Raw genomic sequence first — 72,089 nt, 5'->3', positions numbered from 1 at the left:
TGTGAAGCAGATGCTCTGGTCTGCTGTTGTAGCTTGGCGATTAACTCTGCTTGTTGAGCCATGACCTCAGCCTGTTGTTTGGCAAATTCTGCTTGACGAACAGCGTCCTGCTGCATAGTTTTCATACTTTCTTGGAGTTGACGCATCATTTCCTCCATTCCTACTATATTGCCCTAATCTAACTGAACTGCCGATATATCTGTCTCTACAGTAGACTCGAAAATCTCAACCTGACTGCTCAAGGACCACTGATCTGGGAACCACAGTACCGATACACTGTGCCTCACCGACCTCCGTCTAGCAACCGGGGGTAAAGAGTAGAACACTGGTTGTCCGTCTATCAGATCCTCAGATCGATGGAGTTTGCAACCACTAGTCCAGAGTGTTTGGGGAATATCTGCTTGGTCAGAAGCAATTGTGCTAAACTACCTAGCAAAAAGATAAATAAAGCATAATAAGGAAATAAACAACCAGAAAAACGGACAGCATAACGGCTTAAATAAACACAATACACAGTTGGTCATTGACAACACACAATTGGCATTTGTAAGCTGAATATACTGTTCTCAAACACTGATCGTTGTTTCCAAATCACTGCCCCAAATCTGAATCTGATACCCACAAGTAAAACTGATTCCCAAATACTGATACTGATGCCCGCAGGCCTGATACCTAGACTTGCAAACTGATACATGCATTCCTGTAGAGACACACTCTAAAAGTACATAGCAAGCAAGTGAGAGCCAAAACACCCCTATGTTGGGGTAGGGTTTCCCAGTCCTAGTTTCGTCAAGAACTAGGGTTTCACTATGCACATAGCGGTTTCAAACAACCTGCAATCGGGTAAGCAACCTGTCCTAGTTTGGAATGGTCACTATGGATTCCGAATATACACTAGGTTGAATGGTCAAAAAGGGTGCCCCGGTAAAAACCGGGGCTTGTGTTCCCATCGTGGCAGAGCCCGTAACCGGTCAGCATTATGGCACGCTTCTCAAAGCAAGCCTCTGACAAACTGTTCAAGAATAGCAGATGGCAAACACAGTGTCCTAAGCGTACCAATGCAAATGCAATGCAAAGAAACACATAAGTGTAATCAAAACAAGATATCATGAGTTCGAGTCAAGTTCTCTAACTCCCCAGCAGAGTCGCCAGAAACTGTAGACGTCCCCGAACATCCTGAGAAAAATCCCATTTTGTTCATTTGGGCTTACTACAGTTCGGACTCAATATCACGGTTCTTAATCTGATTTCGCAAAGTGCAATACGAGATAGATAAATCACCAAAGAGTCCAAATATGACAAATCGTTTTGAAGAACTGATTTTTAGAAAGAAGTGCCAACATGGACTGCTTTGCCAGATACAGAGTCGCCACCTAAATATTTTATGTTGGGGGAATTTAGGAAACCCTGACTCGTACCTAAGGCCATGTGTCTGTCATCACCAAAGTTGTCTCGGCTCAGAAACTTGGGTACGAGAGGGGAAGGTCATGCAATGAGCAACCCCGCTTGCTCGATCAAAGATCGGCCTTTACTAACATGATATCTTATTTTTGAAAACACATATGCTCTTATTCCGATTATTAACCTAGAATTACTATGTGATGCGCATAGCATACAAGTATAGACTGGATCACCTAAGTTGGAACAAAACATCTCATGTTTGTTTTTGAAAGCGGTTTGCTACTCGCAAGGAGGCTAAAATGCAGATTTTGCCACCCTCAAGTGGGCTTAGAAAACATGGTGATTTGCTACTCTCAAGTGGATTTAAAACTCGCAATCGATGAATTGTTCCAATTTAAATAATCCAGCCTTCACCCACAAGCATTCAAGCAGGTATATCACATAAGCAGTTAGCCTCATGGCAAGCATGCTATCATGGCAGTCACTCATACACATGCAAGGATGCTAAAGCATAAATACTCACCGAGTACTCCAAACCAAAACAGAAACTAGTTAGTAATCAATGCATGATCCTAGTTCATGTTAAGATGGCTAATGTAACACATGCGAAATGCAACTAAGATAGGCTCGGCTATTCTAAGATGGCATATGAGATGCTACAGATAACATGTATTCAACTCTGGATTGAAATACAATGCAGTTAGTATGATGCGTCGAGCCCGGTGCATGCAAGACAGATGAATGAATGCAAACATGCGAAGCATAAGGATGCTAATTGAAACATGCCCTAAAACTAACCATCGTAAGTTGGTAAATAAAAAGGAGAAAGACGTGGGGTTGGAAGACATGCATCACATACACACACACTTATTACAAAATTCGCCCTCTCGACGGAGGGTCCAAATAAATAATATAAAACCAACTAGCTAACCTAAGCCAATCTAATTAAACTAGTTATTACACACGAAATGAATAACAAGCTACAGCTAATTATTACACAACTCTAATTAATCAACCAATTAACTAAGTAAGCAATTTAAATAAGCATGTAAACCAAATGAAATAGGCTGCCTCAGCTCTGCTTTGGATGACAAAGGATGCATGCATGCTCGAGTTGCCTCGTTTGGAAATCCTTCGCGACGCCCCAACTCGCCTTTGTTTGCAATTGATCTCAGAAACTTGCACAAAGCTTTAGAGAGATGAAACTCCACCCTGGGAATATGTGGGAAGGCTGCCGACCAGCTTATGGGCATGGAAGACCACTTGCCGACCACCTTTTGTGGTGCAAACCAAAAAAAGTGGTCGGCCTGCCAGTAAATCTGGTCAGCCGACCAGTTGCCTCTCCTGGTTTCTGGTTTTCTGTAACAAAGGGAAAGAGAGATGCACGACAAAGTATTTGCAACACATGTGTGCACGACCACTCTCCTCATCATTGCATAAGCTCAAGGGAGTGTAGTCTTCAACCCTCGGGCCACCAATCACGCATTTTGATGCATGATGGCTAATGAGCCGAATTGCACGACTCAATGTGAAATGAATGCACATATTAACACTAGCCAACAACTCCATCATGGGTAGTCAAGAATGTCGGCGACCGGGAATCGAGGCACGTTTCGTAACTTTGAGTACGAGACGTCCCTCGTTTCCCGTGTTTGGGCTAACTCCTATCCCAAACACAATGCAACAAAACATGGCATGCACAAATGCAACTCTAGCGTGCAATCCTAATGCAATGCAACTAAGTGATGCAAATATGCAAGGGATAACATGCAAACATGCAACTGGCATACACAATGCTATACGCTACGTGGCATGCACAATACTCATAACACTAGCATACACAATGCACATGGAACTAATATACACAATGAGATGAACAAGGCATGCACAATGCAATGATCGATCATGCGACAACGTGGCATGCTCAATGCTATGAACTACAATGGCATACTCGATGCAAAATGGACTTAAACCAAAATGGATGGGCCTCAGCCACACCCAAATCAGTGGCCAAACACGATGAAAACAAGACTTCAAAACTCATGCTAGCATACACAATGCAAGGACCTAAGCCCGTGGCACAAAAACACAACTTTGCACATGCATTGAAAGGACTAAGCATGGAGTACAATGGCGTATATTCCAGCTCTGAAATGGCATATAACATGACTCCAAAATGACTCCGAATCATGCAAACAACTCACACAACGCATGTTGAATAGCTCAAGCATTGAAACTAGTGAAGTGCATTACACTATAGGCATGCAAAGCGATGCTCAAATGATGAAACCAGCCCCAAATAGACCCTATGCAGGCCCAAAACAGTAGCAAAATGGGTTGGGATGATGGCTTGAAAGGCACAAAAGTGAAGCTCATGCAATGGCTCGCAAATAGGGCATAAATGCACAACTCTAAAGAGCACTTAAAGCATGGAAAATATGGAAGTGTAGCACCCCTATAAGCTCTAAAATATCATGCCCAATGATGCCAAAACATGTAAATAGCTCAAGTTAAGCATGCAAGGGACCTCCAAACTCAAAGCTAGTCAATGCTATTACACAACAAGTATGCATGGCTAGCATTTTTCGACCAAGAGGCCTCAAGAAAGAGCTATGGGAGCCCAAAATATGAACAAAATCAGTTTGAAGTGTGGCCAAAATATGCTAGAATAGAGGGCCAAAACAACATGCATTGTGAGCTAGTGAACATGAGTTACACTACAAGCATATGAAGCATGTGAAGACTACCAAACCAAGCAAAAATAGAGTCATGGCATGCCGGATGATGGCCAAAAACCCACTAAAACAAGACCAATACATGCAAGAATGACATGCTCCTTTGATAAGCGATGAAGGGATTACTCTACACATGCAAGAAGCAAGCAAAAGGGGACCAAACCAACCATGGTTAGAGCCTAGGAAGGTCCTAGAAGTCACCAAAAAGTGCCTGAACTAGGCCTTCAAATGGTATAAACATATGCTCCTTTGATAGGCCAAAAATGCTAGTAAACAAGACAACAAGAGAGAGGGTCACCCCTCTCTGATCTAGGCCCTCAAAGCCACATTCTCACCACTGAAAATCCACTGGATTTCAGTGGTAGGAAGGTCAAGCAAAGACTAGCTCGAATGCCTTATGGCATGGCACAAAACAAGGCTAAATAGAGCATGCAAGAGGGTAGATAACCCTCAACACCAAAAGAGCCTTAAACAAACATGAAAAACACTTAAATATGAAGCTTTTTTCAGTTGAAAACAAAGCTCAAATAAGCATGCAAATGAGGCTAAGAGAAGGATCCAAACAATGCTTAAAAAAAGGAAAAAGGAGTTACCCTTGAAGCTCAACAAAACCAGCAACTTTTCTGAACCAAAACCCAACTTTTGAGACCTCTCAAAACCCTCTAGCAACTCAATAACAATGGTGAAGGTGTGTGATTATGAGGTGGTGTGCAATAGGCCAAGAACAAGGCACTTTCTAAGCCTAAAATATAGAGACAGAGAGAGATATAAGCTTTGCCGTAGAGCATTTTCCACCCTGGTATAAGGAGAGGGCGGGCCTCTCTTATAGAGTTTCAAAGCCAAAGCTTCTCCAAGAAGCTAAAAACTTGGTTGCAAATCCTCTATACACGTGTATGGAGGATCCAATCTGTGCCTTCCAGCTGGCACAGCTGGCATGCATTCAGATAGATAATACAGGAGGAAGCTGGCCGACCAAAAGAGATGGTCGACCGACCACTTTCCCTGGTCGACCGACCAGGGCAAGTGGTCTCCCAGGTAGAAACTGATCGGCCAAGGGTATAGTTGGTCTCCATATTGAAAGCAAGCTAGTGGTGTGGTGGGAGACCAGCAAATATGGCCCAAAGACCAAGAAAACCAGTTTCCTGAAAAGAAAATCGGCTGGCGGGGAGAAAGTGGTCCCCAAGGAGAAAAGGTGGCCTCCCACCCTTGTACCACCTCCCAAACAAGGAAAACAAGGTTCATGCCAAAAATGAACCAACACGGATGCAAAACGAGAGTTCGGGGGGGCAAAGCGCGCGGCCGGGTGCCCCGAAAATTGACTGTTGAGCACCAAAAGTGGCGTACGGCCATAAAAGTGGTCTCCCGGACCACAGTGTCCCCCTAGATTGAGGAAACAAGGTGTGTTCTAAAAATCGTGCCAAACGGAGAATGTTAAGCGGTCCCAAACCGAGGCGCACGACCGACGGCTCCAAAAACTAAAAACTAGTCTTCAAACGGGAACAGTGGCCTACGACCATGAAAAGTAGTGTACGACCACCGAAAGATGGCCTACAAGACCTCTTCCTTCCTCCGGGAAGAGAAAACAAAACTTGGTCCGCGGACCGTGTCAAAGCACAAAAATTTCCGAGGCTCGGAGGCAAGGCTCTCAGCTGAAACTTCGAAACCTCGAAATGAGCACAACATATGCGATCACCGAGCGCTCAATCGATGACGTCTGAGTCTTAAGGTCGGTCAAAAATGGGGTGTCTACAACTGCCACGTTTGGGTCGCGAACTATTGAATCCTCTTCAATCATCGGTTTATTCCCCACAAACACCGCAAAACTCAACGGGCGCGGTGTCTCACCGGATTCACCTTTCGATCGTGGTCGAGGGGAGTTGCCCCGTTGTTGTTTTTCCCTTCAGGGAGACCTACTGCAACGATGTGGGGACTCACATTTTTCCCATTGCTTCGAGGTCCTACTTCCCGTGCGCATGGGCTCGCCACTTCGATTCATCTCAGTATCCAGCTCAGCCAATGTCCTCCCTTCTCCTCTACTGTTGAAGAATAGTCTACTTGACATTTGCACTTGTCTAACCTTTCTTAACAAACTGGTCTGAGTTACTGAGTTTAAGCACACTAATGGAACCTAAGCGCACGAGACACTCACCCCATTTATTCCTTACGGGCGCAGCACCCCCGAGGCAACCTCATTACTGCTAGACTTCAAAAGCCTCAGGAATCCAATCGGCCCCATATCTAAGCCCAGTGCCGATCTACTTATGTGCCATAGCCACTCCATGAGCTAATTGTATTCGATCTCCCAGTTCAAGCATTTCCTGGGGCAAGGGCAGATTCGCTAATCTAATCGGCCCAATATCTAAGCCTGGTGCCAATCTACTTATGTGCTACATCCACTCCATGAACTAATTGTATTCGGCCTCCCAGTTCAAGCATTGGCTGGGACAAGGGCAGATTCGCTAATCTAATCAGCCCAATATCTAAGTCCAGAGTTGATCTACTTATGTGCCATAGCCACTCCATGAACTAATTGTATTCAGCCTCCCAGTTCAAGCATTGGCTAGGACAAGGGCAGATTCGCTAATCTAATCGGCCCAATATCTAAGCCTAGTGCCGATCTACTTATGTGCCACAGCCACTCCATGAACAAATTGTATTCAGCCTCCCAGTTCAAGCATTGGCTGGGTCAAGGGTAGATTAATTAGCCTAGTCTACCAGGCGACAAGGCCCTGAGCCGATTTACTTGTTCGGCTAAGTTACTAAATTACCAAGTTGCACTGCTATTTATTCGGCAGATATTCTTTGGGATGTTTAAGTTATTCATCTTATGTTCCTACATCCTATCGGATCGATGGTTAGCATGCACAACAGACAGTAACCATTTTATCTAAAGTAGTGAAAAGCAAAACTCTTCATTAACAACAATTGAGTACAGGCAATAACGCAAAGCAAGGGAAATTTTCATTCATAAAGTGAATACAGATAGTCATCATTTTATACATGAAGATTACAGATTACCCTAAGTGAATAGAAGTCTACTAAAAAACAAAACATGTTTGCAAGAACATACATTCAAAATTCCTAACAAAACTAAAGTATCGCCCAAATCAATCTTTGGGGTCAGACTCAAGCGGCTCAATGTCCACTTGCTCGTATGTAATCGGCATGGCCAATGTCACATCAGCGGCAACAAGGGCTTTGAGCCAGCCATGTTTGAATTCCCGATTCTCAAATTTGGGGACTTCTTCTACATAATTTTCAAGGGCGGTGCCCTTTCCAGCCTCGAACGCTTTCGAAGCCTCGGAGTTGGCTACTTCCTTCGCCTTCTTAAACTCTTCCAATTTGGCCTCCAGCCTGGCAATCACCTCCTTGGCTAACTTGAGAGAATTTTCGCTCGCGTTTGCTCTCTCCTCGGCGGCCAATCTGAGTTGGTCAGCACTCCGCGCCCTTTCTACCTCGGCTTCGGCCCTTGCGCTTTCTATTGTCGCTTTCGCCGCCTCAAACTCTGCCTTGCTCTTCTCACCCTCGACTTCCGATTTCAAATGGCCAATTCTTTCAATTGCATCATGCTGGCGGCGGCCTATTTCGGCTATCCTTCCGACCGTCTATAAAACAGGGAGTTAAAACCAAAACAATATACGCAGAAAATGGAAGTTAGAATCAAGTCACCTACCAGAAAGGCCGACTGAGCGGCTAAAGCTATTGCCACCAAGTCCGGCTCTGCCTGAAAGGTTCCCTTGTCAACCGGCAATGAGATTGAGGAAGCCAAGCTCAATGCCACAGCTGGATCTTTCAAGGCCGACGCTTCAAAGGAGATCGGCGTGTTTTTTTATCTTTGGTTGAACAACAAAAGGAGCAACCACATCCGACTCCTCTAAGCGCGGCCGTTTATCAATAAAGTTTTCCTCAGAGCCGGCCTCGCTCTCGGCGGGACGTTTCTCCTTCCGTTCTGGGATCAGCCGTTCGACTACTAGTTCAGTGTTGACCGTCTTAACCTATGCCATTTCTTCTATGACAATGGGCTCGGAGGATTGAGCCGTGGCAGGTTCGGAACGGATGGTCTCGACTCTGCGTCGGGCAGCCATGCGTTTGGCATTTTTCCTTCGAGCCAATTGCGTCAGCGATTCCCCTGCCATGTTCTCAGGATAGGAGTCAGGGAGATCTCCTAAATCAGTAAAGATATCTTCGAAGGGGATTTCCCCTTGACTTGAAGTGGAGGGAGGATCGGATTGATTCAAGCCAGTTGCTTCAAACACCGAGTGAAGAGCCTCGTTGACTTCGGCTTCCAAATCAGATTGGCTCGGTTGTTCGGCGATATCCTTGACTACTAGCTCTGCGGCCTGCTCCGAATCGGATGTTTCGAAACCGATTTGCCTAAGGCTTTTGAAACGGGGGAAGATGAGAGCCGTAAGATGTTGTTCGCCGCGTGGAATTGGAATGTTTTCTGCGGCCGAAAATGTTGTGTAAGTCGGCTCGTACCTCAGAAGTATATGGGTGGCTCTTCCTTGTTTCTGGATATTTGGACGGCCAAAAAACTAGAGTGCGGTTTTGATGTCCGTAAGAACTGCGTCGTCGGCCGAAACCAGAACTTTTTTCAGATTATTGCGTGCACGAATATAAAATTGTTAGTACTTCGAGATAAGGTCGAGTAAATATAAAGTAGATAAGCGTAAGGAGCTACAAAGCAACTTGGCTCGCCTTTCCGTCTAGGTATAGGGTCTAGGTGATCCTCGCTTTCGCCGAATTCCCAGTTACCTCAGACAAAGACCATGACATCGTCGACTCGCTTGCCAGAGCTGGCAAGCATAGTTACCACCTGATGGTCAATGTCCTTGGCCCTGAGAAAATAGCGCCCTAACCGGCCAGATGATTTGGCCAAAACATAACAATGCCGAATGGCAGGTATGCCAAGGTTGATCCTAAGATGCCAGTTCTACTCTATAATCCCCATTACGATGCAGAAAAAGTTTACGTTGGGTTGCGAAGGAATCAAACCCCAATGGTGAAAGACGGCCCTAAGAAATGGGTGAAAGGGAAAACGGACTCCGCCCTCAGCAATAGATAGGAGAGGAAAAATGATTGTACTTTCATCATCCCTCTCCATATCAAGAGTGCTGTCTGTCATGAGTGACAGATGGACATTGTCGGGGATGGAAAAATGGCGTTGGAACCTAGAAATACGGTCCGCAGAAAGTAGGTCTTTCAAATGTTTGGCCATACTAGCAAGTCTAAGGAGAGTGCTAAAATAAAAATAAACAAGGAAATGGGATTCGAAAAGAAGGGGAAGAGAACTTAAAAGGAGCAAAGGAGACAACGATAGATCGAAATAAGTTGCAGAGGATGCGAAATGGAGGATGTATATCGACTGGCGGTCCAGGAGCTTCGAGTACTCAAAAAACATGCATTCGAAGAGACAATGAAGTTTTAAATCGCAATATATGAGGGAAATGTACAAAGGAGCAGGAAGTTGTAATGATGATCGAAAGGCATGTGAACTCTGACATCCGCGTTGGAATGAGGTTAGTTGCCGAATTTCGTCTTTGACTTTTTGAGTTCGAAACCAAACACACCAGCTAACTGTTATTAGTGGAGTGTTTGGGGGGCAATTGTGGGAGCCGAGTATTCACGATTGCAGAGGGGGGGCCGAATATATACTTGGAAGCTTATTATACGAACATCTTATTTGGCCCCATCTTGCCTCATCCGGAAGCCGATTATACCAACCGGCCATAGAACTAGTTAAGCAAGAAGCCGAATAAACATCCACAAGGTGGATTTCTGAGTGTGCCAGACCCTGAGGCCCAGGGAGCAAGTATAAATAAAGAAACAACAGCCAAAGAAGAGGTAGGTGAGAACTAGTACGTTTAACTTAAGATACAAGCAATCAAGAGAGTATATACTGACTTATCCGTCGGAGTGCTAATTCCGGCACCCCCGACCGGAGTGTTCATTCTTTTTCAGGTTACTAGCTGAGGATCTCGAGTGCTCCATTGGATCAGAAGAGTATTTCTAGAACCACTCCCCCACAAGAACAAAATTCAAAATTTAAGGTCAAATATATCACAATTAAAAAGTCAACAAATCAAAGTGATACAAGTTCTAAATTATAGGGACTGTACGGGAGCCAAATGTCCGACGTTACCCGTACTCCTTGTGTCCAAGCTGCGCTATACTCTGATTTACCTGAGAACACAATGAAGGTGAGCTCCTCAGTGGTGTGCTGCCAGAAAACCCCTCCGACGATCAAGTTAGCACACTCAGAGAGAGAGAAAAAGAGGGAGAAAGGGAAATAAGGAGACAAAGTGGTAGGTGAGTTCCTATCAGAGGATGATCCATACTTGACTTTGGGGGCGTAGCTCTGTTTATATAACCTCTGCACGTGCTTTTGTGTTCACTCACCTTTGGATGCGTGGACTTGCTCTCCTCTCCTATTTTCCCATGTGTCAGCGTAAATGTAACTAAACACCACCTAACAAAACCGTCATACGGCTTCAACATGCATGGATAGTGCAATCCCCTTCCTTCAGTTTCATGGCGCCTCATAGCACTCTTGACCGGGTACGCTTAATACGGAGCCACGCTATCACTCAACAACCAGGCTACTTGTCCAATTTCTTTAACAACTCCATGTCATGGCTCAACCGAGCTCCTTGGCTACAACTGACTACAACTGAGCAGAAGCTCGGTTCACCATGTCGGAAAGACTAATCCAGCCCAACTCTGAATAGTGCATAACTTCCCAGACCAATCACCCACCATTATTCTCGCTTAACCAGAATAAGACATCGGTTTAATACGCCCTTAAGACAGGCCGAGCAAAAACTCCTAATTCTGGTCAAACTAACTCGGCCCAACATTTCGGTCACAAACCTTCCTCTCAATTGCCCCTTAATTCCGTCTGTGCTAGCGTGACCAGAATTACATTCTCTGGCCGGGATCACTCATCTGCTCAGTCTTTCTTCCCAAGTCATTTACCATGCTAAATTTCATGCTAAGTCCCATGACTTGCTCGCCTGGCGCTTTGATTTTTCAACTTGTCCTTTTGAGACTGACACCGGTCTTGTTATAGACACATGTCCTCCACTCACTGGCTTCGTACAACCAACCCGACCGTCTTATGACGTCTCTTCAATTTCAAATTTGGCGCCTCTTCTTCCTTTACATATACATCACATGGCCCTTCACATCTCCTTCTCTTACTGGTCATCTTCTTTTTAGACATCTTTCCAGAGCATACCCAGCCTCTGATTTTCGTCTGTTTTACTGGAAGCACAGCTGTCTCTCGAGGGAATTCGACCTTATCGCCGTCACTGAAGCTTCATCTCACCGTTTGGAGCTTCAATCCGTGCCCTAACCTATAAGTTTTTAACTCCTCCTTAGTTCTTCGTTAGTTCTTCGTGCTCCTTTCTTCTCTTTATTTTTTACGCTCTTAAACCCTAACTCCCATAGATGAGTCTTAGGATAGGATAACGATAGCAACACCACGTTGAAAATGGGGTTAGACTAGGGTTTTCGTCCTATTTAGAGGACATAAAACGTCCTTGCCCCTCATCATCGACACTGTTCACCGTCGTCTGCGATGAAGGTGTGAGGATCTGGGATTGACTAGGCTACAAACCTTTGTTTGATCTTAAATCATGCCTTAACTGAGCAAGTCTCTTGTTTGTAGAAACTAAGGGCAAAATTGAGATATTAAACGCGTTGAGCCGCTCAACCGGGCTAATATCTAGTCCGCTCAAGCGACCGGGTTGTCGTGTTTAAAATTGGGACTGAGGTGCCATTCTCCCAAAGTGATCGAGCTAAAATCGAGCTCGTTTGCGCGCCCGCGCTATCACTTACACTTGATTTTTCATTGCAGAGTCCTAGGGGACCAGACACCTACACAAGGGGCTCTCAAAGACCGAGCAGCCACCATGCAAAACTTTGCAAACTTAACGTTGCCATGCTAAACAAGCCGGCCTTCCAATGGGGCGCTACTGCTTCCTTGTTAATACTCCGAGCGCAATGGCCGCATTCCGAGAAGAGTATGGCATTCCGGTTGATGTACATCTAGAGCTCAGTGAAGAGAGGATAAACCCATGGGATAGGCTGGAGTCCTGCCCCTTTACCTTGCCATGCATAGTCGGAGGGGGGTTGCATTTCCCTGTGCAACCCTTGATTTGCAAGTTCCTAAGACGCACCAGGCTCGCTCCAACACAAGTGTCCACCAACACATTCAGAATCATAAACGGCGTGGCTGAGCTGAACCATTGGCTTGGTTTAAACTTGGGCCTGGCCGAGATCTTGAGCCAATACACACTTGGTCGAACTAAGGATGGTTTCAACTATTATTTAAAAATAAGACTAGGCAGAGAACAATTAGTGATCGGCACGTTGGACAAAGATATGCATGATGATGATTTCTTCGAGGTGTCCGGTAATTATGAAACAACTGATGTGCTCGGTTGGTACATCAGCAAGAACTTCGGTTCTTCATGTAAGCCCATCTTTCCAACTAATCTATTTTGTCAATGTTGTTTGTGTCGAGCTAATTACTTTCTTTTTGCAGCCATCGAAGAATTGCATGTCAACTACCAGTATCCCAACAAAGAGGCAATCAAGGCTGCGCTAAAATACTAGCACTGAGATTGCCACGATCTCCTCGATTACGTCCCCACCTATCGTTACTCGGTTCCCCGCAAGAGCAAGGTGACAGACTTTCTCCAGACTCCTTCCCCTCCACCCGACCCAACTCTGCCAGACGTCCCCCTAATACGATTGACCGAGGAAGAAAAGATGGAAAAGAGAAGCCGAATCAAGGACCTAATCACCGTTGCCTCAACCGAGCTACCGAGCGTTCCTCCAGCCCCATCCATCAGTCAGAGTTAGGGGACCGTGATTACCTTTGCCTCCACGGTTGTCCCATCTGCTGAGTCTCGCTGTGCCGGCAAGCGCGCCCGGTCTGCCGACCCCTCGGCTGAGTGTGTGACCGAGCTAAGCACTGAGCAGACAGTGTAGGAAGTTAAGCCCACTCCACCGTGGAAGCCGGAGTTCAAACATCGGGGCAAAGAGATCCCGGCCACCACGTCCGTCAAGGGGGACAAGGAGCACCTCTTAGCCTTCGACTTATCGAAGGCATTGCTGCTGCCGAGCGATGTGACCGAGAGTGATCATGTTCCTGACACCCAGCTCGTGAAAACAGCAGTCAAGTCCACGACTAGGGTACGATTCAAAATTTCATCAAGTCCTTGCTCGGTTAATCTTTTTGTTTGGGCTAACCTCCTTCCTACTTGTTGCAGGCCATCCAAAAATAACATCTGGTCATGGACCGTATTATCAATCTACGCCACAAAGTCACCGAACTAAACAACGCTGGTAAAAATATCTCGGCTGAGCTTGGCTGAGCTAAGTCCTCTCTCAAGATCGCCAATGCTGACAATGCAAGACTTCTTAGCCAGCTCGGTAGGACCGAGCAAGAGAGGAACGCACTGAAGGCCGAGCTAGAAGCTGAAAAGCAAGCGAGGCAGAACGCCATGGATGAGGCCAACATCCTAGGTTTCAAGGAGCCCGAACACAACTATATCAAACAAGTTGAAGCTAACAAGAACATCTATTTCAAGTCCAGTTATAAGGCTGCTTGTGAAAAACTTGGCCAAGGATCTGAGACCGAGGTGTTCACCTCTCCTCCTCCCGCCTTCCTGCCGGTCTATTTGATACCTTATGCCAATGACGTCTTCAACTCTTTGCAAGAGGAGGCCGAGAAAGAGGCTGAGGATGAGGTCGGCTAGAAGGAGCCCCGCGACAAAGAAAAAGCTACTGTGGTCGACCTAGAAGCCGCGACGGTAGGGGCTGGAGGTGAGTTTGCTGACCTCTCCCCCCTAGCGTAGCCTTTAATGCTCTATCTTTTTTTGCTTTGAATTTTTGTAACCGGGCTACAAGCCCCGCCGCATGTACTTAAATGCTCAATTAATGAAAGTTTTTAGCAACTTATCTCGAGTATTTTTGCAATGTATGTTAAGTGTCTTCCCTGCAACCGCGCAATACGTGCTGGACAAAGTGAAACATAACTAGTCTACCCAGTGAAAATGACTTTCTGACTTGTGACCGAGCAAAAATCATAGATTTGAATAATTCATCAACTCAATTGACGGAGCAAAATCATCTCGATTAAAAAAATAGAGTTGAACACTTTATCAACTTAATTGGCCAAGCTAAATCATTTCGGCTAAAATCTTGGAGTTGAACAATTCACCAACTCAATTGACCGAGCAAAATCATCTCGGTTAAAAGAATAGAGTTGAACACTTCATCAACTCTATTGGCCGAGCTAAATCATTTCAGCTAAAATCTTGGAGTTGAACAATTCACCAAATTGACCGAGCAAAATCATCTCGGTTGAAAAAACAGAGTTGAACACTTCATCAACTCAATTGACTGAGCAAAATCATCTCGGTTAAAAGAACAGGGTTGAACACTTCATCAACTCAATTGGCCGAGATAAATCATTTTGGCTAAAATCTTGGAGTTGAACAATTCACCAACTCAATTGACTGAGCAAAATCATCTCAGTTGAAAGAACAGAGTTGAACACTTTATTAACTTAATTGACCGAGCAAAATCATCTCGGTTATAAGAATAGAGTTGAACACTTCATCAACTCTATTGGCCGAGCTAAATCATTTTGGCTAAAATCTTGGAGTTAAACAATTCACCAACTCAATTGACCGAGCAAAATCATCTCGGTTAGGGGCAATTTCCCCTTGTTCATTACATAATCCATTAATCACAAAAACTTGGCTATGTATGGTGACTTTTTGCTATAACATTCATGAATTTACAAGGCAACGAGAAGAATTACATTGGTAAATCAAGAGGAATGCTTGCCTTTTACAAAAAATTACATTGAAACATGGAAACTAAAAATAAAACAACTTCAGATTGGTTGCATTCCATGGCCGAGGTATAGCTTTGTCATCCAAGTCTTCCAGATGGTATGCCTCTTTGCCCGCCAGACCGGTGATCTTGTAAGGCCCTTCCCAGTTTGCCCCCAGTTTTCCTTCGCCCGACACCAGGGTGTGTTGCCCATCATCTTCCTTACGACCCAGTCCCCAACTTTGAACGGTCTGGGGTGAACTGTTTTGTTATATTTTTGAGATAGTTCATATTAATATGTTGTGACACCGATCATGGCCTTTTCTTGGCGCTCTTCTACTAGGTCCAATTCTAAGGTAATGGCTTCGACGTTCAAGTCGGGCTCAAAATTTTCACTGCGGACTGTGGGCATACCGACTTCCAATGGAATGACTGTCTCCATACCATACGCCAAGGTGACTGGTGTCTCCCCGGTCGAGCATCTTGGTGTTGTTCGCTAAGCCCAAATAACATTTGGGAGTTCCTCGACCCACTTTCCTTTGGCTTTCTCTAATCTTTTCTTTAGGCTATCTAGAATGGTCTTGTTTGATGCTTCGGCTTAGCCGTTGGACTGAGGGTAGGCTGGGGTGGAATTATAGAATTCTATTTTTAGTTCCTCACAAAATCCTCTGAACAACCGCCCATCAAATTGAGTGCCGTTGTTGGAGATCGAAGCCTTGGGGACGCCAAACCGTGTTACCATATTCTGCCAAACAAATTTTTTCACATCATTTTCTTTAATTGTCACCAAGGGCTCGACTTCAACCCACTTGGTGAAGTAGCCCGTCGTTGCTATAAAGAACTTGCAATTGCCCGGTGCGGTTGGAAGTGGGCCCACTATGCCAAGCCCCACATTGCGAAAGGCCAAGGACTTGTGAGAGGAAAGAGCTCTCTAGCCGGCTAATGAATTTGGTGGGCGAACTTCTGGAACTTCTTATATTTTCTCATATATTTCTGTGTATCTGCCTGCATGCATGACCACCAATAGCCTTGCGAAATAGAGTGGTAAGCTAAAGATCTCTTGCTGATGTGGCTCCCACATATTCCTTCGTGGATCTCGTAAAGAAAAGCATCAACTCTGTTTGGGTGAACACATTTGAGGTATGGACTAGTGAATGACTTCTTATACAAAGCACTGGATGAAGAGAGCCAAAACCGCTCAGACTTCACTCGGATTTTGTTTGCCTCTTTCTTGTCGATCGGCAAGATCCTTTCATTTAGGAAAATGATGATAGGGTCCATCCAAGAAGGACCCAGCTCGGCACATAGAACTTCTGTTTGCTGTGAGTCTTCAATGCTGGGTCTTGGGAGGAACTCAATCAATAGAGGGCTGGGGGTTGATTTGTTGGACATGGAAGCCAAACCGGTTAACTCATCTGCCCGGCTGTTATATTCTCTGCCAATTTGTTGAACTCTTATGGCTTGAAACTTCTTGATCTACTCTCTCACCAGAGTTTGATATTTGGCCATTCTGACGTCTTTGGCTTCATACTCTCCAAATACTTGGTTTACAATGAGTTGGGAGTTGCTGTAGACCATTAGCTTGGATGCTTACAATTGGAGCGCAGTTTTTCAGCCCGGCTAATAATGCTTCATACTCGGCCTCGTTGTTTGATGCTGGAAACCTAAGTGTCATAGAATGTTCGATGGTTAGTCTGTCTGGTGAGATCAAAACTACGCCTAGCCCGGCTCTATACCGGTTTAAGGTGCCATCCACAAAAAGTTTTCACATTTAGCCAATGAAAAGTTTTTAGCATTCTAAGGGATCCTGGGATGTTTGAAGGCTTAGACGATCATGGTTGCTCAGCTGCTCTGTTATTTCCGTTGCAAATGCATCGTTGACGATTACAACAAACGAGCCTTCATCCCCCTTTGGTGATGCGGTGCTAGATCCAACAGGTTGACTTGTTATTCCCAAATCCAACGTCGCATTGCCAGGCTGAACTAGACCTTCAAGTGATGGGTTTGTAGATGGACACGCAACTTCCACGTCGCCATTAATTTCCACCGTGTTTACCCCTGTCAGCTCGGTTGCCTCGGTAAGATCCATCGGCAAATCGGATGAATTCCAGGCGAGAATTCCACAACAAAGTCGGCCAATGCTTGAGCTTTGATGGCAGTTCAGGGTTGAAACTTGACGTCGAACTGCCTTAACTCGACTGCCCATTTCAAAATTCGGCCGGAGAAGTCTGCCCGCTCAAATAAGGCTTTCAAAGGGAACTCGGTTAGCACCACGATCGTGTGAGTGTGGAAGTAATGTGCCAATTTCCGAGAGGCCATCATTAATGCCAAAGCAAGTTTTTCCAGCGCCAAGTATCTCGACTCCGCTGGGAGCAAGGTTTTGCTTACGTAGAAGATTGGTAAATGTTAGGTGCCTTTCTATCCAGACGAGTACCGCGCTAACAACATGTTGAGAAATAGCCAGGTAAAGGTATAGTTCTTCACCGTGCTTCGTCATGGGCGGAAGACAAATATGTCTTTAGCTAGGCCAAGGCTCTTTCACATTCTTTGTCCCATGAAAACTTGGATTTCAAGACTAGGAGGAAAGGACGACAACGATATGATGACCGACTTATAAATCGGTTAAGCGTGGCTGCCATACTAGCAAGATATTGCACGTCTTTTGTCGAGTTGGGTTGCTTCAATTCCTGTATGGCTCTGATTTGGGAGGGGTTTGCCTCGATGCCACGGTTGGTGACCAGAAAACCCAAGAATTTCCCTAACCCCACGCCGAAGGCACACTTCGACGCATTCAGATGCAGCTTGTGTTGTTTAAGAATGGCGAACATCTCTGCCAGATCGGCCAAGTGGTCGGCCTTATGTTTGCTTTTGACCACCAAGTCATTGATGCAAGCCTCCATCATGCGACTGAGCAGTGGGGCGAACATCTTGGTCACTATTCTCTGGAAGGTCACCCTGGTGTTTTTCAAGCCAAAAGGCATGGCTTTGTAGCAGAACAATCCCCTCGGTGTTGTGAAAGAGGTTATCTCCAGGTCAGGCTCATGCATAGCGATCTGGTGATAACCACGGTATGCATCCAAAAAACTAAGTCGACTGTGTCCAGCTGTAAGATCCACCAGCTGGTCGATTCTGGGCAAATGAAAACGGTCTTTAGGGCAAGCTCAGTTGACCATCTTGTAGTCAACACAAACTCGCCATTTTTCAATCTTCTTTGGTACCACGACCGTGTTAGAAACCTCAACAAGGGTAGTGCACTTCCTGGATTGCCCTTGCTTTGAGCAAGTTTTTGATCTCCTCTGCCACTACCTTGACGTGATGATGGGCTGATCTCCGCGTTCTTTGAATGACAGACCGGGCATTCAGAAAGACATTGAGTTATTGGCAAACAAAGTTTGGATCGATGCCAAGCATGTCGTAAGAAGTCCATGCAAACACTTTGATATTTTCCACCAAGAACTTCACCATCTCCAGCCGTTCTTGGGCGGTCAAGCTGGATCACAACAGAAAGAACTTGTCTGGATTGTCTTCGCTGATCTGCACTTCTACAAAATCTTCAACAGCCTTTTCCTCGGCCCTAATGCCTATATCATTCAGGACACTTTGACCTTCTGGACCCTCGATCATTTGCACGAAGCCTTTGGCTGCTCGACTCCCATTCACGGCTATGAAACACTGCTTGGCCATGACCTGATCGCCCCAAATCTCTTCAATCACCCCCGTAGCAGAGGGGAACCTTATAACGTGGTGGTAGGTCGACACCACCGCCTGTATGGCGTGAAGCCATCCCCTACCTAGGATCAAATTGTATGTGGAGGGCACCTTTAACACCCAGAACTCCACCTACTTGACCACGGATCTGGCTTCGACTGGTAGGATTATCTTTCCCATGGGCCACTCCGGTTGAAACCAACCAGTGGCAAAAATTGCTGGGGCCAAATCTGTATCTCTGAGTTTAAGCTGCTTGAAGGCATTGTAGTACATGATCTCGACCGAGCTACATTGGTCGATCAAAATACGCTTAACATCAAAGTCCCTGACGCGAAGGGTGACCACCAGAGCATCATTGTGTGACATTTGGATTCGCTCAAGATCCCAATTTGAGAAGTTTAGCACATTTTTCTCCTCAGTTTTGCCCCTTTGACCGCGGGCTGGACAGATAGGACTTCTCTCATATGTTCCGCTTTTTTGATCATCCCTCGGAGCTCGCATATGCGCGCTGGCTCAATGATACCATGGACCACATTGACCACTCCTTGGGGAGGTGCTTCTAGGGCGGCCAAACCACTTGGCCCAGCCAGAGCATGATGCACGGCCTTGATGCCCTCGTCGATGTAATGGTTCAAGTGACCAGTGGTGACCAACTCCTCCAAGTGTTGTTTCAATGGTAAACAATCCTTCGTACGGTGCCCTCGTTCATCGTGAAAGGTGCAGCGATACCACAGATTCTGTGCATCGCCCAACGTAGCCTGAAATCGGACGTACACCTCGTTGTCGATTTCGCTAAGGATGCGGTAAATTGGGATCTTAAAAATCGTGGTGATGCCCATTCGAGCATTCAACTTTCTACTCACATCTGTCGTGGCATCGCATGGATAATCAGCTCAATCGTTGTGGCGACCTTTACCCTAGTTGCTACGATCTGCACCACGGTTGACTCTCTTGCGCGATCACTTGGACGGTTTGCCTCATGCTCGACCGTGTGAACTTTTCCAGCCACCCTTTTGTCCGTTACCATTGGATTCGCCTTCACGGTGGCCGCTGTTGCATCATTCTCTACTCGGATATGCTCATTGATGCGCTGCATCAATAGCTTCATGGTAATCGGTTGGTTCATGGTGAGCGAGTCCCTCAGTCTATGTCCGACCAGGAGATTGCGCTTGTATTGGGTGATTACCAGGTTGGTCGGGCAATCAAGGATCTCGTTGAAGGTTTCTCAATATTTGGTGTTGCATGCTTTAAGGGAGTCACCCGGCTCCATCTTGACACTTGGAAGGTGGCCAACCTCCTTTGGTGTTTTGGTGTTAGTTTTGAATCGGGTCACAAATGCTTCCGCCAACTGCTGCCACCTTTCGATACTTTCCTTCGATAGCCTCTCAAACCACTTCAGGCCCAACTTGCCCAAACTTGACGGGAAAATAAGGCACATCAGAGCGTCGTTACGCTTGTATCCTGCCATAACCTGCCGGAAGTGTCTTACGTGAATGTATGGATCGATTTTACCGTCATAGAGCGTAAACTTAGGTTGGTGGAAGCCCGCAGGGAGCAGCGTGGTCTCTATCTCAAGGGAAAAGGGGGTGGCGCTCAGCCTCGCCAAGTCCCTGTCCAAAGGGACAAGTGCAGCTAGCTGTGGTGGCGACATTACAACTTCCTCACTGGTGCGACCTCCATAGCATAATCGCTATAGTGCCGACATGGGTTCTTTTATTAATCAAATCAACCTCAAATTTATAATTACAGATAACTCATAATCTCAAATATACAAACTGTCTCCAAAATATAAATTATAAAAATTTCCAAAATAATATATAGTTGTGGACTAAAAAATCTCCAACTCAAATAATCTTTTTAGATGCTTCAACTCCAATCGCTACTAAATTTGCTCCACACCTGAGAAATAAATTAATTCAGGAAGTATACAATACACCAGGAATAACAAGGCTAGGACAGAAAATAAATCAATAGAGATCTAACAATTACACAACCGATTAGATTCGATAATCAAGCAATTTACCAAATTGCACAAACAAGTTAACTCGACATACAATAATTTATCCAGAACCAAATACCCGGTCCTACTTGGTACATGACCAGTGATCGACCTCACCCACCTCACCCAAGCACAACCGCTTATCCGAACTATTGGTCCAAGCTATTGGCAAGGTCTACTCGATCTATGTACGGAGCATTTGCACGTCATTTAGCCAGACAAATCAACACTGATTACACAAAACAACTTAATGAAATTTATCAAATGACTAGAGTAATGAAATGAATCAACAACGAATAATTCCACAGAATTTACCAAATGATCAGAATAATCAAGAGGAGTACAAATTTACGGTAATTAAAATAAACTCTTAGCAAAGAGATTTAGAGAAACATATTGCATACCACCCGAATTATCTCAAATCAATCTCCTTCGTCGCCAACACTCAAATCTCGATATTTCTCCATGGATCTCCAAATTCTAAGCCATAAGGTATGTAAGGGTTCACAAATCTACAACTCTCCTTCTTTATGAAAATGCTTGCTCTCACTTTAAACACTCTTAATCTAAACTCCAAATTTCTAAAATTTAAGAGAGAACAATATGAGAGATAGAGATATGGATGGACAAAGAAGAAGAATGATAGAAATAGTTGAGAGGTGAGCTCAATTTATAGGCAAGGATACTTGGGACAAAAGAAAAGAAAGACTTGGGGCCAAAGAAAGGAACTTTACTTGGTGGGCAAGAAAGGGATTTACTTGGAGAACAAGAAAACAAACTTCCTTGAGGAGCATTCGGGAACAAATACGCATGTTATTAGCGGGCAGTAACCATGGGTAACTAAGTTGGGAGTTACTAGGCAACAAAATTACAAGGCGGAGAGCAATTGTAAATTTGGACTAGTTAACAATCAAAGGCCAACAGGCATAATATTTGCACTTCAAGGAGAAGAAAATGAACATCTCACTAAGCAGTATCTTGAGGAAGAGCAGTACACCACATATGAACCCAAGGAGCTGCAATACGAGCCATGGCTAACTTAGGAAAAATATAACTAGGATATTAGTTATAACTCTTTTGGATGACCTTTTGTAAAATGAATATAAACGATGTAAATTTCTTTTTGTTAATATAGTTTTAGAACTCTTGAGTACATGCTTTATTCATCATATTCTTTCATATTAGCTATGTGGATGCAAACCTTTAAGAATTGTTTGTGCGTTTGATTTTCAATCTCCAAGGCATGAATAGGTCCAACTCTAAAATCATCTTGGACACAAATTGATCGTCTATACACCAATCGTGATCGGTGGCAACCAGAAGAATGAGACGAGCTACACATTCATTGGGACGCTTTTACTACTTAAGGCGGATAGACCAACTTCCCTAGTTACCACAAATCAACGAACGTAATGACACCAAAAACCTAGAGAATGATCATCAGAATACATTCATAATGTGTACGTGGACTACCACATCAAAAATTGGCGATAGGGGTTTTCACAATGAAGCAACGACATCATTACCTATACAACGAGTAGTTTATAATTTTTGCGAAAAAAAAAAAGATTAAAATACGTTGACAGAATCTACCTGGAAGCACAATGAGGCAATGCGGGTAAATTATCCACAATTTTTTGACGGTTTAAATTTCGGGGACGAAATTTGTTTAAGGGGGATAGGTTGTAGAGACCCTAATTTTTGTAATTACCATTAAATCCCTAACCATGAGTTTATTTCAATAAAGTCTTTGAATTTTCTCTTAATTACATTTTAAACCCTAGAATCGAGAAGTATCGCGGATTAATTCGAGTAAACTCTAATCGATCCTGTAGATTAATAATCACATTTAAAACCCATTATTAATTATTAGACCCTATAATTATAGATTAATCACTTTAAAATCTTAATTCCCGGTAATGCCGTTTTTGTTTGGTTTCTCGCCTTTGTTTGCTCATTAATTTAACGGGACCCAAATTTGTTATTCTAATTATTTTCTAATGTTAGTATATTGTATAATAAATATCAAGGTTTCAGAAATTTAGACTTGGTCCCTATATACTTCTATTTTATTTCATTCTAAACCTTAATTGTAATATTTTCTTAATTAATTTGCTTATGCCTATTATTTTATATTTATAAATACAAATATCTTATATATATATATATATATATATATATATTTCTTGGAGCCCAAGTTGTTGGTCATGTGATGGATGAAAGGGCCTTGATGGCAATTTTGACAAATTGCACTTATAGAACTTGGCTTCTGAGAAACCTCTTAATCCTTCTCTCTATTTATATGCACATTTCTCCCCCCTCATTTTACACATTTTCAGCCATGCACTAGAGGAGTGAGAGAGAGTTATCTTTGAAAGAGAGAGAAGAAGAATAAGAAGAATCAGAAGAATAGTGTTGGGTCTTGTACAACAAAGGTAAACATACATAACCTCTTCTCTCTAGTTCTTTTACCACTTGTTTTTTCCCTCCTAATACATGCTCTTTATATATATATATATATATATGTTGTAGTATTGACCTGCAATCTTGTATAAATGTGTATTAATCAAGAAATTGTATGCTTCTCTTTCTTTCTTAAATTTCCAACAGCAAATCTTTTCCGTCTCTTGAATTTATTTTCCTATCAAAACTCCATAAACTCAAAATTTGTTTTTATGGTGTAATATCTGGTATGTCTGGAGTATGTGATAATTTTTGTAGGACCCAAGAATGTATTTTTATAACCTAAACAATTTTTCTAAGTTTGTTACTCACAGAACCCGAAAAACAGTCAACTTTCTCTATTTTTATAAAATTCCAGAAAAAAAAATCTTGAGTCCACTTTTATGTCAAAATCTTAATTTGGTGTTATATTTTAACTAAAATTTTTTTGAACTCAAGAGAGTGAGGGGTTCGAGAGAAAAACCGATTTGCGTAACAGTCAACGAATCTGGACAGATCTTGGTAATTCTGAATTATCTTAAAATCTAAATACCTATCCTACTTTCGTAAATTGAGTTTCAAACTAGACTTGTTTATCTACAAATTCACGTGAGGCCAGGTACTTAGGGCCAATAAAAGTATTTTTTCATAATTATTTTCAAACTGGTTCAAATCTGGAAATCTGGAAATTTGTATTAATATGCTCTTATTTGGTTTGCAACTCTTATATTCTACATTTCTTGAATGTTTTAGTCTTTATATGTAATCTATGATAAATTGTGAATTTGATATACCATGAATAAATTACTTGTTATTTAGTTTGGATTCGTAATTATATTGACCATGCTTTGCTATAACTGAGAACATAATGCACTTAATAAAGGGGAAATCAAATGGGATGGTAATGGGTTTGCAATCATTGTATTAAATTTTATGAGATAATGAACGATGGATTCAAGAGTATGATATAGTGGAATGTGTTCCATTTTTGTGAAGTCTTGCGTGAGTGTGTTTTCGAATCCTAACATGGCACGGGAGGTATTCTGGCTGCTTAACGGAAATAAAAGGTATAAGGGTAGCAGTGAGGGTCTCACACAGGGAGAGTCTCCTTGGAAGCCCGTTCCCTTGGGGTAGACCGTGATGTCACCATTTGAGGATATAACCTAGGTGCGTGGGCATCATTAGTAATTGTACGGTAAGCGACACATTGGTGGTTATGTGGTAAGCGACGCATTGGTATTGTCTTAACCAAGGGGGAGTCAGAATTTCCCGTGGCCAGTGTTAGTGGTTGGGTAGGAATGACATTCCGCGGGGAGTTTTCTAGAACTAACTAAAATTGACAATTATTCATGAGAACTGAAATTTAATTATATGCTCTGCTTAATTGTTGATTTCATTGTATGTTATGATCGTACCGTTATGTTACTTGTGTATTTGGAATAGGAAAAGGGTCAGGATGTGTATATTTACTAGGCATTCCAAGCTCATGGCGTTTTATGCCAGGTGAAGGCGAGTTTTACACCGAGAACGAAATCCCTAAAAGTTTTGAGGAACCATGGCTGCCTTAGAGATTAGATTTTATAATTCCTGTATTTTGGATAATCTTTTTGTATCAAAGAACTGATTTGTATTTAAAGACTTGAAGAATTTTATCTGTAACTATTATTAATATTTTCTTTTAGTGTAATTATTTATATTTTGTGCTTAAAAATGATGTGTATCCGCTAGTTAAACCCCGGTGTATCGTTGCATTATATTATCGAAATTTGGGGCTTCACAATTCTAAGCCATAAGGTATGTAAGGGTTCACAAATCTACAACTCTCCTCCTTTATGAAAATGCTTACTCTCACTTTAAAAACTCTAATCTAAACTCCAAATTTCTAAAATTTAAGAGAGAATAATACGAGAGAGATAGAGATATGGATGGACCAAGAACAAGAATGATAGAAATAGTTGAGAGGTGAGCTCAATTTATAGGCAAGGATACTTGGGACAAAAGAAAAGAAAGACTTGGGGCCAAAGAAAGGAACTTTACTTGGTGGGCAAGAAAGGGATTTACTTGGAGAACAAGAAAAGAAACTTCCTTGGAGACAAAGTAAAACTTGGAGAGAAAGGAAGATTAAATAAATTGAAAATAAAAGATTACTTGGTAAGCAAGGAAATGATGAAAAAATAATAAAATAAAATTTACTTGGTGCCCAAGAATAATGAAAAAATATTAGAAAACAAAGGAGATGAATAATAATGAGGTGGAGAGAAAAAGAGATAAAATAAATAGAAAAAAATAAGTTAGATTCTCATCTAAGAATCTCACTACCAAACTACCACCAATACCTCTCACTAAAATATTAATACCTAAAAAATACGGGATTTCACACGCTCGTTCTTCTAGGACGTCCCTCAGGTCCTCCAAACGGGCGGAGTAAGAATACCTCGATGTCGTCGACGGACATGAGGAACGGTAACTGCTATCTTGCACAGTAGACTTCTCTGCTGGCGGATCGGAGTCTCCAACCCCATAGCTTATGGTGATGGAGAGTAAGGGCGTCTACCGCTGGTTCTGGCTGGCTGAGCGATGGGGTTGGGTGTCACTGTGGTCACCCACTCTAGCAACACCATTTCCTTTGACTTGTTGCTTTAGTCCCTCCATCTCCGCCGCCATCCTTCGAATGATGGCATCTTGATTTCTCAGCTTATGCTTCAAGCGCTGAGCGTGCGATTCTCTTCGTCGCTGGTGCCCATCGGGGCTTCACGAGTGATCAGTACTCCTTGCGCGCTTGTCTCGCGCATCTCTGGGGATTCTTCTGGGAGAGGTCTCCAAACCAGCCATGGCAGAGATGACAAGAAGACCATCTCTTCTCCAGACGGACTCTAGGGTGATACCGTCGATGGCGGACAATGGTACGTCGTCGTTGTTTGTCATGAAAGATGATCGGAAGAGCTTGGAAGACAAGGTTTTGTCTGCTGGAGAGAGCTTCCCATAGACGACGCCAATTGTACGGGAGCCAAATATCTGACGTTACCCGTACTCCTTGTGTCCAAACTGCGCTATACTCTGATCGACTTGAGAACACAATGAAGATGAGCTACCCGGCGAAAACCCCTCTGACGATCAAGTTAGCACACTCAAAGAGAGAGAGAAAAAGAGGGAGATATGGAGATAGGGAGACAAGTGGTAGGTGAGTTCCTATCAGATGATGATCTAGACTTGACTTTAGGGGCGCAACTTTGTTTATATAATCTCTGCACGTGCTTTTGCGTCCACGCGTGAACCTACTCTCCTCTCTCATTTTCTCACGTGTCAGCGCAAATACAGCTAAACACTGCCTAATAAAACCGCCATACGACTTCAACGTCCATGGACAGTGCAATCCTCTTCCTTCAGTTTCGTGGCGCCGCATAGCACTCTTGACCGAGATACGCTCAATACGGAGCCATGCCATCACTCAATAACCGGGCTACTTGTCCGGTTTCTTTAACAACTCCGTGCCATGCCTCAACCGAGCTCCTTGGCTATAACCGAGCAGAAGTTCGGTTCACCATGTCGGAAAGACTAATCCAGCCCAACTCTGAATAGTGCATAACTCCCCGAACCAGTCACCCACCATTATTCTCACCTAACAAGAATAAGACCTCGGTTTAATACGCCCTTAAGACAGGCCGAGCAGAAACTCTTGATTCAGACCAAACCAACTTGGTCTAACGTTTCGATCACAAACCTCCCTCTCAAGGACCGTTAATATAATTTGTCATTTCTTGTAAGATAGGATATCATGGAAATTAATGATGTAAAGAAAGGTAGTTGGATATCATGGAAATTAATGAGGTAAAGAAAGGTGGTTGCTTTTCCTTGGTTCGAAATCGAATTGAAGCGTGTTGTTAGGTTTTCATGAGTTCATTGCAGGACCAACATCAATAATTTGAACCGTTTAATATATAAGTCTTGTCGAGTACTTTATCTCTGCAAGAAAATCACGTTGATCAAATATCAATAATCATGTAATCAAATCAAATTTGCATTAGCGGTAAGTATGATTTTAAAAATAAATTATTAACACAAATATGATCTAATCAATTGACTATTAATATCTGATCAACATAATTTTTTTATAGAGATAAAATATTCAATGAGCTCTACAAATTAAATGATTTGAATTATCTAGGCGAATCCAACACCGACCCAAAATAAGCTAGACTGAACCGTTTAATTGATATACCAAACTGGTTAGATCCAATCCCGTAAAGAAAATATGACACAAGGATTAAGAAATTGTTGTTCATAGATATACAGTTTTCATTTTTGTTATTATAATTTCATACTGGTATTATTTGTAGTTTGTTTAAGTAGGGGTGGGCAACGGTTTATTTGATTGGTAAAAACTGCCCAACCTGCCCAATCCGCATACAAATGGGCGGTTTCGCAAACACAATGCGAGCGGATGTGATTTGAAATATGGCATGTTTGCGGGTTACTGGCGGGTTGCGGGTTTAACCCGCACCCGCAAGAACCCGCCCGCACTTTTTATTTTTTATTTTTATTTATTTATCTTAACCATTGATTTCGGGTGCAAGAACCAACCCGCACTTTTTTTATTTATTTTTATTTTTTTATCTTAACCATTGATTTCATTCCTACATTCTACTTAGATATTTTTACCCAAAACAAAACACCCTTTATTCTTTGAACTTACTCTAATATTACATTTGCTAATAGTATTATATCAACTAAAACTGAATAAATATTAATCATATTATTCTTATTACATAATTGAACTTGTCCCGGATGAAGTGTGATTTGGAATTTTAAATTCCTTAATGAATATGGAGTTCTAGTTTAAGATTTTGAAACATGTATTTGTGTTAGTTTATGATTTGATTTAAGATTTTGAATGATTTGTTTGTGTTACGAATTGATTTTGTTGTGTTTTTAATTTTATAAGTTTTAATTCATTAATTATTAATGTTGGAGCATTTTAGAAAATGGGGAGAAAATGGTCCAAAATAAATATTTACAAAATGAGAAAAAAATAAGGCTTAAAAAAAAATTTTGAAGAAAAAAATCCAATCCGCAAATCGCCCACAACTGCTCGTACATCTGCGAACCCTATCTACACAAACCACAAACCGCATTACGGACAGTTGCGGGTTGTCTTTTCCCCAAACCGCATAGATGCAGACGAGTCTAAACCGATCTGCAAACCGTTCAAATCAGAACCGTGAACATCCCTATGCTTAAGTATAATTTTAATTGCATTAATTTTATTTTAAATTTTTTATACTATATCAATTCCATCTAATTAATAAGAAGAGATAATTGTTGACAAATGTAACTTAAAAAAGGTATAATACATTAGGCTGAGTAAATATTATTTATTGATAAGAAATTTATCATTTGTGAAATAATTTGATAATTTTTTTTATTTACTTTGAAAGATATTTTATTTTTAATTTTATCTCTTAATTTATGTTTTGACTTTTTATTTTTATTTTTTAACTATCTATTCAAATTTAAATCTATTTGTTCAAATTATTTTCCATCAGTTCAATTTATTTTACTCTCTGTTCAAATTTATATCTATTTGTTAAATTTTTCTCTTTATTTATTTAAATATCTGTTCAAATTTTATTATGTATTCAATTTTTTAACTATATTTTTTTTAACTATCTGTTCAAATGGTTTTTTATTTGTTCTTTTTTTTTTCTGTTCAAATTTTTATTTTTCTACTGTCTGTTTAAATTTTCTTATCTATTAAAATAACAATTTATTATTTGTTATTGAAATTTGAAAGCCCATTTTTTCCATGGGCTTATTTGCGAAGATGGGTTGGGATAAGACAAAATAGGATATTTTAACCCAACAAGATAAAACATCACATCCAACTCATAATTATTACGTTTTTCTCTAACAAAAAATCCAAAAAACCAAAAAAGTCAAAAAATTCTTCCCATACGAAATTTTTTTAATCTCAAGCTGAAAAAGTCAAAAAGTTAACCCACTTTCCAAACGAACCCTATATGTTTGAAATTCACAAACTAATGTTTCTATTTGTTGGAATTATCTACCACAAACACTTAGGGTGTGTTTAGTTTGATTTTGATAGATAAATTTTTTTAAAAAAATATTAGGGAAGGAATTTAGAAATTTTTTTGATTTGTTTGGTTGTATATTTTGAAAATAATTTTGGAGTATGAAAGTTTAGGATGATTTGATAGTTTGTTGTAGTTGAGTAAATATATGTGAGAGAAAAAAGTGATTGAGAATGAGAGAGGAAAGAGAAAAAGTAATTAATTGATGTGTAGGAAAGAGAGTCATTTTGAAAAAAAAATTCAAAAAATTTCCAGTCAAACAAAATTTTAGAAATTTTTTTCAAAAATTATATTATGGGAATTAAACCAAACAAGCCCTTAAATTTTTCTATCTATTTTTTGAACAGATCACAACCTAAGACCTTGTTTGGGAACAAGCTTTTTTAGTAACTTTTTGACTAAAATGTGATGTTAAAAAAATTAGTATGTTTGGGATGACTTTTTGACTTTTTACGAAAAGATGTGCAAAAAAATAGAGAGAAAATGAAATTTTTGACCTTTTGGTATGTGTCGTAGACTTTTTGATTTTTTTAATAATTTTTTGACTTTTTGACTAAAAAAGACACTTGCCAAATGAGACCTAAGTCCATATATTGATATTGTAAATGCTCCTCGTAAAACTATTTGTTCAATTTATGAAGCACATCTATTCAAATTCTTCATGATGAGTTTGCATCACTCCTAAGAGCATCTCCAACGCTTCATCAAACTTGGCATCAGATTTGAATTTTGGTGAAAAAGTCACTTTTTGGTGCTCCAATGGTTTCAGCAAATTGGTATCAAATTGAGAAAACATCAAAGGTTTCACCAAACTGAGGACGGCTTGCTCTTTTTACCAATTCACTGTGCATAGCCGTTAAAGCAGGAATTTATGAAAATTTTACACATGGTGGTCGACCCCCTGGTCGACCACCCAGTTGACCAACCGGCCGACCAGCTCATGCAAATGGTTCAACAATTGGCCTGCGAACTGGTTCAAATTACTGGTTCACGGTTCAAAAAAATTTGAACCAACGGTTAGGTAGGTTCAAACAGTTCAAAAAGGTCAAAAAAAAAAATTGCCTTACCAGTCGACCAACCAGTTGACCCACGGGATGATTCTTCTTTTTGATGCACCGTTGGAGCAACTAATATCAGATTGAGAAAATGAGCCATTTTTTACTCAAATTTGGTGAAAAAAATACTGAACCGTTGGAGATGCTCTAACTGCACACATAGAGCGCTTGCATATTAACATGGAGAATAACTAAAATCAACATAAAAATGAACCACTATGTTAAACAAAAGATGAACTACTAAAAGGCACCCTTTAGTGCTGCCAAAGAAAGAGAGAGAGTGGGTCATAGTGTCTGAGTAAACAAATAGAAACTGAAACCAAATTTAATAGAAGGATGAGCTCCAGTGCAACCACCAGAAGAGAGTCTAGCCGATTGAAGCTGTTCAGACACCGTCTCGATATCTTTCTCGTTTGCCTCTAATCACATCAATAATAATTTTTTTTTTAGAAAAAAAAACCCAAAAAACATATAAGAGAAGAGAAAGAATGGATTAATAGATATGAATTAATATTGAAGGAGATAAGGATAGAGGTTAGGGGCATTGGAGTTCAACTAAGGTTTGCATTTCTCGAAATCAACGGGTAAAGTACAAATACGACAGTATAGAACTTGAACTGGTTAGGGCTTTTCAGCCATTTCAATTCCAATGAAGCCTCGATCGCTGCCACGAGACACAGCGACGAACCGATCTGTATTCTTCGATCTTGCCTTACCTTCGACGCATTTCGCATTTGACGAAGAATTCGGAGATTCAGCTTCATGGAGATCGATACAAATTTGACTTTACTTCTTTGAAGATTTGGTTTACGGCGGTGATCGATGAAGAAGATGACGGTGAAGAGGTAGATCTGAAGTGAGTGAACTCCGAGATCGGCTGTGGATCTAGAGAGAGAAAGAGAGAGAGAGAGAGATCGGTGGTGTCGGTGGCAAGGTCCCAGAGGCGAAGCTCGCGTTCACCGACGAAGTGAGAGTGGCCGGTGAATGGCGACGAGGGAGAGGGCTTTGATGGAGGTGTCAGTTCAAAACCCTACCCTCAGAGAGAAGAGAGAAAAAAGAGGAGATAGAGAGAAATGTGAATGTTGACAGGAGATCAAGGTCTTAAAACGTGTGAGACGGGCAGAGAAAATAGAGGGATAGTTTGGTCATTTTACAAAAGGTAAATTATACTTACATCCCTTAATGTGGTTTTAATAATTATAGAAATCTCTTTTGTTTTAATTGATAATATCAAAATTCTCCCATTCCGTCAATTTTGCAAAACAACGTTAGTTGTCTATACAAAATGATCATATTACCCATTCATTTAAGTGCAAAAAGACAAAATGACTTTTTGTTCACTTCTTCATACAACCTTATCATGTACCTCATTCTATTTGATAATTACCAACCTTTATCCCCTCTGCCTTTGCGTTTCTACACCCGATTTCCACCTTTTCACTCTTCCTTTCTTAGACTCTCCATTGCCACCAACCTCCAACTTCACCACCCCCATCTGCCAAAGGCAAATTTACCAAACCTACGGTGATGTCGATTTCAAAGGTGTCCTTCGGCCTCTCCTCATCCACTACCGGCACGCTTCGCGCGCTCGCTCTCTCTCTCTCTCTCTCTCTTTCTCTCCTAACAGTGAAATCAAACCCTCTTCTCTATCTCTTCTCTCTCTCTCTCTCACTTCATCTCTCGTGACTGTGAGGCTTTTAACTTTTGTAAACCCTATTAAGTCCCTTACTTTTAAATTATTTTTTAAAAATCCCTCAATCTCTTAATTAATTATAATTTTAACCCTAGAATCAAAATACATGCACCAACTGAAAGCTCGCAAGCCCTATTCGATTTCAGTAACTTTAAAATCATTTCTAATACCCTAATATGGATTAATTGACTCCATAAATGTAGAATTAGCACTTGAAAACCCTAGGTTTTTTCGATTTTTATTACGTTCATCAGTTGATAGTCTTTTTATTATAAACAAGAAATTCAAACCGAATTAGATTCTCTAACCCTAATTTAGTTAAATTCTACTCTAAGATAAATGTTCCAATTCATAAATTAAACCAAAAGCTCTCACATTTTTATTAAATCACAAATTGACCCCAAACTAGTAATATTATATATATACACTTGTGCCTTTAAACATATATTATACATTATATTTTGCAATTTTCAACAATTGTACACAAGGAAAAAAAAAATTAATTCCCTCAAATCAAGCCACATGGCCAGCCGCCCTAGGGAATAGAAAATTATACAACCGTTTCAAACCATATCTATGAAATCAAGGAAAAGTGTTCGCAAGTACTCTCAAAACATGGAATCATGCCTCCACCGTAAGTCCACTCCTAACCAAATCCTAACTAGATCATGATTAATTGAATAATTAATGCCTCTAATCATTCACCATTACATTAGATTCCAAGTAAATCTAAAATATCCAATCTATTTCCAACCAATGGGCACTTTGGACCTTTTGCACCAATTTTCCTATAAAGAAACCACACCCTTAGCACTTAACATACAAGAAATCTTATACAAACACTTCATTCAACTGAGAGGGAGAGAGGGGAAGAGAGTGAGCTTGGTGGAAGAAAGGAAAAGGAAAAATTATGCAAACACTGCATTAGGCAATCAAGTAAGCCACATCACCATCTCTCCTTCTATTTCCTTTTCCAAATACATGTTATTAGAGTCTTGAAATCATATTTTTAGATCTGTTGTAATGATGTTCATGTGTTCAAAGTTGATGAATTGGGCTTTAATCCTTCTTCTATTCATATTTCCTCGTAATAGATGCAAAACTACTTTTTTCTTCCCATATCTCACATTATTTCCAAAGGCATACCACCACTCTAAAAATATGAGTTATTGACACATTATTTATTATGTTTTCATCACAAAAGAAGTGAAAAATTTCTCGTAGTTGGCCTCTTTTCTCACCAACCTTCTTATTTTGAGTATTATGCATAAAAAACCTGTTTTATAGCCAACCTTCAAAAATTACAGAAAAATGCAGAAAAATCTCATGGACCTTAGTTTTATGTCAAAAACTTCCTTAAAGAGTTAGATTTCAAGTAAAATTGGCTTCATTGAAAAAGAGTGAGCATAAATGGTACTGAATCTAGAAATTCTGTTTTGCATTGGTGTTTTATGCTCTTGTCTTCATGAATAAGCTTATTAGTATATGGTCATGTCTTGGTATGATATTGCATGTGTTGGGTTTTCGATCACTTAATTAATGCAGAGATGATAATGTGTTATGTATGGATTGATGGGATGTGCTCCTTAATTGAAGGTTAAGTCTTGCGCAAGCACTTATTGCGTAAACCCTAGAATGGAATGGACATATTCAGACTCTTTGCGATAGTTTGATTGATGAGATAAGGTTGAGTTTAGATGGGACATTTGGGAGGATAAAACGTTTTTTGGAAGGATAATGTTGGATTCAGGGTGATAAAACCTTTTTCTTTTCACTGTCCCTTTTGAGGCCCTACGGTTGGCGCTATGCGGTATATAACCGTTGGTAGGCATTTGAGGTAAATTCTGCAAAAAAGCAGCAAAAGGGGGAGTTCTGAATAGATCGGTATCCAATTCTTGTAGTTGGAAGAATGAAATCTGTTTGAGACATTTCTAGAATACTAACATCTAACCTTATAATCCTTGTTATTGACTTGAATATCATGCTTCATTACTTGTTTGTTATGATGGTGTATTGGATTGGGAAAAAAGGACGGGGTGTTTGTGTGTTTACTGGGCATTCAAAGCTCATGACGTTTCATGCCAAGTATTGAAGACTATTAAACCAGTCAATGGAAAAGCTAAAGCATTTGAAGACGTACGGTTACCCTAGGAGGATTAGAAACTAGTTTTTAAACGTATTTTGAGATTGTAAGTGATAGATCCCATGTTGTATTTAAGACATGATTTTGTAATTATACATATCTTTTATATTATCTATTCCTTATTTTCTCGTTGACTCATGTAGACCTTGTGTTAATATCTTGTTAAGATCTGTCTAAAAGGTAGCTTTGCAATCTAAGGTGGTTGGACTTTGAAGGAAGGCTATATTGACTCCTCTGACCTTCTTGAGATCTTACTTGGTTATTAACCAAAGAACTTATTAGTGACGTTTTCTACTCTTGTAACCTTAGATAAACCATGTATTTATTTGTTAATATATATTTTGATATTCCCGATTTTTAGGGCGTCATAACAACGGTGCTTTTTCTCCATTTGCCTTCCTCATGTCCATATGAGTGTTCTCACAGTAACATAGTGAAACGAAAGACAGTGGGAAGAGAAAAATGTAGATCTGATGAGTTGAAGAAGAATCGGAGCTGCAATGACCCATCAATGATTTCATAGAAGACCCATCAATGGGCGATGGAGATAGAAGAAGAGTCGGAGCTACAATGCTGGTATATTCAACCAACATTAAAGTAGCTTTCTTGTGCTTCCTAACTTTTTAGGTTTTCTCTCTCTCTCTCTCTCTATATATATATATATATAAGTGTATGTATATGTTTAAGTAAAATAGGTATCTGTATTCTGAGTTAGTTTACATGTATTACAACAAATGCTATTGAAAATTTTAGTAATGCTCTGTAATTTTTGCAAATGTAAGTAATACAGTTGGTATTATCTATTAGAATATTGGGATTTGGATGTATATGTACAATAAAGTAAGTTTAATCTGCGAACGGTCAAACGGTATTCATAGTGGCTTGTTTTTGGAGCTACCTAGTTAAGAAATTGAATTGAAGATGGCTTTGAGTGATTTCAGGTTCCAAGAAATTTTTTGGGTTTGAGAATTTTTTTTGTTTTTTTGTTCTCTAATTTTTTTGGGTTTTAGGATGGTGGCTATATAGATATATCTATTTTTTCTGCTCTTTTTTTTTTTTTTTTTTTTTTTTTTGAGGGTTTTAAGAAATCGGTACAGTCAAGATTGTAGTTGTTGTTGGTGAGTTTGATTGTTATTGTTTGGTATGAAGTTGTTAGCTTTGTTTACTTTTGATTGAGTTTATTGTTCATTTTGTTGTTTGGCTAAAGTTGTTAGCTTTGTGAAATAAGAAAGATGCCAGAGAGAAAAGTCTAAGAGAAAGAGCGAGAGAGATAGAGAATACATTGTGCTTTATTTATTTATGTTTTTGGATGTGGGTGTGTTCCACAATGTTGTGTGTAAGAGAGAATAAATTGGATTTTATCTCATGTAACCCAACTCATGGAGTGTTTCAAAACACTTGAGAGTCTTATGGGCACTTCAGTATTTATTTTTAATGACATGAGCAGTTTCGGTCAGTTGGGTGAACGACAGTCAAAAAATTGGGAAACCTTGATATTATCAGTTAAAGTCGGGGAGGTTTCTGTAATTATTAAAATTACAGGAAAGATCTCTGTATTCGTTAGAAATCACAAGGGAGGTAAGTGTAATTTACCCTTTTGCAAATGATTTCAACACTTAGACCTTCGGCCTAATAAAATTTATCTTTGGATTTTTGGGCCAAGCGTTGTAATAACAATCAATAGGTAAAAAAATTTCATTTTCAAAAACAAAAAAACAAAAAAAAAACAAAGATTGAGTCTTGTAGCAAAATAAATTATGATTTTATTTTATTTTATTAATTCAAACCCTAATCTTTTAATTTGTTTTCAAATTAAACCATTTATCTAATTTTCTTAAGTAAAACTGGTAAAAAATAATATTGTAATTATTATACTCAATAAAAATGCATATTTTAGACATTTTCCATATATCTACATTAAATTTAATAACAAAAATATTTATTTTTCATTGAAATAAGCAAATGGTTTAGATTAAAAACAAATTAAAAGATTAAGGTTAAATATATAAAATTTAAAATTTATTTTGTTACAAGACTCAAATCTTGAGATATATATATATTTTTTTTTGTAATTTTCTCAATAGTTTATTATTTCCTTTAAATGGATCATTTATCCTTAATTGAACAAAATTGGCATAATATGAAAATAATAAATTTGTTTTGATAAAATTAAAATAATATGAACTAAATTGACATAAGTGGCAAACTGGGGCCATTAACCATTTTGGGTTTATTTTATTCTCAAATTAAATAATTAGGTTGCTTTTCAAAGTATTGCCCAGAATGGCTTAAAGCGTGTTTTGTATTTATACTCTCATGAAAGCAATTTTAAAAAATAATATTAATTAAGAAAGAGTCTTTTGTAAACACGGTTTCAGCACAATTTTTTTTTTATTATTATAAAAAGCATTTTTTTAATAGAAAGCGAGAATTTAAAAAAAGAATTTATATCAAAATGATAGATATCCCAATCTCGCTTTGAGCATATTGTTTTTTAGAAAGCACAACAGAATTATTTTTTTTTTATTTTTTTTTATAGAAAGCATGTTTACAAACTTTACTTTCAACATAATTTTTTTGGGGTATTTTTTTTAAGGTCCCTGATATTATGATTTTATAGTATAAAGGACATCAACTATTTTCATGATATCTAAGGTCCTTCAACATCAATCCAGAGAAATTTCAGTTCAGAGAAAATTCGATCCAGAGAAAATTCAACCAGAGAAAATTCAATCCAGAGAAATTCTCTGGTCCAAACCAGAGAAAATTCAATTCAGAGAAATTTAATTCTGTCTAAAATTTACCTCTCATTCTAGCCAAAATGAGGTGTACAATTCTAGAAACCACAATCCATGAGAGACAGAAAATCTTCCTGTGGAGGTTAGTCTCAGCAAAAATCCAAATAGACTCCTCTGAATGCCCCTTCTGCGGAGCGGAACCTGAATCTGCAGTCCATCTGTTCTTCTTATGCAAACCCATCAAGATGATTTGGTTTGCCAAGTTGGGTATTAGGACAGATGATTTCTCCCACCTATCATTCTCAGATTGGATAAACCATATTCTCACTCCATCCTTGATATTTGGAGTTTCTCCTCCAAGCAAGTCAGATTTTGTGCTTTTTGCAGTAATTCTCATGGAAAAAACTTGGCTTCGGAGAAACAGAGCCATCTTTTGCTGTCCAAAGGTTGAACCAAAGAAATTTCAAAATTTCCCTGGATACATGAGAAATTTCAAAATTTCTCTGGACTCCCCAAACCCAAAGAAATTCTCAGACAAACATTTCTAGAGATTCTCCCACCTAGAAAATTTCTCTGGACTCCACAACCCAGAGAAAATTCCCAGCTAGAGAAATTCTCTCAACCCAAAGAATTTCTCTAGGCATGACCAGATGCAATAGCTGAGTTGAAATATGGTGATACAGTCACTTTGCCGCCAAAGTATGCCTGAAGATGCAACAAACTATCTTGAATCACTACTTAAACATAAAATTCATTGGAACACGATAACTTGATTTTTTGTGTTCCATAAAAGCATGCATCAAATGAAAAACTTGCATGGCTGCTTAATCAGGATAAACATGAGTGTTGGTCTGATCCTTTGAATTTTCTCTGGGTTGAATCCAGAGAAATTTGAGAAATTCTTGGGGCATGAGCTCCAAGACAGACCACAACCTTGCAGCTTTGGTAGAGTTGGATCCCAATTTGCATGTTGAAGCTTCGTTGCAGTCTGCCAAGTACTTTCCAGAAACGTTTTCAAGCCTCGGATGCGTAGCAACGTAGCAAGTCGTCACAGCGGCTTGAACAAAAATTCAAATTCATTAACACACTTGCACCTACTATAAATACTTACAATAAGATATATAAATTAAGTGTATATCATCAAAAATTTGAGCGAGTGATTAATAAACACTACCTGAGGAATTGTCTTCAAGAACTTGGAAGCCAAGAAGAATACCAGATCTGCATATTTTATCGCTTCAATTTTACAACCTCAAGACTCAACTAGATGCGTATATATATATGCATGAATCTCAGGTTTAGAGAATAGTAGCGACCTGTTATGAGGTCGAGTCGCGGATCCGGGCGGCGCGGAGGTCTGCGACGGTGGCGGAGTAGAGGGAGGAGTCGGAGGAGAAGGTGTTGAGAAAGAGGCCGTAAAGGAGGGTGGAGAAGAGGGTGGAGGAGCAAAGTTTGTTGCCTTGGATCTGGAAGACAGTGAGTGAGAGGAGAAGAGAGAGAGAGAGAGTAGAGTAGAGACAAAGAGTCAAATTTCTCTGATATATGTTTAGGGACCTTAGACATCAAAAAATAATTTTGTGGATCTCTTCCATTATGAAAAGTGGGAGAGGGACCCTAGGCCAATTTTTCCAATTTTTTTTTCAAGTAAAATATAAATATATCTCTTGAGATATGTTTAAATTACAGATTGTCCCCTATAGTTTAAAAAATTATAAATACAGATCATAATTTTTTTATTTAATGGAATTAATTGAAAAAATAAAATTTCTAACTATTCTCTTATACGGTAATAAAATTATCTAAATTATTAATTAAAATAAATTCTTGATGATTTATTAATAAAAGGGGTCTTTTTTTTTTTTAATGAAATTTGAAACTTTTGGAGGTGAGATGTAATTTCTAAAATCACAAGATGTAATTCGTATTTAAATAAATTTCAGAAAGTATACTTGTAATTTATTTATTTATTTTTTTAATTATATAAAGCTTGCAGCAGACTTATTTATTTATTTTGTAACCTCAAGTCCGAAACAATTTGTCAATATACTTGTTGCCATAGAGAGAGTGAACACCTTCCAAAGGTTACAGGGCAGTAGCAGAGCCAGAAAATCAAATTAGAGGGAGTACTTATTAATTACAATATCGAAAATTTTTACAAAAATATTTCATGCAAATTTTTATGATTGATTTCGAGAAACATCAAAAAAATAATCTTATTTAAAACTAGTGTATCATGGACAATATAAAAAAATACAGCTATAAGTCTTAAAATAAATTATATAATGATAAATTATTTTTTTATACAAAATTTGATTAAAAATTTAATATAATGGTAATACCACGTTATCATTAGTATGTGATATCACCAATTAATAGTAAAAAAACACATAGGGAGTGAACCTCACATGTCAAATGTAACTAACAATCTAATAAATTTCATATCTTTATAGTGAGATTACTTATACTTGCATGTCAATAATAATGACATCACCGTTATATTCAAAATTTTTCATAAATAATATGATTTATAACAGTCTCTTTATTTTCAATCAAAATAACCATAATTGTTCTCATAATTTTTAAAATGTCATTGACATTTCACTCTAATAATATTTTTGTAATTTTTTTTATTTAAAATATTTTCTTTATATTTGCACAAAAAAAAAGTCCAAAATCCAAGGGGGCGCGTGACCCCCCTGATCCGCACTTCCCTCCGCCACTGTTAGAGGGTGAATTACACTAATAGCCTTTGTAATTTGGAACTTATTTTATTTTGATCCTTAACTTTTTAATTATGATATATTTGAACTTGAATTTTGAATCTTATTCCAAATAAGGACAATCAAAGATGTTTCTTTTGAAAACGAAAAATTCTCTATTTCAAGGGAATAGTCATCATACAACTTATTTTGTGTTGATTAACTTTTATGTCGTTTGAAATGTAATGGAATTTTTTTTAATGAATAATGTTGGCACTTTCTTGGTTATAAAGTTCTGTTTAGTTTGGTTTTCAAAATTTATTTTCAGAAATTTTTTCTAAGAACTAAAAATTAAATTGGATTTTTGCATAATTTTATCTTTTGAGAGGTTAGAAATAATTTTTTTTAATATTTATTTTCGTTAAATTAGTTTCTATTTTATTTTTGAAAAACAATTCTAAAAGTAGTCTAAAAAACTCAAGTCAAATATGGTGACAATTTTGATGTCATTATTAAATCAATTAAATAAATAAAAAATCCAAAACTAAAAATATTTTATATATTAAACATATGGATTACACATTAAAAGCCTAATAAACATCCATTACATTATAACCATCCAAAAATATTTATTAACAACAAAAACTACTATTTATTACATGATAACTATCCAAAAATATCAATAAAAACAACCACCCATTACATTATCTTGTCCAAACATATGCTAAAAATTAATTTGGTAAATTAAAAAAATGCAAAAAATTTATCATTTTATATATAATTTTATCTCTGGTGGTGGAAATAATTTTTAAAAATTCAAAAATATCTTTTTAACATTTATTTTTGTCAAATTAGTTTATATTTTATCAAATTGACCACTTTGACCTTGAAATTGAGCATATTTTGTTTGCGAAAGAAACAACGTCTTCAATTATTCTTATTTAGAATGAGATTTAAAATTTAGAGTCAAATGAATCATAATTGAAAAGTTAAGAATCAAAATGATACAATTTTCAAATTATAGGGACGATTAGTGTAATTCTCATAGCACTATGTTTCCAAAGCAATAAAATGTCAACCCCAAAGGTCCATCACGAGGAAAACAACCTTAACTTTTCAATCCAAAAGATAGGCACAAAAAATTGTAGCCATGAAAGCACAAAATATAGGCATCTTTATGCATAAACAAATACATAGGGATGACAATGGGGTTAATGAGGTGGATATTAATTCCTCATCCCTATTCCCTTATAATAAATTTTCCTTATTCCCCATGGGTACTACCCTCCTCATTTCCTAATGGGTTTGGATTTTTCCCAACCTAAATTGACCCCCCGTTTTTTTTTAAAGGTTCACAACCAAAGCTAAATATACAATCTTATTGTATTTTATTTGGCTCAACAACAAAATCAAATACACATTAATTAATCAATTAAAAAGTTTGTTTTAAAATAATCGAATATATAATTTTGAGACAACAAATAAGTTTTTAGTAATTGAAAAAAAAAATGTGGAAGAACGTGGAAGATTAAAAAAAAATTACAACCATATCTCTCTCTCTCTCTCTCTCTCTCTCTCTCTCCCTTACAATGTTATAAGAGCTTGTTTGAAGAAATAAAATGTGAAAGAACCTATTTGAAGAAAGTGTTATAAGACCTATATTAAATTGCATCAAGGCATAAACAAGGAATTGTTTGCTGATTTCTACCAACCAACACTAATATAGAGCTACCCATGTTCATCCCAACGGTAGCGCACACAAAAAAATTAAAAAAATTGTAACAAATCAAAAGGCATGGCAAAGATCCTAATGACAGAACCAACAAAATAATGTCAAAAAATCTTTGCCAACCAAAACCCACATGTATATCAAAGATCCTAAATACAAATGTATGTCAAAGTATCTATTTGTGTAATTCTAAACATCATAAATGAATTGCACAAAATTATTAAAGTATTTAGATGTTCATAGTAAGGCTTAATTCAACTAGAAGTAAAACACACTAAACTCCCAATGCACATTCTTTGACATTTCAGCTCCAGTAGCAGCAACATTCCAACTGCAACAACGCTCTAGCAACAAAACCTACACAAGGATAATAAAGATCAAAGAAAAAAATGTTGCTTGACTCTAATTCACATCCATACACTGAAAGACAATGTATAACATGTAAAAAGATTCTACCATGAAAGTTTGAGCTGTCTAACAAGAGAAATGCAAAAGAAAGATCAACTCTGATTCACATCTATCTCATCATATATTGTAGTGTAACCAACTTATTCCAATGTTGAATTACCTAAAAAATAAGAAAAGAAATTAAGTATTGAGACCATATTGATTTATTTAAGTACCTTGCATCTCTATAGCCCACAACCAACTCTGTGCACACATCAATGCTTCCAAAGTATTTGGACGAAGTCTACCCTGATATGGGCTCACCAACCTACCACTAGTGCTAAATGCAAACTTAGAAGCAATAGTGGATACCAGAATAGCTAAAAAATCCCTAGCTATTGCTTGTAAGGTTGGATACTTCGATGCATTTGATTTCCACCAAGTCAACACATCAAAATTGGGGTTTTTTTTTTTGTCACAATATCCTCTTCTAAATAATGGTCTAATTCTGATGTTACATTGTTGACTTTTTTTCTTCGCTTTCTACTAATAAACAAATCATAATCTGAAACTACCTCTGAATCCCCAAAATTTGAACTCATAGAAGATTCAACATTAACATCAGTCCCCAAACTAAGTTTTCTTTGATACTCTTGCAACAAATCATAACAAAGTTGGCGAATCTTCACAATTTCCTCTTCAGTTGTATCTCTATAAAGTTTATCAAAATAAAATTCCAATACACTAAGTTTGTACTTAGGATCAAGTACAACAACTCCTATAACACCATGTGTAACAACCCAATATTTATCAAACTTTCTTAACATTTTTGATGCCGTTGATCTAACCACCTCAATTGAACAAGAGAGCCATTGAGAGATTGTTATCCTAATCTCACATAAATTTGGAAAAGCAACATTGGCCGTGGGATATTTAGTTCTAGAAAACAATTCAGTTGCTTTATAAAATATCTTGAACCTCCCACAAATTTCTCTAGCAAACTCCCACTCCTCCTCACTTGACAATGTTGTATATTGGATTTCTTTATATTTCAAGTGGTAAAATACATCCTTATAAAACAAGGCAGTTTGAAGCGTCAAGTATGTTGAATTCTACCTAGTTACACAATCAAGCCCTATCTGTTTAGTATTCAAATTTTTTACTTGACGAGTTGTTTCTTTAAATTTTTCTACTCTTTTAGGAGTTGCTATCCAATAAGCTACACTATCCCGAATTTTCTCTACACCTACTCTTATCACATTCAATCCATCTTTGGCAATCAAATTGAGAATATGTGCACAACAATGCATATGGAGCAAAGTCTCACCCAAAAGAAGAGGACTACCATGCAATTTATCCAACAAAATGTTAATCACCGCATCATTGGTGGAACAATTATCAACAATGATAATAGATACTTTTTTTATCAAGATCCCAATCTATCAAACAATTGAGCAAAATATCACAAAGAACTTCTTTTGTGTGTGGACATGGAACATAAATGAATATAAAATCATAAATTAAAACAAAATTTCGATGAACAAAGCATTATGAATAGCTTCCATTGTAATTGTTTAACACCAAAAGTACATCAAGACATGTTTTCAGTAGAATGTATATAATATATGATGCAACAACAATCTGTAATAAAGCATAGATTAATTTATATGCAAAAATATACCTCAAAATACAGTTTTGCAATGACCAAGAATCATCAATAAAGTGTGCCATGACAACCATGAACCCTTTCTTTTGATTATTAGAAGTCCACATATCAGTTGTGATTGCCACTTTACTTTGATTGCTATGTATCAATCTCATTATCTTCTTATTCTCATTGTCATAGATCTTCAAAATATTAATTTTTATTGTATTTCGAGAAGGTACTTTAAACAATGGTTGAAGTGCAATCGAATATCTTTTAAACCCAATATGATCCACAATAGACAAAGGGTATTCATGCAAGATTATGGCATTTGAAAGCTCTCTCCTAGCAATAGCTTCATCAAAACTATAAGAGACTTTTGGGCTCTCCTTGTTAAAGTTGCTAGTTAAAACTCTTTGCCTCATGTCCATTCCCCCTTTTTGTTAAGACAACTCCTATAGTGATCACACAAATGTGAAGTTCCATGTTTCAGATTTCCCCTAAGATGCTTCTTACAATAATTACATATTGCTTTCCATACTCCATCAATTTCTTCCTTCCTAAAGTGTTGCCACACAAAACTTGGGGTTTTTTTTTTCCTAGTAGCTAAACTAGAATCAGAATCATCTACATCAAGGACATTTTGATTTGGGAGGGGAGACTGTGATAGTAGAGAGGTCTCACTCTCAATCGATATTGATAGTTGTAAACCATCAATGGTAGTTGGGAGTTTGCTTGAGAGTTTGCTCCAACTTCAGACCTTATCAATGCTTAAAAATCTTGGAGAGCATAAATAAATAAATAAATAAATAAAAACCCAAAATCCCCATTTAGGCATTCAGTCAAACAACTCAATGAAACAAAACAACATTTCAACACATTCACAACTCCAATTCTCATCCTTCAGAATTTCAACAGCAATTTTACATATATATAATAAGTGATAGAACTACATTAACCTCACAAGAACACGAGACAAAATTGTTTACAGTGTCAACATCTTTAAACCCCATCATCTTAGTCTGATTTTACTTTCCACAAATACTTAAGAAATTGCGATGGTAATATTACTTATAGGCTATACAAATCACTCCAAAAAAATAATGCAGAAAAATATATATATATATATATTTTTTAAATAACATGTAGATTTACATGAATGAACCAATGTTTTCTTAAATGAAAAAGGGTATATACCCACAAAATCAAAATACAAAACAAAATGTGAGCAGAGCCAACCAAAATCAATTGTCAAAAGTTTCAAAGCAAAATTGTAAAATTTTGAATCTAATTTTCCTTGACAAACATAAGGTATTGATGTGATTGTTACTAACCAGAAATGAAGTGAAGAATGAGAAGAAAACAAAGTAGGATGTTGGTGAATGAGTGGAAAAAAAACAAAGGAGAGTTGTTTGATAATTAAAGAAACCAAAAAGGAATAGAATAATATTAAATCCAAGTCTGCACTCATTTAAATAATGGTTTGTATTTGCTGACCTCACAAGTCAAGAATAAATACAACCCAAAAGATGAATAATTAAGAGTTTGTTATCATGTTCATTGCAGGAAGAAGATAGTAAAGATTAAAGAAGAAGAATATCTTGCAACAAAATAACTCACATTGATCTAGATTAGAGCCAAACTCATCCTCTAGAAGCTCTAATTAGAGAAAGAGAGAACAAGAGAGAAAGAGAGAACAAGAGAATGAGAGAGAAACTCAACACGCCAGAGAACCATTGTGGTAACGTCGACAAAGATCGCTACCGCTAGATCTTTGCCTTCGCAAATCGCCAATGCTGGAGGAGATCAGAGTGATGCTGTAATAAAATCTGCATAGGCTACTGTGAGAATAAGAAGAGAATCCTAAATACAACATATGGGGGAAATGGGAGGGTACCCACTTAATTGACCCGACAGGTAAAAAAAAAAGAAGGAAAATCCATATATTTGGGTCGGGTCTCCATAGGTATCCATAGGATAGGATCCCTATTTCCAACCCACACAAATACATATGTATATATATATATATATATATTTCAATTTTTGAGTAATCTAACCATAAATATCCATTTGTTCGTCTAAATTTTTCCTACATATGGTTACCTCCAATAGAAAAATCAATGGGCTAGATTGATGCAACATTTCTCCATCTTCCTGGTTAAACAGCCTGTAAGTAATACGAAGACAATCAAGAGCTCAGCGAATCAAGGGGGACAAGAATTCTCATGTGTTAGAACTTAGAAACTCCTCTCTATTTTAGCTAAAATCTAATTGCATGAAAATTCAATTTAGCTATGCTTAGAATAAAATGAGTTACTGATTAATTTGGATGCAAGTAACAATGGTATAACTATTAACTCAACAATCCTTAATCCCAATTTTACTTAGTAGAAGCAAAACTACCAACACAAACATTAGAATCAAATTGCGATGCTAGAATCCAAAATTTAGAAGACTCACATCACATACATTTAAACTTAAAACACTAACTAATACAAAGAACCACAAAAACAAAAAGGGAAAAGAGGACAAGAATGATAAAAGCAATTATTATTTAGAATTCAAGATACACCATTCTACCCAAGAAGCACCATATGCAACAACTTTGGAGTGAATAATCCTAAACAATGAAGTGAACAAAAAGTGTAGCCTCTATGTAATTAGCAAATTTTAAGCACTTGCTTAATTTTAAGACAAAAGTTGCTTCAAGAAAGTATTGAAGAATAACATTGATAGGATTTGTATCTTACGAGTTTTGTTATTTTGGCAAATTCCTTTCTTGACAAAACCGATTTATTATTATTTCATTTTGTTTATTGTTTTTATATTATCTTTATTGGAATAATCAAATTGAGATTTAGTTTGATACGTTTGACAAAAAATGTGGCTCATACCATGTGTGTGTTGTTTATTGATTATCTATCTTGGAATAATCAAAGTATGTTTTTTGTGGAAAGAGTGGCAAAACATGGTTGACATGAGCAGAAAGTGGAGCAAAAATGAGGCTGTGTGTTTGCAAGATAGGATGACAAAGCATGGGAGAAATCATGGCTCATTCATGATTATTATCTTGTAATATCTTTCTTGGATTGATATTTTGGATTAACCAACATATGGCTTGATGCATAGACTTTTTGACAAGCATGGCGAAAAGAGGAGGCTGTTTGTTTGGTAAAACAAAGAAGGAAATCATGCCTCAGAATATGGAGAAAAGGGTCTGCAAAAGTTAGAAATTGCAGCTTGTTTTCCATGCATAATAGTGCCCGCTACTAAGCCATTGGCGGCTACGAGGAAATCAACTCCCAGAAGTTTTTTTCTTTAACCTATGAAGGGGTCTCACTCTCGCGACCAACAGCTGGTGCGAGCGGCTAAGTGGGTCGCACCTGTGATGGTGAAATGTTTATAAATACCTTGCTCAGTACATGGTGTTTTTGGGATCTCTCGTGTCTGTATTTTAAGTGTCTTTCTGAGAGAGAGTTGTAGTGAGGTTACATTGTATATTTCTCTAATGTTTGCTTGATGATTCATTCTCATTTGTTCTTTCATGAAAATCAAGTCTAAACCAAAATAATAAAATAGTTCATGAGTGTTCTTGAGGAGTGAGTGTGTCGTGGATTCGACATCTCTCTAGTGAAGGCAGATATCCATAGATTGAAGGATAGAGGTCAGTTACTTGTAGGTCTCAAGCGTGCATGTGTGTTTGGATTGGTCGGTGTAAGAAATATGTTGTACTACTCTTCTTCGTAGTGGATTGTTATTGTGGCCAAGGGCCCGTGGTTTGTTAATCCCATCTTAGTGGATTCTAACTATGATTTTTCCACGTAAAAATAATTGTGTTTTGTTTGCTCGTTGTTCTTTTTTTTTTTTTTTTCTTTTTTTGTTTTGTTTTATATTGTTAAGCTCAGTTGGTTTGAATCTATTAAAGTAATAATCATAAGATCATGGGACTATAATTTTTCAATTGGTATTAGAACGGGATGCTTGTCTTTTGTTTTTTTCAACAAAGCTATAGTAGCGTGATCTGATCTTTGTGTTTATTGACTATGGATTCAAACCAAGGGGGAAACAACAATAAACGTCCTCCCTTATTTGGCGGAACAAACTATTCTTATTGGAAAGCTCGTATGAGGGTTTATTTAAAGTCTATCAATGAGAGAGTTTGGCAATCTGTCATAAATGGTTGGAGCGAACCTATGATTACTATTGCTGATGTTACTGTTGAATATAAAAATAAGAGTACATAGAATCTTTTTATTTTTAGTATTATGTATATAATCTGTGATTGTGTCAGTCATTGATTTAGTATTGTTTCCTTATTTATATCGTGTTTTCTAAATTGTATCATGAATCTATTATATATACATGGCCTCTACCTCATTCATGGGTAAGCTAAATAATTCTTTTCATTCTTTTTGGTATCAGAGTTAGGTTAAGTACCTAGTAATTTTTCTTCATCGCGTGGGCGGCAGCTTTGCTTTGGCCGCCTGCTTGACCTCAACCCATTTCACTGCCATATTTTCTTTCAGTATCATTTCATGGTGATCTCTTCCTCTATACACTTGTCACACCGTAAATCCATGCATGACTGGTCGTAGCCCACGTAGACTTAGCCCAAGGCACACATAAGCCTAAACACAAATCCAATATCACAAAGAATAAATGTAATGATAGTCCAAAAATAAATAAATCAAAACCCAATTCAATTACAAGTCACAAGTATAAACGAAAAAACCAACCTTAATCAATACCATCCAAACCAATGGGATATAAACAACCCACATAATAGAATAATCCTAAATGAACCTCAATTAAAAAAATATATATATGCACAAACTTGACATAACAATCTAAAAAATAAACATAAAAAAAAAAATAAATGTCCTAGAGGTCCATGTAATTGAGTCCCCGCTATGCCATGAGTCCACTCTATGTCTTTCTATCACTTGGAAATGATAAACAACTGAGTCAGTTGATAGCTCAGTGAGTAGAAGCATGGACAGCTAATACAGTTTTGAAAAAGGGTTCAATTCCAAATAAGATATATATCATAGAAACTAGATTGGCATACAGCTTTGATAAAGACCACCTATTTCAAAAAGAAGGTTCCACAGTTCAACAGTTAAAATACTCATGTCTCTCAAGAACATAACAAATGACATTCTCCATTTAAAACAGTTTACAACATGATCATCAATAATTTTATGGGTACCAAGAATACCAAGTAACACGCCACAGAGTTCTCAAGGCAATAAGCCCGTTGGATCCAATATCGAATTAGGAGTCATCCCCGGGGTTGCAACCCGGGCCTTTTCTCTAAGACGATCTGATTGAAGGTCACCTAGCCTAGCCCATGTCTTTTCCTTACAATCGTTGAGCACTACAGTCATCACAGCCCAACTCGGATTTGTTTTCTAGTAGCCAAAGTCACCACACACAGTGGAATAATTTCCCTAGACTTTTATATACAAATGGTCCCAATAATCAATACAATTCAGTTTCGTAAAACGTGATAATTCACCATTATAAATATAAGACCCTTCCAAACAGTTTACTGTATGCCTAGTTTTCATATGTTTTAGAAATAATTTAATTCCATTGATAATATAATAATTTTATCAAAACAATTTAGTCCTAAAACAACAATTTAATTTTTCAATAGTTCAGGGTAGGGGCACATTTTAAAAAATATGTAGCATGCAACTATTCACCTGAACACGGTATAATATAATCCTTAAACTGAATAAGAAAGTCCAACTAGTGCCTTGAACTAAGTATGAAAACTACACATCACTACTAATTAAAAAAATACTAAAATGAGTAATAAACTAAGTAACCCCAAACTAAAGTGCACTAACACAACTCATCCTAACTCACCCGTACTCTTAAACAATACCTAAGTTCATGTTCTTCAAGGTCTTAAATTACCCAAGACATGGGTTCAAATTGAAATTTAATTAAAAGTAACTTCAAGATAAAGTAGAATTTTAAACAAGTTTTCCCAATCCATTTGCTAAATTTGAAAATTAAAAACCAACTCCATGCTGTTAGAAAAATTTACAAGACCCTCTAGATATCAACTAATATATCCTAAGTTTCAAACCCAATTAGTTTTACTTGAATTGCTTATCAAAATAATTATTTACAATTAATTATATCCCAATAGGTCGCTTTTTGCTGCACTTTAAAGAAATTGACGGTTCTCTTAATATACATAAGTAATCAATGCAAGGACAAACATGTAAGAAACTAGACTCATAACCAGTTCTAATGACATTGATTTGATAATTTTTGGATTTATACCCAAAGAGAGAGACACTTCCAAAGTTACTGTTTTGTACTAGTTTCCTAGAGATATTTGAACGCATCAGTTTATATAGATTTTGACTCTCAAAAATTATGAATTTCTTATTAATATGAAATTAAATATGTAATAAAGTTACCGTAAAAATTTCAATTGAAAATTCATTTGTTTAGTATGGTTTCTTGATTTTTAAGGTTTGTGACTTTGTGCAGAATTTCTAGATTAAGAATTATACCCATTATTTATGCACAAATTATCTCCTCAAGTTTCTTAACAATCAATATACATATACAAAATACATACACCTACAACTACTACATAAATGAATTGAATAAAAAATTAAAAAAATGAATAAGGATTAAAAAACAAAGCAAGAAGAGAAGAAAACCTAAGAGGCCACACGGCACAACACACCCAAACCTCTTTCTTGGCTACAATAATAATCTTGATGATTGAATCACTCCTCTCTTTCCTTTATAACCCCACAGCTGCTAGGGCTACTAATGTTGTGGAAAACAATTATAATAAGAGTTAGGGTTTTTGTTATCTTTATATACATAGCCAACAATCCACTTATTATTATTATTATTATTATCATCATCATCTAACATTATTACTATTATTTATTTTAATAGTAAATCTTACCTCTAAATTAGAGATTTTCACCATAAATTTATTTTAGGTTAAAAATTAATTAAAAGACCCTCCAATAATATTTAATGTGCACTTTAGTATTCACAAGCAAAATATTTGAGGTTGTAAAATTATTATTACTTAATTATTTATTTTATTTGTATATTCGGGTTCTCACACCACTAGTTTATTTCTATCTCAAATATCTCATTCATATTTTTTTTTACTCGCAATATATTTTTGTTGGTATGTTTTTGTTCCAATTTGTCTTTCCCGTTATTTCAACCTCAAATAGGTTTCTATCTTCAAACCTATTTGAGTTTGAAGGGGGTATTATACCTATATCATGGTGAGCATGGTGATATACTATCTGAACCACCTAAGTTGCCCCCTTAGGCGCACAAGCCAAATCGCCCCCTTGGCGCACCACCAAAGCCGCCCCCCTGGCGCACTTTTTAATAAGCCGTCCCTTGGCGCACTTAGTCATTTGTTGCCATCATCGTTCAGCACCATGTCATAAGTTATGTGTATGCCACATTTGCTGGTTCAACATCAAGTTCTCTACATCAATCTGGCATGACCCCTTTAAACTGTCTCGACATTGATTCTGGTTAGTTTCTACAACAGTCTGACATGACCACTTAAATTGTCCTGACATTGATTCTGGTCAGATCCTGCAACGGTCCGACATGACCTCATAAACTGTTCCAACATTGATTCCGGTTAGTTCCTACAACGGTTCGGCATGACTTTAAATTGTCCCGGCATTAGTTCCGGCCAGTTCCTACAACTGTCCGACACGACCATAAACTATCTTTTGGCATTAGCTTTGGCCTCTGATGTTGACCAAGGTCTTGTTGGCTATCGACCATGATGTTTCTTGGCCATAAATGCTTCGATAGCTCTTGTAGGGTAGTTCCGTCCCTATTTTTCCCCCCCTTTCTGGGGTGTGGTGTCGATGTATTAAGCACTTTTTGGCCTTTATTATTTAGTAGACTACCAGATTTGTTTGGTAGCATTTATTTGGACTACCCGTTGAGTTTTTTTCAGCTTCTTCCAGTCATCCATTGGAAAGCTGCGATTATTGAATATCTTCATACCAGCTTAAGGAGGAGTGTTGAATATAGAAATTAGAGTACATAGAATCTTTTAATTTTTAGGATTACGTATATAATCTGTGATTGTGTCAATCACTGATTTAGTATTGTTTCCTTATTTATATCGTTTCCTAAATTGTATCATGAATCTATTATATATACATGGCCTTTACCTTATTCATGGGTAAGCCAAATAATTCTTTTCATTCTTTTGTTACTACACCTAAACCTGTTGATAGATGGGATACCAATGATTACTCGAGTTCTAACAGGAATTGCAAGGCTATTAATGCTCTTTTTAGCTTTGTCACACCTGAGGAATTTCGTAGAATTTGCATTTCTGAAGTAGCTAAAGATGCATGGGATATCCTTAAGACAATACACGAAGGCACAAATTCTGTTAAACGATCAAAACTTCAAAGACTCATCATTAATTTTGAAACTCTTATAATGAGAGATAATGAGTCTTTTGATGAATTTTACGCCCAACTAAGTGATATTGTCAATTCTAGTTTTACCTTAGGCAAGAAAATTCATGAATCTAAGATTGTTGCTAAAATTTTGAGAACCCTTCCCGATCGCTTTCAATCAAAAGTTACAGCAATAGAAGATGCTCAAAACATTGATACTCTAAAGTTGGAATAGCTGATTGGGAATTTACAAATCTATGAGACAAATCTTCTCTCAAAGAAAAAACAGAAAGATGCTTTAGCTTTCAAAAGTTCTCATGAGGATGTAAATAAATCCGATGTTGATGATGAATTTAAATCTGAGATGTTCGCATTGTTCACTAAACAATACAAAAAAACTTTGAAAAAGAAAATGTCAAATCTTAAGGATTCAAATTCTAAAGAAAAAGGGAATGAGACACTCACAAGTTTTGTAAAATCTGACAAATCTAATTCAATATACTAAGAAGTTAAATGTTATGAATGTGGTGGTCTTGGTCATATTTCTCTTGAGTGTCCCTCTAAGAAAAACAGGAGGAAAGTGCTCTCGGTTACTTGGGATGATGAAAGCGAGTCAAATAAAGAGAAAGATAAGGAAATTTATTCATGGCTGTCATGCAACCTTGAACAAAAAGGCGTTGGTTGCTAGGATTGATCTTCCTAGAAAAAACTCTAATGATGAGTCCTCTGATAGTGAAGAAGAAGATTTTGAGGAAGCCTATGAGAAGATGTACAAGGAATGAGGCAATCTCACAAAGAAAAATTTTATACTCGCTTCAAATCTAAAGAAATGTGAGGAAGAAAAAGATTTCTTGAAGAAAGAACTCGATGGGGTTCAAGAAAAAATTGGGATCCTCATTATAGACAAAGCCTCACTGATTGACAAACTCAACACTTGTGAGAACGAAATAAATTATTTTCTTAGTGCTCACGATGAGCTAAAAAAGAGAGTTTGCATTCTTTTGGAAGTGTCGAAGAAGAGAGCTGAAATAATAAAGGAGCTTGGAGAAAAATGTGCAAATGAGGAGCTGGAACTTCTAGGAACCAATGCTACTCTTAAGCTTTGGAACACCATCTCAAAGAACTTGAATGAAGCCCTTAGTGTTTAGCAAATGGGGGTTGATAAGAGCGGTCTAGGCTACATCAAAGGTGTCAACTCAGAATCCAAGTTTTCCACCTTAGCCAATTCTCAAGGAGTGTAAGGGTTTGTCGCTGCAAAAGGTAATACTTCTACTACTCCTCTTGTTGCTCATATAACTAAAAAGAAAAATGACATGTATGTCATCATTGTGGTAAAACCAATCACATACATCCTTATTGCTTTGATTTGTATGGTTTTGTTAGAAGAAGTAATAGAAATTCTAACACTTCCTGGGTGGGGAGACAATCTTTCATATCAAAACATAATTTTGTTGAAACTCCTCACAACAAAACTAGAGCCATTTGGATTAGAAAAAGTGACTTAACATGTTTTGTGTTTCACACCGCCCTTAAGGCTCATGACACTAGTATGGGTTTCCTTGATAGTGGTTGTTTGCATCACATGTCAGGTGACAAATCATTTTTTACCATAATAGATCGTTTTGAAGGAGGTCATGTCACATTTGGAGATGGTAGTACTACTAAGGCCATTGGTAAGGGATTTATAAGTGCTTCCGGACTACCAAAACTTGATAATGTTTTACTTATGGATGGACTCAAGGAAAATTTGATTAGCATTAGTCCAATGTGCGAATCACATCATGAGGTTTTATTTTCAAAAGACAAATGTCAAATTTTGGATTTACAAGGAAATACAGTGATTCATGGAATTCGCACATCTGACAATTGTTATGGGATTCATTCCATAAATGGCCTTGTCATTCAGCCATCATGAGCAATGTTGATCTTTGGCATCAACGGCTTGGACATATTAATTTCAAAGGTCTAGCCAAAGTGGCCAACAAAGAACTTGTTCGAGGCATTTCTAAATTGGGATAACCAACCAACACTGTGTGCAGATCATGCCAATTGAGTAAGCAAACCAAAACTTCTCATAAAAAGATGAATCATTTGGCAACGAAGCGCCCCCTTGAGCTTGTTCACATGGATTTAATGGGACTAACATAAATCGAAAGCATTGGAGGTAAAAGGTATCTTTTCTTACCTGTTGATGATTTTATTTTATTTATTTTATTTTTTATTTTATTTTCGTTTTACTTGGGCAATGTTTTTGAAAGAAAAATCTGAAACTTTTGAGGCTTTCAAATCTTTGGTCCATAAAATTCAGAATGAACAAGGGTGGGTTATTGGGCAAATCATAAGAATCCGAATGGATCATGGTCGTGAATTTGAAAATAGCTCTTTTTTGAATTATTGTGATTTGCACAGTAAACATGAATTTTTCGCTCCCATAACTCCTCAACAAAATGGAATAGTTGAGAGGAAAAATGATGTTCAAGAAATGGCTAGGGTCATGCTCATTAGCAAGAAACTCCCTCTCAAATTTTGGGCCGAAGCTATTCATACTGCTTGCTATGTCAAAAACGGTGTGCATTTGAGGCTCGAAACTTTGCACACTCCTTATGAGCTCTGGAAAGGAGTAAAACCAAATGTCAAATATTTCAAAACTTTTGGAAGCAAATGTTACATCTACAAAGATAGAGAACAATTGGATAAATTTGATTCTAGGAGCGATGAAGGTAATTTTCTTGGTTATTCCACTACAAGTCGTGTTTTTCGTGTTTATAACTTTTGTACATCAACTGTTATGGAATCCATAAATGTGATTGTAAATGATGCAGGAAGTTGCACAGCCTAATGTGAAGATATGGAACAAAGTGGAGATCTTGTAAATGACATTGCACCAATTGAGCATGAGAAAACTGAAATATCAAACAAAGAAATTATGGAGGTTTCAACTCATGAGGAAAGTAAAGAAGTTCAAAGTGAAGTATGTCCAGAATCATCATCCTATTCAACTTTGACATTGGAGCCATCATCAAGGGTAAAGCATAATCATCCTTTGCAACAAGTGATAGGTAATGTCACCGACAGGATGAAAACCCGAAAACAACTTTGGGAAGAGGTATCTCATTTTTTTATGTGTCGATGATTGAGCCTAAAAATGTGAAAGAAGCTTTATATGATGATTTTTGGATAAATGCTATGCATGATGAACTTAGCCAATTTGAGCGAAACAAAGTTTGGACTTTTGTTTCTAGACCTAAAGATACCAATATGATAGGTACTAAATGGATTTTCAAAAATAAATCTGATGAAAATGGTATAGTCATTTGAAACAAGGCTAGGTTCGTAGCTCAGGGATATACTCAAGTTGAGGGTGTGGATTATGATGAGACGCTTTCCCTTGTTACACGTCTTGAATCTATTAGAATTCTTCTTGCCATTGCATGCTGCCTTGGGTTTAAATTATATCTAATGGATGTCAAAAGTGCATTTTTGAATGAATTTCTCAAAGAAGAAGTTTATGTTGAACAACCTAAAGGATATGAGGATCCACATCACCCTTCCCATTTCTACAAATTAGACAAAACTCTTTATGGTCTAAAACAGGCCCCTAGAGCTTGGTATGAGAGATTGACATATTTTCTTGTTAATAATGAGTTTCAAAGGGGCAAGGTAGACAAAACATTGTTTGTTAAAAGAATCAAGGATCACATTTTTGTTGCCTAAATTTATGTGGATGATATTGTGTTTGGATTAACTTTGGAATCTCTCATGACATATTTTTCTAAATGCATTACACATGAATTTGAAATGACTATGATGGGTGAGGTGTCTTACTTCTTGCGTCTTCAAATCAAACAATTGTGTAATGGAATGTTTGTGTCTCAAACCAAATATGCTAAGAATCTTGTGTCTAAATTTGCCCATGAGCACTAGTGTTAAGTTGTCTAAAGATGATACCGGTAAAGATGTTGATCCTACACTGTATAGAAGCAAGATAGGAAGTCTGTTGTATTTCACAGTGAGTCATCCTAATATCTGTTTCAGTGTTGGGGTGTGTGCTCGATATCAGTCTTGTCCTAAAGAGTCTCATTTATCTGCTATCAAACGCATCATTAAATATATAAATGAAACTTTAGGATTCAGGATCTGGGACTCTTTTGACTCCTCAGTTGATATTATCGGGTTTATTGATACTGATTGGCCAGGATATGTTGATGATCGAAAAAGCACATCAGGGGATTGTTTTTACAATGGTCACAACTTGGTGTCTTGGCATAGCAAAAAGCAAAATGTCATTTCTCTCTTCACCGTCGAAGCAGAATACACTGCTCCTGGAAGTTGCTGTGCACAAATGCTCTGGATGAAGGAAATGCTTCATGACTATGGTTTGGACCAACATAAACTCTCTTTTGTGATAACACAAGTGCTATCAACAATTTCAAAAATCCTATCCAACACTCACGCACAAAACACATTGACATTCATCATCATTTTATTCTTGAGTTAGTCAAATCAAAAAGCTGATATTTTCACTAAACCTCTAGATCGACTTAGGTTTGAATACCTTAGAAAGTCTTTAGGGGTTTTGCTCATTGAATGATTCTCTTGTTTTTCCTCAAAATGAATCCTGTGTTCTTCATTTGTTTTTCAAGTTTTGCAAAAAATGATTTGATCATTCTGTGTGTGATTCACTTCATTTTGAAAGATTGAGGATTGATGAAATTTTGATCTCATTCCATACACATTCTCAAGAGGACTAAAAGTTTAGCGTTTGATCATGAGAGATTCTGATATTGTTCGTCATGATTGTGTTCTCATCTCTTGAGGATTGTCTAGGTTCAAATGACTAATATATGATGAGGAGAGCAAAAACTTACTTTGTGTTTTTGGGAAAGGTCAAGGAAAGGGCTACATGATTGAGTGTGTTATAGTTGTCATGATTCAGAGAATAAAATTCATGTTTCATGGATTTAGCTACCTCTCTTTGCAGTGTGAAAGCCGCATATGACAAACATTTTGTTCCCTTACCTTATTTTAAAAAAAAAAGAGAGAGAGAAAAAGGAAGGAAGAACAGTGGGGATGAATCTTTGAAATGGTAAAGCTCGCTATATCATACATTGATTGGAAGAAGACTAACATCCAATAAGCAGAGTGCCATAATTTGTGATGTGAAAAATTCATGTTACTATCTTCATGACAGTGTTAAACTTGGTGGTCCTTTCACACAAAACACTTTTTATATGGGATTCAATATTTTCATCTTTTCTCATTGTCATAAAAATGAGTAGTTTAGCCCATCTCTTGAACATTGTCATATTTGCTTAAAACACTTAGTTTGATTATACTCGGTGTGAGCACAGGATCCAAAATTTTCATCTTTTTGGTGTGTTTTTAAACCGTATAGTATGTCTCATCTTTTTTTGGGGTCAATTTTCATCTCTCTCTCAAATTTTTCATCTTCTAGGTTTGTGCCTTTTTGCTATTGAGTCTTGTTTTGGGTCCCTTTGTTGTGTTGTTTTGAGGTGCATCTGTTAAGGGGGAGCACGTTGCTGGTAAGCAAGTTGAAGGGGAGCAAGGACCGTCTTTTCAAGACCAGCTGTTTTTGATGCAAGCTTCTTAGCTTACTTTCAAGATGAGATGCAGTTGTTCTTTTTTTCATCTAGTTTTGTTTTGTGTTCTTCATCTAGCACTTGGTTGTTTTGGTTGTGTTTCCCTTTGTCAATTTTAGACAAAAAGGGGGAGTAGGTATTTGTGTGGTTTTTTTTTTTTTTTGGATTTATGCAATATCTGTTGTTGAGTATAATGGCATTTTCTTTTTGATTTATGCAATATCTGTTGCATCTCTTGAATTTACGTTTCTTGCAGAGATGAAATATTGGGTTTTGTCTCGGAATTGCCAAAGGGGGAGATTGTTAGGATTTGTATCCTACAAGTTTTTTTATTTTGGAAAATTCCTTTCTTGACAAAATCAATTTATTATTTTTTCATTTTGTTTATTGTTTTTATATTATCTTTATTGGAATAATTAAATCTAGATTTAGTTTGATACGTTTGACAAAAAATGTGGCTTATACCATGCGTGTGTTGTTTGTTGATTATCTATCTTGGAATAATCAAAGTATGTTTTTTTTTTGGAAAGAGTGGCAAAGCATGGTTGAATGAGCAGAAAATGGAGTAAGAAATGAGGCTGTGTGTCTGCAAGATACGATGACAAAGCATAGGAGAAATCATGGCTCATATCATGATTATTATCTAGTAATATCTTTCTTGGATTGATATTTTAGATTAATCAACAAGTGGCTTGATGCATAGACTTTTTGACAAGCGTGGCGAAAAGAGGAGGCTGTTTGTTTGGTAAAAGAAAGAAGGAAATCGTGGCTCAGAATGTGGAGAAAAGGTTCTGCAAAAGTCAGAAATTACAACTTGTCTACCATGCATAATCACGGCCGCGACCAGGTCACGAACACGCCGCGAGGAAATTAGCTCCCAAAAGTTTTCTCTATAACCTAAGAAGGGGTCTTGTGCCAGCGACCAGTAGCTCGTGCTTGCGACCAAGTGGGTTGCGCCCGTGATGGTGAAATGTGTGCAAATACCTTGCTTGTTCCATGGTGTTTTTGGGATCCCTTGTGTCTGTATTTCAAGTGTCTTTTTGTGAGAGAGCTATAGTGAGGTTACATTGTTAATATTTCTCTCATGTTTGCTTGATGACTCATTCTCATTTGTTCTTTCATGAAAATCATCAAGTCTAAACCAAAATGACAAAATAGTTCATGAGTATTCTTGACGAGTGAGTGTGTCGTGGATTCGACATCTCGTTAGTGAAGGCGAATATCCACAGATTGAAGGATAGAGGTTAGTTACTTGTAGGTCTTGAGTGAGCACGTGTGCCTGGATTGGTTGGTGTAAGAAATCTGTTGTATTACTCTTCTTCATAGTGGATTGTTATTGTGGCTGAGGGTCCGCGGTTTTTTTATCACATGCTGGTGGATTCCAACTGTGGTTTTTCCATGTAAAAATCTTTTTGTTTTGTTTGCTCCTTGTTCTTTCTTTTATTGTTGAGCTCAGTTGGTTTGAATCTATTAAAGCAATAATCACAAGATCATGGGACTATAATTTTTCAAGCATAATTAACATAACATTTTTGTGCTTGAAAACATAGGATTAAACGGGCTCTATATGCATTTTGCTAGTGAAGTGATCAATCCCAAGTAACACATTCGGTTGTTGCAATGATACAATGGTTCTGTTTTAGTAGCCCTAGAGTAAGAATGGAAACTATGTACCAATTATAGCTACTTCCTATAATGCATACTACAATGTATAGGATTAAACAACAGATATAAGGATAGTCTATACTAGCAAATTTAAATTTCAACCTCAAAACTCATAGATAATGCAAAAGCACTAAGCAAAAATTAAAAGTTCATAATTGTGGTAGGAAATGCCTTGGAATTCATACAGTGAAGAAATAATAGCCACACCAGATTACATATTAGGGGTAATGTGGGGTAGAATCAGCAAGATCCCTTCAAGAGATGTTATGCTTACCATCTTTGTATATTTGTTGAGGAAAAAGAAAGAAAGGATTTCATAGATTTTCTCCATAGATCCAAAAGACATTTCAGCGTTTTAAACTTTTTAAACTCAGTTGTTGCTCAAACCATAAATGAACTTGTAACCCGCTTTATTACAAAGATTCCTCCATAGACATAATTTATTACACAAATGCAGTTTTAATCCTTGTTCAAATAAGAAATCTCAGTCCGAGTAATCAAAAAGTTCAAGGTTAGACACAAGTGAAGGATGCTCCATGATCACCTTAATAGCATTTACAGGGTATACATCTCTTTGGATTCCTATTTTGCCTCTTTTATGTGTGAAATGCCTTTTGAGACAATGAATGATTTGATCAATCTCACTTTGTAGTTGACATGAGACTTTAAGCTCGCTAATCAAGGAGTGTTGTCATAGCATTTCAATGAAACGTGCCTTTGCCACCTTCAAATAGAAATCACGGCAATGGTGTTCACATTTGACTCATTTTGCAAACAAGTCAGTTGGAACTCCCAAATATCTCGCCATGTATGGACATTTGAAAGCAATGCAATTGTAATCCCTCAATGGTTCTAAACTATACAGCAAGAACCCATTTATGTAGAAATGTTAGTCTCCTAATAAATCAATATAACCACCAGCATAATCTAGTTTAGGTGATTGCCGGCGGGAAATCTCACCCATACTGAAACTAGATAGTTTTAGTTGCAACTTGTGAACATAGGTAACGAGATATTGTAAGTGGCCCAAATGTCCTAACATTATAATTGACTACTCACTACTTGACAACACGATGTGACATGGCTAGTCACTACAGGATAAGATGATTGACAATGCGCTGCAAAATATTCACTACAATGGCATGACATGACTATTCATTACATGCAAGACAATGGTGTGACATGACTACTTATTGCATACAAGGCACGTGCCATAAAATATAAAGCAACCTCATGGGCACGGGCATATAGAAGGTATAAAAATCAAAGGAAGATAAGTAAACAATAAAATAAACGAGATAAAACAACATCTAACTTGTGATTCACATTAAGAAGCAACAACACCTTGACCTTTGATTTGCGTTTCATTTTGCAATGCTATTGAAAAATCTAGAAATGCCCTAGATATTGATTTGTGATTTTGTATCAATTTTAAGCAGTAAATATCAATCCCAATCAAACAATCAAGACAAATCAACACAACGATTTTACATAGAAAAACAACAATTAGAGCGCCTCCAATTGTGATAAAAAGACCACGGGCAAAAGCCACAAAAAAATCCACTAAGAAGATATAAATGAATTACACAAGTGTTCTCTTAATTACCTAGCGAATCCACGCCCGAATTGAACCGACCCCAATTTGCCTCTTCCAACCCTGTCTTCACCTCGGAATTGTCTTGCCCAACGTTAAATCCACAACGCCGATGTCAAATCACGACAATGAGCCACTTTAGAATCCGCCAAAGCTTTAGGCTCGAATTCTCCAGAATCCACCGAAGAACAACTCTCTCTTTTGTGTTGAATAAGCAAACAATCCTTTGATGTATCCTTCTTAAACCATGTGTTGAATACTTAATTAAACATCAAAGAAAACTAGAAAAGAAACTCCAGATATAAACTCTAGAACCCTCAAAGAAGATCTGGAAGTCGTAATCCTAGATTTGGAGCAACTTGAGCTTTTATAGAATATGAAATTGCAAGATCTGCTCAAAGGTGGGAATGGACGCTCGAGCGGGGACTCTATATCACGTGTTCCAAACCAGGATGTACGCTCGAGCTTAAAAACACGCCTCACAGCATATTTGCAGACAGGTCAAACTTCTAGAACCAAGCATTCTCCGCTTGAGCGGGGAAATGGATGCTCGAGCGGACAGACAATTTTGAATGTATTTTTGCATTTTGCGTCGGTGGCGTTTGTAAGAACCCAAATATAAAAATTAAGTAAATAATTAAATAATAATATTACAATCTCAAATATTTTGGTGGTGAATCCTAAAGTGCAAATTAAATATTATTGGAGAATCTTTTAATTAATTTTAAACCTAAAATAAATTTATAGTGAAAGTCTTTAATTTAGAGGCAATGTTTATTATTTTAAAAAAATAAATAGAATAGAGGGTGTGATTTGAACTCTTGACCACAAGGTTAATATATATATATATATATAAGACTCTTACCATTTGAGTTGTATATAACTTATATATATGTTTTGTATATTTATTTATATATTTGACCTACACATGTTTTAGGCATATCTAACCACTAGTATAAAATAAAATAAATACAAACCCTACTCTATTATTTGTTCACCACATAGGGCAACAACACAGCAGCCACGGGAGAGACTTTGAGAGAAGAAAAAGAAGAAGAAGAAGTTGCAATCAAAGAACTTTTGGGTGTATGGTAGGGTTCTAACTTTCTTCTTTATTTTATATTTGTTCTTTATCCTTATTCTATTTTATGATTTAATTTATTGATGGGAGGTTGTAGGTTTATGTAATTTGTGTATATATATATACTGTTAAGAAATCTGAGGAATTAAATTCATGTATAATGAATGGTGTAATTCTTAGTCCAAAAATTCTGTACAGAATTACAAGCTTTAAAAATCAAGAAACCATATCAAACGAATAAATTTTGAACTGAAATTTTTACAGTAGATTAATTACATATTGAATTGCATATCTGAATTTTCTCATAATTTTTGGGAGTCAAAATATATATAAACTGATGCGTTCAAATCTGACCAGAAAACTGGTTTTAAACAGTAAGTTCGGGAGTGTTGTTCTTTTTGGGTATAAATTCAAAAATTATCAAATCAGTGTCATTAGAACCGGCTACAAGTCTAGTTTTGTACGTTTTTGGCCTTACCTTGATTGCTCATGTATACTAAGAGAACGATTAATTTATTTAAAGTGCTGTAGAAAACAACCTATTTAGATATAATTAATTGTAGATAATTATTTTGATAAGAAAATCAAGTGAAACCATTTGGGTTTGAAACTTAGGATATAATAGTTGATATCTGGAGGGTTTTAAAATTTTTTGAACAACGTGGAGTGGATTTTTAATTTTCAAAGTTAGCGAATAGATTGGGAAAACTAGTTTAAAATTCTGTTTTATCTTAAAGTTACTTTTAATTAAGTTTCGATTTGAACCCATTTCTTGGGTGATTTTAGACCTTGAAGAACATGAACTTAGGTAATATTTAAGAGTAACGGTGAGTTGGGTTGAGCCGTGTTAGTTCACTTTAGTTTGGGGTTACTTAGTTCTTATTCTTTAGTATTTTTAAATTAGTAGTGACGTGTAGTTTTCATACTTGGTTCAGGGCACTAGTTGGACTTTCATACTCTATTTGAGAATTATATTATTTCATTTTCAAGTGAGTAGTTTCATGCTACATATTTTTATAAATGTACCCCTACCCTGAACTGTTGGAAAATTAAAGTGTTGTTTCAGGACTAAACTGTTTTGATAAATTATTATATTATCAATGGAATCAAATTATTTCTGAAACACGTGTGAACTTGGCATACTGTAAACTATTTGTTTTGGTCTAACGTTTATAATGATGAACTACCATGTTTTGCGAAACTGATGTGTATTGATTATTGGGACCATCTGTGTATTTAGTCTAGTGAAATTATTCCACTGTGTGTGGTGACTCTGGCCACTAGGGAACAAATTCAGGTTAGGCCGTGATGACTCTAGTGCTCAACGATTGTAAGGAAAAGACCTAGGTTAAGCTAGGTGACCTTCAATCGGATCGTCTAAGAGAAAAGGCCCAGGTTTCCATCCTGAGGATGACTTTAGTTTGATATTGGATCCAATGGGGCTTATAACCTTGAGAACTGTGTAAGGCCCGGGTTGCCATCCTGAGGATGACTTTAGTTCGATATTGGATCCAACGGGGCTTATAACCTTGAGAACTGTGTGGCATGTTACTTGTTATTTCTTGATACCCAGAATATTATTGGTGTTCATGTTGTAATCTGTTTTAAGTGAAAAATGTCATTTATCATGTTCTTGAGAGACATGAGTATTTTTACTATTGAACTGTGGAACCTTCTTTTTGAAACAAATTCTCTTTACCAAATTGTATGCCAATCTAGTTTCTGTGATATATGTCATATTTTGGAATTGATCCATGTTTTCAAAACTCTATATACTATCCATGTTGCTACTCACGGAGCTATCAGCTGACTTAGTTGTTTACCATTTCCAGGTGTTAGAAAGACTTAGAGTGGACTCATGGCGTAGCAGGGACTCAATTGCATGGATCTCTAGCACATTCATTTATTTTATTTTAGATTGTTATGTCAAGTTTGTGTATATTTATATTTATTTTTATTGAGGTTCATTTAGGATTATTTTGATAAGTGGGTTGTTTATATCCCATAAGTTTGGATGGTATTGATTACGGTTGGTTTTGCCATTTATACTTGTGGCATGACATTAGATTGAGTTTTGGTTATTTATTAATGGACTATTTTTATAATTATTCAATGTGTATGGATTCGTATTTAGGCTTACGTGTGCCTTGGGCTAAGGTCCTGTGGGCCACGGCCGGTCATACCAGGGTTTGGGGTGTGACAGCGCTGCCCTTCAATCTCGCTGTGGCGCTGCCCTGAACCCGTCAAGGGGCGCTGCCCCCTGGATCCCCGCGAGCTGACCGGGCAGCTCGATCCCCGTCATAGTCAGCGAAGTGGAAAACATGAAAGAATTATCTTCTGAAACTTCTCAGTAAGGCACAATTCGAGTTGGATTCGCATCTAAGTACTCATAACCTCACTGAAATAAAAGAGCGAATAAAAGTACAACTGAAAAGAGTTTTGTCAAATGGGATTGCCAAAAATAAAAATCTAACAGCTATATATAGTTTTTTATTACTCTCTGGAGATTTTAGTTGCGCTAAGGCAACACTTGAACAATCCTAAATGACAACATCTTGTATCTTTGCAAGAACGGAGCAATATATCCTCTCTCAAATTCATTTTGTAGCAAGAGGCTGCTGTCATTAACCATTCTTAAGCTTGCGAGAACTAACCATAACAGGGCCTAAAATATATTGATTGGGAAGATAACAAACCTTCATACTTAACAGTCACTTGAGAGTAGACACTTTGCAAATAATTTTAACCATTCTCCATGAGGGAGTGGTGTTGTCTAGGAATAAGAGCACATTTCGAAAAAGAAAAGGATAAATGACAGTTACAGTCCCTAAAGTATGCGTCCTTTGTTAGTTAAGTCCCTTAAGTTTTAATTTTGTCATTTTAGTTATCAAAATTGTCAATTTGAATCAATTTAGTCTAACATCCATTCTTCTCTTCACTTCAGCATAAGGCATTATTGGAAAAAGATATCCATACGTGGGAAAATGTGTAGCTGGGTCCTTGAGGGAACTTTCCTACCCAACCTAACTACTCAACTAACTGTATGCAACAGAGCGGGTGTAGAACATAATATGGCAAACAATCAGCAAAGGGAGAAAAAGAGTTGAGAAAGAGAAGAAGTTGAGAAAAAAAAAGGGGGTTTTTTTTTTTGTTGGGGGGGGGGGGGAGAAAATACAATGAACACTCACTCTATGCCATTGTAGAAGGCCTAGTCGCATGACAACTTCATGGGTTGATGCTAACCCAGGAAGGACATTTCTTGGTTGTGACAAATGTGGGGTAACATTGATTTCTATAATCTCTAATATCCTATTTTCTGTTCATTTCATCTTTTGATTTTTTAGTCAACTAGAGATAATACATTTTTTGTTCTATTTTTTGTAGGAGGCTGGTGAAGATTCTTTGTTTGGTGATACCCCCATGTGTGACAGAGCAAGGGCAGTGATACCTGGGCTGTTAAGGTATGTCAATGGGTTGGGTTGGGTTGGGTTTATCATGGTTGATGTGGGTGTATGCTGTAAAAGGGAATGCAAAGCGAAATCATGGTTGGTTTTTTGCTGTAAAAGGGAATGCAAAGTGAAATCATGGTCGGTTTTTGCTGTAAAAGAGTATGCCAAATGAAATGCATAGTATTGTAATTTATTTTCTAGTAATGAAGACATGCAAAGTTAAACGCATGGCATTAAGTTGACCAGGGCAGTTAACTCCAAGTAAAAATGAAGAGAGGGGGGTGGACACCGGTGACCCGGAAGAGAAGGCCAAGATACCAACAGATTCACTACAGGGGTGCAGGATTCATCACGGTTTTTGTCGATAATCTGCCGAAATCTATGGTGCCACGAAGTCTTTTTAATCTGTTCAGTAGCTATGGTGTGGTAAAGGACGTATTCATCCCAAATAAGAGGAGGAAAGCTACTGGTTCAAGATTTGGTTTTGTTCGGTATGACTATGTTACAGCAGCAAGGGTAGCAGTCCAGAAAGCGGATGGAATATGGTGTGATGATAAGAGTCTGAAAGTGAGATTGGCAGAGTTTGGAAGCGATGCTCAGTATCCAAAGAAGGAAGAGGTTAGAAAAGGGAAGAGTGTACAGACGGAGCATTGGAAGCACGGTAAAACTACAACAGGGTTCAATGGTCAGAGATCTTTCGCTGATGTAGTACAAGGTACATGTAAGGAGAATACTGCGATAACCATAGATGTACAGGAAGTTGGAAATGGATGGCTTTATGAAAGTTTAGTTATTAAGCTCAAATCCTTCTTCTCTTTTAATGCTTTCAAAGAAGAATGCAGAACACGAGGCTTGAAGGAGGTTTGTATAAAGGATGGTGGTGGTCGTATAGCTCTTCTATCCTTCAAGTCAGTGGCACATCTGAAGGATTGGAAGGGTAGATTAGAGGAGTGGATATATGAGTGGTGTGACTCTATGGACGAATGGGTGAAGGGTAAAACCATTCAACAAGAAAGGTGTGTTTGGCTGGTTTGTCATGGCATTCCTCTTAATCTCTGGAATGTTGGCACCTTCAAGGCGGTGGGTAACATTTGGGGAGAAGTCGTTCAACTGGATGAAGCCACGAGTTCTCTGGAGTCTTTAGCGTGCGGCAAAGTAAGGATCATTACTCGTAGGTGTGAGTACATTAATCAAGTGATCATGCTAAATTGTAACGGGCAGTAGCACCCAGTAAGGGTGATTGAAGAGCTATTTTTCTCGGATAGTCTAAGATCTGGGGAATGCAGGTATCAGATTTCAGAGGGTTTACTTTCCAGTTCCGGTAGTCAGAGTGCCATGAATTCCGGCGACAGAGAGGGTAGGGTGGTGGTAGGCATGGAAGGTGTTAGTAGGTCGGATGTGGCAGCTTCTAATGAGATGGTAAGTGTAGTGCAAGACACAGTTGAGGGGACTGCACACTGTATGGAAGAAAGGGACAGGAGGGTGTTTCGACCCATGTTAGGGGTGTTAGGAGCTGGCTTGGAAAATTCAAAAAAAGGGGATGGTAGTCATGATGATGCTCTGAAGTGTGTAGGCGAAGTTTCAAAAGAGGTGGCTGTGCAGCCCCAATTTCTAGTCGGAAGCAATCACACGGATGGGTTTTTGATGAGCATTAGTGGGCCTGAAATTATTAGGCCCAATTTTAATTTGGAAGTAGTTGATTCCCAGAGCCCAAGGTGAAGCTGGCCCTGTTAGGCCAGCTGGGCTTTCTTTATCGAATTTGAGTGACTGTGTGGCACGTTCACAGCTCCTTGCCGAGAGAGCCCAAGTATGTTTGCAGAATGGCGAGGGCAGGTCAGATAAGGTTAGGGGGGAAATTGCTCCTATCTGTAAAGGAAAGGTTGCAGTAAGGAGGAGTGGTACAGCCAAAAAGGGTGGTATGGCTCTCCAGCAAGGTAGAATTCTATCTCAAAGCTTCAGTAGAGGGGCCATTTTCAGAGCTACAGCTGCTGCAATTTCCAGCTCACGCTCGGCTTTCCATGAATCAAGTAGAAAAAAGGGCAATCTAATGAAGGAGGCTGAAGCAACAATACAACTTGGGAAAAAGTTAGGCATTGATTTTGGTGGAAAGGAGGATATCGTGGCAAAACAGATTGTACAGTTGGAAACTCGAGATTTGGAGAGGATTTCAGATGGGGTTCGGGCAGATGAAGTATGAATACCCAGTGTAGGAGTTTAGGTGTTATGAAGTCTGTCTTATGAAGATATTGTCATGGAATGTGCGTGGTCTAAGTAGGCCAGAGAAAAGGAGTAAAGTTAGAAACATTTTAAAAGAAAGAGGGGTGGATGTGGTATTACTTCAAGAAACCAAGAGAAGTAATCTGGAGGTAAAGTTCATTAAATCTATTTGGCCTTTCGATAAAATGGAGTATATGGGAGTAGATGCCGATGGCAGGGTTGGAGGTTTACTGTGCATCTGGCACCCTGACAGATTCAAGGTTGTTGATTGTTGTGGCTCCAGAAATTTCATCATTTTATCAGGTATTTGTGGTCAGTCCTTTAAATGCTCGATGGTGAATGTCTATGCTCCCAACGATGTGGGTAAAAGAAGTCAATTGTGGGAATCTTTAAAGAGTCTGAAAATCTCTTACCCGACTCCCTGGTGTTTGGGTGGAGATTTTAATGAGATTAGATTCCTCAGTGAAAGGAAGGGGTGCTCCAGAAGGGAAAGAGGTATGAATGATTTTAATGAGTTGATTGATCAGTTGAATCTTGTTGATTTGCCCATGAAGGGTAGAAGATTCACGTGGTGTAATGCTCTTGACGGGGAGAGATGGAGTCGGATAGATAGGTTCCTCCTGGAGGGTAGGTGGCTTGAGCAGTTCTCCTTCAAGCAGTGGGGACTGCCCAGAACGGTTTCTGATCACTATCCTGTCATGATAAAGGAGGATGAAAGGAATTGGGGCCCTAAACCTTTCAAATTTATTAATGCTTGGCTACTTCATCCTAATTTCATATCAGCAGTGAAGAGCTCACGAGAGGCTCAAGTTCAACAGGGTTGGGCGGGGTTTAGATTGTTGAGGAAGCTTGCCTCTCTCAAAGCCAGTCGTAGAAGATGGAATGTTGAGGTGTTTGGTCATGTGGAAACAGATCTTAAGAAAGCGGAAGAGGATTTACACGCTTTGGATTTGGTGGCTGAAGAAAGAGCATTGTCAGAAACAGAAGCAAATTCAAGGAGAGTAGTCAGAGGGCTAGTTTGGAATTTGCATAGAAGGAAGGAGAGTTTGTGGCATCAAAAATCTAGAATGCTGTGGGCTAAGTGTGAGGACAAGAATACTAGGTTTTTCCATTTGATGGCTAGCTCTAGGCAAAGAAGAAACCTCCTTGATTCAGTTGTGGTTGATGGGGTTAGAGTGGTGGAACCTAACCCAATGAAGTTAGCTGTTCATAGGCATTTTTTGAAAGTATTCTCTGAGTCGTGGAGTTCTAGGCCTAAGCTTCTTGGCCCTTTTGCATCCATCTCTTCTGTTGGGCAGGTAGAATCCTTAGAAGCAGATTTTTCGGAACAGGAAATTTGGGCTGCAGTTAAAGATTGTGATGGTAACAAGGCCCCGGGCCCGGATGGTTTCAGTTTGACCTGTTTCAGAAATGCTGGAAGATAATGAAGGGTGAAGTTCTTCGATTTATGGATGAGTTTCACTCTAATGGGAAGATTATCTCAGGTCTTAATAGCTCTTTCATCACCCTCATTCCTAAACGGGTGGATCCTTGTGAGTTAAGTGATTTCAGGCCCATTAGTCTCGTTAACTCAGTTTACAAAATTCTTGCAAAAGTGCTATCAAAAAGGTTGAAAAGAGTATTGCCAGGAATTATTAGTGAAGTTCAAACAGCTTTTTTGGGTGGCAGATCTATTCTTGATGGTGTTCTGATCGCGAATGAAGTAGTACATTGGTGGAAAGCTGCAAAAATGAGAGGCATCATTTTAAAGCTAGATTTCGAAAAGCCATATGATTAAGTTAATTGGGAGTTTCTATTTTCTATGATGAGGAATTTCGGCTTTGGGGAGAAATGGTTGGGTTGGATCAAATCATGCCTTTCATCATCCAGAGTATCCGTCCTGGTCAATGGATCTCTAACAACAGAATTTGCTCCTCAAAGAGGGCTCAGGCAGGGAGATCCATTATCCCCTCTTTTGTTCAATATTGTAGCTGAAGGTTTGAACATTTTGATTGAAAGAGCAAAGGAGTTGGGGCTGGTTAAAGGAGCTTCTGTGGGGCCTACTGAGTTGAAATTTTCTCATCTGTAATTTGCTGATGATTCAATCATATTCTGTAAGGTGGTCAGAGGTGAATTGGTGCACATTAAGAGAATTTTGCGTTGCTTTGAGGTGCTTTCCGGCTTAAAGATCAATCTCCACAAAAGCTTGTTGTGTGGTGTGGGTTTACCTGATGGTGAGGTTAACCAGTTTACCTCCATTTTCAACTGCCGTAGTCATAGGCTCCCTTTTAGTTATTTGGGTCTACCTCTAGGGGCTAACCCCAGTAGAAAAAGTACATGGCAACCTGTGATTGAGAAAGTGAAAAAGAAGCTAGCTAATTGGAAGAGGAAAGTTTTGTCTTACGCTGGTCGTTTAACTTTGATCAGGTCAGTCCTCTCTTGTATGCCCATCTATTTTCTATCAATTTTCAAAATCCCTGTGGGAGTAGCTAAACAGATTGAGACGATTCAGGCAACATTCTTATGGGGCAAATCTGAATTTAAGAGGAAAGTCCACTTGGTGAAATGGGCGGATTTAACAGTGGATAAGTCACAAGGGGGTCTGGGGCTTAGAAATCTAAGAGAAGTCAATGCTTGCCTCTTGTTAAAATGGTGGTGGAGGTTTGGTGTGGAGGACAGAGCTATATGGAAACAAGTAGTGAGGTGCAAATATGGTCTGGGTGCTGGTGGCTGGGTACCTTCCATTCTAGAGTCTTGTTCAGTGTCAAGAATTTGGTCTGATGTTGTTCATCTTGGGGCATCTAGTCCTGAACTGATGGAGCACTATTTATCTAATTTCAAAATTCTTGTAGGAAATGAGCAAAGTCTTCTTTTTTGGGAGGATAAGTGGTTAAATAATCTATGCCTCAAGGCGGAATTTCCCAGACTATACAGGCTGTCTGTGGAAAAAGGTTGTTCACTTTTGCAGATGTATCATAATAGAGGGTCGGCACTTGAGTGGAAATTTCTGTTTAGTAGATCTCTGTTTGCTTGGGAAGAGGAGGAGGTCGCTAGGTTGCAAGGGGTTCTAAGGGGCACACTTGTTCTTACAGACCAAGCAGAGGATTCTTGTTTATGGATGGCAAATCCTTCAGGATCTTACTCAGTGGGTGTGTCTTGGAAGTGGTGGATGCTGTCAAAAGGTCCAGTCGTAAGTGTCGCTGATATGTTGTGGAAGAACTCTGCTCCACCCAAGGTGAAATTCTGCAGCTGGTTAGCTTGGAAAGAAAGACTTAAAACTTCTGTGTTCTTGAAAAGGATTGGTGTGTTGAATCCTGAAGCTAACACAGTGTGCCTGCTGTGTAAAACAGAGGAGGAGTCTTTGAATCATTTGCTGTTGTCGTGTCCTGTGGTTTGGAAATTATGGTCAGACATGGTTAAATGGTGGGATCTGGTCTGGGTGGTTCCAGGTTCAGTCGAGGGTTTGCTGCATTGGTGGGCTGGCTATAAATTTAAGAAGGAGATCCAACCATTGTGGAAAGTTGTCCCTGTAGCTGTTTTGTGGTCAATTTGGAAAGCTAGGAACGATTGTCTTTTTCACCAAAAGAGTGTTGATGGTTTTGATTTGGCTGAGTTGGTGAAAGTGAGGATAGCTTTGTGGTGCAAGCATAGCTATGGAGGTTTGCAGTACTCTGTGGAGGACATTGTTTTTAATCTCGACAGTATCAAAGTCTGATTGTGGTTTGCAGGTTTGCAGGTTTTGTGTGGTTGCAGGGTCGTAGTTTGGTTTGTGTTGGTTTGCTGGGTGTAGTTTTGCAACTCTGTTTAGGTCTGGCTTTGCTGGTCTGCAGTCTGTGTTGCTGGTTTACAGTATTTTGCACTACTGTGTTTTCTGGTTTGTATGTTCTCTAGGTTTGCAGGTTTTGCTGTGTTGCTGCAGTGTCGCTAAGTGCTGGATCTGTGGTTGTGGGCTGCAGTGAAGTTTTGTTATGTTCTGAATTTGGGAGGATTGTATTTCAATAGTTTGTGGGTCTCAGAAGGTGCAGGCCTTGGAATCAGTTGTGGAAGCTTCGGTTCTGGAATTTAGTAGGTCTTGTACCAAGACCTGGCAGTCTATTGTTTGCTTCAGTAATTCTCAATGACAGCCATCATGTCATTGCGTGGGTGGTTCAAAATCTGGAGTCTGCTGCTAGGTAGCTCTTCTGCTGGTCTGCTTCTGATATGGTCTGCTCAGCTGTGTGTTGATCTGGATCTGCTGCTGGTTTGGTTGCTGTTTTGTTTCGGTTTCTTGCTGGGTGCTTCATTGGGTCGAATGCCAATGTGTTAGGGGGTTGGTTTTTTGGTGTCATTGGGAGGATTGTCAATGGGTTGAATGCACATGGGTTGATTGTCAATGGGTTGAATGCCCATCAGGCTCCTACCTGGTTTTTGGTTTTTTGGCGTTTCTTTTCTCAGTTTGCTTTTGTGGCAGCACCTTTTGTTTTTCTTTTTGTTGGTTCCTCACCAACAGGCGCTTGAAGCTTCGTGTTAGCTCTAAGCTCCTCTTTATTGATGTATCTAATCATACTTTGTATGTTTCATCAATAAAGATTTATTTGCCGATCAAAAAAAAAAAATTTAAACGCATGGCATTGTAATCTATTTGCTAGTAACGAGGGCGAGAAATGGAAGAAGAAAGTGAGGTTTTTTTTTTTTTTTTTTTTTTTTTTTTTAAGAAATGGTGATGTGAGGCAACGGATATAAACTGATGATGTAGCGAGTTCGTAGGAA

The 72,089-nt window shown here is 38.1% G+C and overlaps 2 protein-coding genes across 2 annotated transcripts; both read left to right on the top strand.

The window, feature by feature from the left end:
• Positions 1 to 51,525: 51,525 nt before the first annotated feature.
• On the top strand, positions 51,526 to 51,990 carry LOC145821739 (uncharacterized). Its single transcript, XM_082918301.1, has one exon. The coding sequence runs from the start codon at positions 51,526 to 51,528 to the stop codon at positions 51,988 to 51,990; it is 465 nt and encodes a 154-aa protein (XP_082774427.1).
• Positions 51,991 to 67,546: 15,556 nt separating this feature from the next.
• On the top strand, positions 67,547 to 68,785 carry LOC114310798 (uncharacterized). Its single transcript, XM_082918300.1, has one exon. The coding sequence runs from the start codon at positions 67,547 to 67,549 to the stop codon at positions 68,783 to 68,785; it is 1,239 nt and encodes a 412-aa protein (XP_082774426.1).
• Positions 68,786 to 72,089: the final 3,304 nt, after the last annotated feature.

The sequence above is a fragment of the Camellia sinensis genome, chromosome 3 (genome assembly GCF_055761805.1).
Source record: "Camellia sinensis isolate YWXY chromosome 3, ASM5576180v1, whole genome shotgun sequence".
Classification (NCBI taxonomy): Eukaryota; Viridiplantae; Streptophyta; class Magnoliopsida; order Ericales; family Theaceae; genus Camellia; species Camellia sinensis.
This window is presented reverse-complemented; position numbering and strand designations above follow the sequence as displayed.

Excerpts from the sequence above, each read along its gene's own strand:
- LOC114310798 (XM_082918300.1), top strand. The coding sequence starts at position 67,547 with ATGGAGTATATGGGAGTAGATGCCGATGGCAGGGTTGGAGGTTTACTG.
- LOC145821739 (XM_082918301.1), top strand. The coding sequence starts at position 51,526 with ATGGGTAAGCCAAATAATTCTTTTCATTCTTTTGTTACTACACCTAAA.